General features: G+C 44.6%; 1 protein-coding gene and 1 long non-coding RNA gene across 2 annotated transcripts; one reads left to right on the top strand and one right to left on the bottom strand.

Annotated features, from left to right (window-relative positions):
• The first annotated feature begins 4,921 nt into the window (after window positions 1-4,921).
• LOC117039237 (glycine-rich cell wall structural protein-like) lies at window positions 4,922-13,167 on the top strand. The gene is made up of 2 exons (XM_033136328.1): window positions 4,922-4,999; window positions 11,422-13,167. Exon 2 carries the CDS (start codon window positions 11,444-11,446, stop codon window positions 12,719-12,721), a length of 1,278 nt encoding a protein of 425 aa, XP_032992219.1. The 5' UTR covers window positions 4,922-4,999; window positions 11,422-11,443; the 3' UTR covers window positions 12,722-13,167.
• A 39,559-nt stretch (window positions 13,168-52,726) lies between these two features.
• On the bottom strand, window positions 52,727-55,238 carry LOC117061837. Its single transcript, XR_004428159.1, has 2 exons — window positions 55,172-55,238; window positions 52,727-52,999 (listed from the first exon to the last, which is right to left on the bottom strand). It is a non-coding gene; the product is annotated as an uncharacterized LOC117061837 (long non-coding RNA).
• Between the last annotated feature and the right edge of the window lie 16,851 nt (window positions 55,239-72,089).

Genomic DNA, 72,089 nt, shown 5'->3' with positions numbered 1-72,089 from the left:
GTGCCACTCCACCAGCAGGGACAGAGTGGAATGAAGAAATCACCCTAGTCCATTGGCCCGATTTCTTTCTTTCTTTTTTCTTGATAGCATTTTATTAATTTTCCAAAAAATAACAAAAACAAGAACAACAACAATACAAGAACAAAACGAACATTTTTTTTTTTTACTTCCCTCAAGTCCCTTCCTTGGTTCTATTATTTATCAACATACTGCATGCCCATTATTAAATTTTGAACCTATTTAAATCACCTATTATCCATTCATGACAAAATTGCAAGTAATCTTAAAACCCTGCTAATGTGTTAAACTGTGTGCAATGCTTCTGTATTTATACAATAAACATCTTCCATTCTCTAATAATAATAATAATAATAATAATAATAATAATAATAATAATAATAATAATTTATTTGTACCCCACCCATCTGGCTGGGTCTCCCCAGCCACTCTGGGCAGCTTCCACAAATATTAAAATACATTTAAAATATCACAGATTAAAAACTTCCCTAAACAGGGCTGCCTTCAGGTATTTTCTGAATGTCAAGTAGTTGCTTATCTCTTTGACCTCTGATGGGAGGGTGTTCCACAGGACGGGCGCCACATTTGTTGTCGTCTCTTCCTCTTAGTTTCATTGTCAGTTTTGCCATTTCAGCATATCCCATTAATTTAACTTGCCAACACTGGCCTGATTTCACCCAATACCTGTGTCCCACTGTCCCATGTCAGTCATGTTCACTGATTTCGGGGCCGCAGGTTGCACCTGCCTGGGCAATAAAGTTGTTACTACTGATACCTTCCTTCTGTTGTTGATAAGTAGGAAATGCTGAAACCGTGCTGGATGTTGGAAATTTAAAAAGCTCTGCTGGATCAGGCCTAAAGGCTTAACAAGGCCTTAATGCTAACAGGGTGCTGATGGGTCAACATCTTTCAGCCTGACTTGCTTCGTAGGACAGAGATGTCCCGAAACCCAATCCTTGGCGGAAGGGTGGAGCCGAGCGTGCCAAAATGGAAATGGATTTAATTGGGTCATGGCATGTCCTCCTGTCTTCTTTCTTTCTTTTTTAATTTTCGCATCCCTTTGTTCAGATAAAGCTGTAATCATCAGCTGATTCATGCCAAAAGGCATAGCAGCTGGAAAAGGCGTGTGCCTCCATCGGCTTCACCCTGAGATACGAAGCAGGTGATCTGGATGTTTTTCAACATCATCCTTTCATTGATGGAGAACTAGATCTCTGTTGTGTAAACCATGTTGTTTAGAGCCCCACCTAGGCCAGCTGGGATAAACGAGCAAAACCTCCTACCATAGGGACCACCTAAATTAGGGCTGAAAGCTCTAAATTAGGTAGACTTTAGACAGCATTTGGGCTGTTTTGCTTAGAGAAAAGGCAAGCAAAAGGCAGAGGTTTATAAAAATCACACATGACACAGCAAAGCAAAGTTTCCCTTCCTCTCTCATGAGGCTAGAACTATGAAGTTGGAAGTTGTTCTGCTTGCAGACTTCACATCCGGGCATCTGGCTGATCAGTCTGAGAACAGGGCTGCAAAAGATGGAACTTTCATTAAAAAAATAATTCACTTGTTTTATTATGTATTTGTGTATTTATTTTTTGCCTCAACATTTTCCCTGACAGGGTCTTAAGATTTGCAGATAAAATAAGAACAGCTATAAAAATAATGGTGTGTTTGTTTGTGTGTGTGTGTGTGTGGGTGGGTGTGTCATTTTAAAACAATTAAACATTAATTGATATATAAAAAAACAGAACATAGAATCATAGAGTTGGAAGGGACCCTGTGGATCCTCTTGTCCAAGGATTCCCAAACTTGGGTTGCCAGCAGTTTTTGGACTATAGTTCCAATCATCCACTGGTCCTGCTAACTAGGGATGATGGGAGTTGTAGTCCAAAAACAGCTGGAGACCCAAGTTTGGGAAACCCTGACCTTGTCCCAGGGTGTGTTATAACCATTTCACCTGACACCCTAACCCAGGGGTCAGCAAACCTTTTCAGCAAGGGGCTGGTCCACTGTCCCTCAGAACTTGGGGCGGGGCAGACTATATTTTGAAAAAAAATGAACAAATTCCCATGCCCCACAAATAACCCAGAGATGCATTTTAAATAAAAGCACACATTCTACTCATGTAAAAACACCAGGCAGGCCCCACAAATAACCCAGAGAAGCATTTGAAATAAAAGGACGCATTCTACTCATGTAAAAACATGCTGATTCCCGGACCGTCCGCGGGCCGGATTGAGAAGGCAATTGGGCCGCATCTGGCCCCCAGGCCTTAGTTTGCCTACCCATGCCCTAACAGTTAAAACAAATTGTAGACACACAGGCATAAAGTGCAATCCTAAAACAAACATTTCAGATGTGAAATGCCAAGGTAAAGCGGTACATATTCAGCATTCACCAAAAGCTGCACCGTGAAGATGTCAGATGCATCTCTGTTGGGCAGGGAGGACTTAAGGGCTGCCACAGAGAAGGTCTTCTTCCAGGCTACAACAACCCAAACTTCTGAGGGTGGTGGAGATATCCATAGGGTCCCCTCTGCTGATCTTAACTACCTGAGGGTGTCCCTTAAATATTTGGAGCCTAACAGAAGAACAGAACAAGAGCCTGCTGGATCAGGCCAATGGCCCAGCTAGTTTAGCATCCTGTTCTCACAGAGGTCCATGAGATGCCTCTGAGAAGCCCTCAAGCAAGACTTGAACACAAGAACACTCTGCTCTCTCCTGGGGCTTTCAGCAACTGGTATTCAGAAGTTACACCCTCTGAGTGTGCAGGCAGAGTATAGTTATCATGACCACTTTGTCCCCAGGGAAGAGTTGTTAGTTATCCTTTTTGGCAAAACGTGGTTACTATGCACTGATACGTCTTCCCTCCTCTCCTGTAACCACTTCTCAATGTAGTAAATGCTGCTGACTGAGCATCCCGGTGATTATATAAGCACAACTAGATTTGTAGAGAGATTACACGTTGCATTAAATGTTTCTTAAGCTTTTTTTAAATTATTATTTTGAAAACTCTTCTGATCACTCCATTAGCTATCTTTTTCTTTAGAAGCCTGGGTAAGACGGACTTTTGCAAAGTGAATGAATTCAGCAGGCATAAGAATTTCTGTAATATATAAACAAGGGTTGTTGTTCAGTCGTTTAGTCGTGTCCGACTCTTCGTGACCTCATGGACCGGAGCATGCCAGGCACTCCTGTCTTCCACTGCCTCCCACAGTTTGGTCAGACTCATGTTGGTAGCATAAACATGAAAATGGCAGGAAGAACTATATACTGGAACACCACCCCATATATCATTGCATGGCACAATCCATGAAAATCAGGGGGAAATTGCAGTGCAAAACTCTTGTGGTTATGCAGGTTTACGAGGTTGCAAATTGATTCCCCCCCCCAAAAAAAAAACCCAGTTAACACAGAAATGAGGCTAAACTTCCACTATGTTTCACTAGATTTCCAGAAGTGGCTTTTGTGTCATGTGGCAGATCACATAAAATGTGGACATCAGGTAAGGAAACAATGGAGAAACAGAACCAATGTTATCTGAATGTATCTTGTGTCAACACTGAGTGTAGATTGGCCAGCTGTCCAGTGAGTGGTGACTTGTGTCCATTTACCGGTGTGGAAATGTTGGAAAAAAAACTGAATTTAAGATTAGAAAAATGAGAAACTTAGAGAAACCAAAATGGACAGATATTTCCATCTCTGTAGGGAATGGAAGTGAAACATATACAAAAATTGTTCAGATCACTAAGAGACTGATTTTGAGAATCCAAGAAGATCTCTGCTGTATTAGACCATAGGTCAATCTAGCCCAGCTATCTTTTCTGCACAAGGAACATCTAGATGTCTCCAATAAATCTGCAAACAGGGTAGCCCTCTACTACTGTTGAATCCTAGCAAACAGTATTCAGAGACATGCTGTGTCTGATCTTGGAGGTAGTATATATTTCCATAATGATTTCTGGACGTTGATAGTCACATTATCCTCTATAAATCTGTCTAGCCCCCTTTCAAAGTTGTCTGAGTTGGTGACCATCACTACATCTCATAGAAGCATGTTCCAAAGTTTAACTATGTGCTGGGAACCATTTAGTTTCCTTGAATGACCCCATTAGGTTATGGACAAAATAGGGAGAATGAATACACACACACACACACACACACACACACACAGGTGAAACTCAAAAAAATAGAATATATTGGAAAAATCCATTTATGTAAGCAATTGTTTTCATTAGCTACTGGAGTTTAATATATGAGATAGACTCATGACATGCAAAGCGAGATCTGTCAAGCCTTTGCTTGTTATAATTGTGATGATTATGGCGAACAGCTGATGAAAACCCCAAAGTTGAAATTGTACGCCATAATCATCACAATTATAACAAATAAAGGCTTGCCATATCTCGCTTTGCATGTCATGAGTCTATCTCATATATTAGTTTAACCTTTTAAGTTGAATTACTGAAAGAAATGAACCTTTCCACGATATTCTAATTTTTCGAGTTTCATATATATATACTCATTCCAAGGCAGGATCCCAAACATTGGGACCTTCCCTGATAATTAGGGACAATTGGAGCAAGCAAGGCATGCGTGTCAACATTTGGAACGCTGTGCAAAGTGTTTACACAGATGTTCATAGGTTGGACTCCTTTCCACTTACGGTATTAAGACCAAGAGTTCATAACCTCGATTTAGCAACCTTGTTGGGTGGAGTCCATAGTGTGCTGAGTCGCAGGAAAGAAAATAGTAAACACAATCAATAAGGTGATTATTCCTATCGGCTTGATAATCAAACACTGGAGAGGATGGGGAGTGGGTGATTACTTAAGAGCAATTTCCATGGAGGTGTCAATGGATTAATTCACACCCAAAAGTGTGTCATACTCACCCGGTGGTGGATGAAACTGTATAAAAAGGTCGGCAGCCAAGGACTGCCTTCATCGTCTCTCTTGACTCTGTTCACCCTCCAGTAACAAGCACAGGTAAGTCAAAGCGGGTGTCTTTCAGATCTGATATTGCAACTGAAATGTATTTGGAGAGAAATGAAGCTCTTCTTGATTATGCCCACAATCAACCCCTCCATTTCATGTTGCTTGAATCTGAATTTTCATCCTAGGAACAAGGAAACTGCCTTTGTGCCGTTCAGACCATTGGTCCATCTGGTTCAGTGTGAGCTCTACTGAGTGGCAACAGGGGTTATGGCTGGGGACACTTCCAAGCCTACCTGGAGATGCTGGAGGGCAAACCTGAGAACTTCTGCATGCAAAGCAGATGATGGCTACGCTATGCCTCCGTGGTTGGAAGCACCAATCCTTCTGTTTGCTGGAAAATGCAGGAGGGAGGAGTGCGCTTTTGTGCTCTGGTCTTGCTTGTGGGCTTCTCTTTGGGGCATCTGCTTGGCAACTGTGTGAGCAGGATGTTGGACTAGGTGGACTATTGGCCTAATCAAGCAGCCAGATTGTTCTGATATTCTTATGGGTAACAATTAGGGAGGACTCTTGCATTCATGCTCCCCCTGTGGGCTTCCTGGAGAAATCTGATTGGCCAATGTGAGAAAAGGATGCTATACTGGATGGGCCATTGGCCTGTTCCAACAGGCTCTTCTTATGGTCTTATGTCCTGATGTTCTGCCCGTCTGCTAAACATTATGAATCAAGGAAACAGATGCAAGTACAGGTGAAACTCGAAAAATTAGAATATCGTGGAAAAGTCCATTTATGTAAGCAATTGTTTTCATTAGCTACTGGAGTTTAATATATGAGATAGACTCATGACATGTAAAGCGAGATATGTCAAGCCTTTGCTTCTTATAATTGTGATGATTATGGTGTGCAGCTGATGAAAACCCCAAAGTTGAGATTGTGAATTTGGGGTTCTCATCAGCTGTACGCCATAATCATCATAATTGTAACAAATAAAGGCTTGACACATCTCGCTTTGCATGTCATGAGTCTATCTCATATATTAGTTTCACCTTTTAAGTTGAATTACTGAAAGAAATGAATCTTTGCACAATATTCTAATTTTTCGAGTTTCACCTGTATTTTTAGAGGGTGGGAAAACTTAAAAAGTTGACAAATTTCCCAATGTTAAGTTAGAACTTATCAACAACTTTATGGATTCTTTTGAAAATGTTCTTTTCAAGTTTAAATTCCACACATATGGGCCTCCCCATTCCTGTGGAGCAGTAGAAGGCTTCTCCTCCTGATCTCTGAAGAGGTTAGAACTCTGAGGCTGTGGAGGCTGCAGAGTGGAATTCACCACCATGGCTGTCTTCAGGTTTTGGTGGGCCTTGGGGCAAAATAACCCACCCAAGGCCCCTTGTCTCAGTATCTTCTGGCTTGCAGCAAGTACAGTGAACACTTGCTTGGAATCTCCATAGGAGGTGGCTTTCTACCAGGCCAAGTCATTGGTCTATCTTCATGGCATTTTCTACATGGACTGGCAAGAAATCTCTGGGATTTCAGAACCAGCATGCTATTCGGGAGCTCTACCACTGGCTTTTCCCATAAACATTACCAGTTAGAGAAGCAGTTAGAAGAAAGTCCTCTATGCAGTCCTGCCTCCCAGCCTTACTGTTGCATTTCTTTTCTTTTTAAGTTCTTATCCATATGCAATCTCCTCATGCCCATATAGCATAACACAGAAGCATGGCTATAAGCAAGTCATTAAAAGGATGCAGCAGGGGAAAGAATGAATGATTCAGAACTCCAAAATATCTTCTAAGGTGGCAAGTAAACTAGGGAGGAAAGGATTCCCTTGTCCCTTTGGTCTAACATGGATTCTTTCCACATTGCAATAGACGTCTCTCAAGTTCTGATTTAATATGGAGAATTTCTAGAATCAATATTGGAATGCCTAATTTGGTGCAGATGGTACTTCCTTTGCATTATCCCTCTCCACATTCTGAACGTGCATGTGTGCATTGCTAAATTATTGCAAACAAATAGAATAACAAAATACAGCCTAACTGCAGGCTCGATTACATCAAGATTCTTTTTGTACATTGTTTTTACCGATGAGCAAAATTTGCTGCTGCACCTTGAGAAAACGATGTACACAAAGGCACTTGATCCAACCCCATTAAAGTGACCCTATTTCTGTGTGGGGTTTGATGCATATCTACCCATAAAGGAAGCGTGGAAAACCTGAGTGAACTAAATGATGTGTAAAAATTATACACACAGCAACACAATATAGAATTTGAAATCAATAGAAGAGCAGTGATTAATTCTCATTTCACTGGAACTTCTTCCAAAACAAGGTGAGTTTATTGGGGACTCAGAAATCCAGAGAAAACCCCCGAGAAGGGATTGTTTTTCAGAGTTGCATGTGGAAGGACCTGGGTTCAGTCCCCAACATCTTCAGGTTGGGCTAAGATAGCCATTGTCGGAAACTCTGGAGAGCTGCTGCCAACCAGTAGACAAAATTGAGCTGGATGGACAGTGGTCAGACTTGATGTAAAGCAGTTTCTTATGTTAAAAAGAACAATGCTCAGTGGCATTACAATGTCCTCATGGAATGATTCTCAGTAGTAGCATCTCAGCATCTTCAGGAAGAGCTGGGAAGGCTATTGTGATGGAAACACTGGAGAGCCATTGCCAATCAGTGTAGCTCAGCCTTCATCAACCTGGTGCCTTCCAGATGTTTTGGACTGAAACTCCCATCAACTCAGTTGGGCACAATCATTCCAGCTGGGGCAAATGTGAGTTGAAATCCATAACAACTGGAAAGGATTAGGTTGCGGAAGATTGCTTTGGACCGGTGGTCCCATTTAGTATAGAGCAGCATCTTATGACCCTTCCTAAATTTTGAGTTGTGGGGGCATCCCTACTGTCAAGACATTGCATGCACCAAAACTGAGTGTGTTTTGACCCAAATGTGTGTGTGTGTGTGTTCAGTTTCATATATGTGATTGAAAGTGAAATGAGTTGGCTTGTTAACCCTAGCTCATAACATACTGAGAGACTACCTTAGCAGAACACACACAATGAAAACCTTGAGTTCTGAAAGCTTTCTAAGTATGTTTCTGGCAAAAGCGATTGATCTATGTTGACTTGTTTGCTATTAAGGTGCAACACATCCTCCTTGGTTTTAAAATTATGTGGAGGAGCTTGCCATCACCCAAAACGGTGCAATCACTTCTGTGAGAAACAGTTTTGACTATACAAAATACAGGTGCCGATGAACAAGATATGAGCTTTGCATGCTTAGAATCCTCACTTCAAAGAAAATAAGGGTATTGTAAGGTTCCATAATTCTTAACTGAAATCTGAGCCAGAGAATAACCCAGCCAGCCACTCCAATCTCAATCCATTTCCATTTAAACAAAATTTAGCAGCCAATGCAATGGTGGTCCTCTCTAACCACACAAAGAGAGGGTTGTGCAGTCTTTATCCTCTTTCATTTGTAGCAGGACAGGAAGATAGGCTGTGATGGCCTTTTGTTACAGTTTCCCATTTGGGGGCAGCGGGGAGGTAATTCAGTTTATTATCTGCACCAATTGAACCTGAGCCAGGCAAGAGATCTCCTATCATTAACAGGTGGGTAGCCGTGTTGGTCTGCCATAGTCAAAACAAAATCGAAAATTCTTTCTAGTAGCACCTTAGAGACCAACTGAGTTTGTTCCTGGTATGAGCTTTCGTGTATCTGAAGAAGTGTGCATGCACACGAAAGCTCATACCAGGAACAAACTCAGTTGGTCTCTAAGGTGCTACTAGAAAGAATTTCCTATCATTAAGTCTTCAAATCTATTGGGAAGATAGGGAATCTCTGGACTTGGGAGCTGCTGGTTGCAAGATATTTCTTCTTTTTGCATTAAGCACTACGTAGCTAAAGGGTCAGCTATTAAGAGATTACTCTAATGGTTTTAATTAAAACTCATTGTCATTTTAGTTGGTTTCAGATTTGCATCATGCTTACCTAAGGGCAAGTTGCAACATCTTGCAGTGCTGCTTAAGATGATCGCCCCATCTTGAAGACTGATGGCCAATTAAATTAGGCTTGTTCACTTAGAAGGGAAACTCATTGTTTTCAGCAAGGCTTGCTTTTGAGTAATGAGGTTTGTTTGGGCTTTGAGCAGTCAACTCCCTTGATTCTCTTTCCTAAGCGTTCCATCCCTGCTTCCCACACAAATATTCCCGTGATCATAACTACCACCTGAAAAGGTCTCCATAATCAATCCTTTTCCAAAACGAATGACTAAATAATGAAACCTGTACAAATCTGGCCATATCTACTCCCATGGCACTAATTCAGACAGATATTTCATCTGATCCCAAAACAAAATAAAAAATTCTTTCCAGTAGCACCTTAGAGACCAACTAAGTTAGTTCTTGGTATGAGCTTTCGTGTGCATGCACACTTCTTCAGATACCTTCAGATTCTTCAGATGGTATCTGAAGAATACCATTCTTCAGATGGTATCTGAAGAAGTGTGCATGCACACGAAAGCTCATACCAAGAACTAACTTAGTTGGTCTCTAAGGTGCTACCGGAAATAAATTTTTATTTTGTTTTGACTATGGCAGACCAACACGGCTACCCACCTGCATCTGATCCCAGTTCAAGAACCACTAAACGCAAGGCTTTGTCTAAGGAACTTCTTTTCTGGATTATCAGACCAAAAGTCTGAGAGATCCCTAAGGACATAAGAAAAACCTGCTGGATCAGGCCAATGGCCCATCTAGTCCACCACCCTGTCCACACAGTGGACAACCAGAAGCCTGTGGGAAACCCACAAGTGGGTGTTGAGGACACCATCACTCCCCCCTCTTGTGGTTTCCAGCAACTGATATTCAGACGCATTACTGCCTCTGACTATGATGGCAGAGCAAACACATCATGGTTAGTAGCCATTGGTAACCTTACCCTCTATGATTTCTTCTATTCCACTTTGAAAGCCTTCCAAGTTGGTGGCCATCACAGCCTCCCGCAGGAGCGAGCTCCATAGTTCTAACTATTTGCTGTGTGAAGAAGTATTTTCTACTAATGCTTAGCTTCATTGGATTTGTTTTACTGTTATGAGAAAGAGACAGAACGCTCTGTCTTATTCACTTTCTCCATGCCATGTATAATTTTATAAATTTATATCATGGTTACCTCTTAGTCACCTTTTCTCTAAACTAAAAAGTCTCAAATAATACCTGTCCTTCATCCCCTGGATCATTTTGGTTGCTTTTTAAGAAGCTTCTCCAGCTCTACAAATATCCCTTTTGATATGGACACTATCCTTCCTGAGCTGAGGTGGCCAGTACCGGACATAGTATTCCAAATGTGACCACAGCATATATTTGTATAATATTTGTATAACCTTCTGGATTATCAGGCCAAAGGTCCACCAGACCCAATGTCCTTTTTCCCACAGTTGGCCAATCAGAAGCCCCCAAGAAGGGAATGGGCATTATAGTCTTCACAGGCTTCTGTCTGCCCATGACAGTTGCACTGTTAGGTACTGCCATGAAGCATTGAGGTCTAAAACAATGTTCATCGGTCCACTGATGTTGGTGGGCAAGTCCCATCATTCCTGACCATTCACTAAACTAGTTGGAGATGATGGGAATTGTTGCCCAAGAACCTCTGGGGACTGAAGGTTAAATATCTCTGTTCCAAAGTGACATCATGACCAACATGTTAGACCTCCGCTCCTAATTTCCTTAATACATGACTTGTGTAAACTATGCCAGCTGGGCAACTGGCAGGTAATTGCTTCTATTATAGAATGTATTCTAGTTGCTGGGTATCATAAATGGGCAGAGTGCTCTTGCAGTGGTTGTGGGCCACTGTGGGAACAGGAGGTTGGTTTAAATGGGCTGTTAGCCTCATCCACCAGTCAGGTTCATCTTTTTTATGGGTAACAATGAGGGGCTCTTGCATTCATGCCCTGCTTGTGGGCATCCCAGAGGAATTTAATTGGCCACTGTGAGAACAGGATGTTGGACTAGATGGGTCACTGTCTTTAGGGCTCTTCTGATGTTCTCACAAATGTCACCTTCCAGCAGTCTGTGCAGCGAGCAGGGCTAATGGTCAGGTCTGATGGGAGTTGCAATCTAGAACCATTGAATTAATGGAGGAGAAGGATATCAATGGCTTCTAGCCACAATGACTGTGTTCACTCTTCACTGCCAGAGGCACAATGTCACTAAATACCAGTTTCTGGGAATGACAAGTGGGGAGAGTGGTAATTGTGGGCTTTCTGTAGGTATCCGGTTGGCCAATGTGAAAAGAGGACTAGATGGGCCATTGGATTGATCCAGCTGTGGGGCGCTTCTGTTCATGGACATCTGTGTGAGCTGCAGCAGAGGGCACGACTTTAACTGCCTCTCTACAAATCTGTAGGGATTTGGAATGAGTTTGTTGAATAAAATGTCGCATACCACATTGATCTCTCATTGTGCTCTTTCAGAAACAGCTGTCACCCTGCAAATATGTCCGTCGGAGGCGGTGGGAACGTGTGCTATGCCAGCTGTCCAGCATCCACAGTGACAATACAGCCACCACCCTTTGTCCTAAATATTCCAGGACCAGCACTCTACTGCCCTGACCAAAACTTTGGCATTGAGCAATACAACCCATGCGCAGGCTATGGTAGTGCATATGGAGGCAGCGGTGGTCGTGCTATTGGTAGCAGTGGTAGTATGGGCATAGGTGGTGGTATGGGCGGAGGAGGAGGTTATGGAGGCCTTGGTGGTGGTATGGGTGGAGGAGGCGGTTATGGAGGCCTTGGTGGTGGTATGGGTGGAGGAGGCGGTTATGGAGGCCTTGGTGGTGCAGGTGGAAGTCTGGGAGGCCGTGGGCTTGGTGGTTTAGGTGCAGGTGGCAGTTTGGGTGGTGGAGGAGGCTATGGGGGCATGGGTGGTGGTTATGGGGGTGGAAGTATGGGGGGCCGTGGTGGGGGTGGTTTAGGCGGGGGTAGCTTGGGTGGTAGTGGTGGCATTGGTGGATCTAGTGGACGTCGAGGCAGCATTGGTGGTGGCGGCGGGGGCGGACGTCGAGGCAGCATTGGTGGTGGCAGCGGGGGCGGACGTCGAGGCAGCATTGGTGGTGGCAGCGGGGGTGGACGTCGAGGCAGCATTGGTGGTGGCAGTGTGGGCGGACGACGTGGCAGCATAGGTGGCGGCAGTGTGAGCGGACGACGTGGCAGCATAGGTGGTGGCAGTGTCGGTGGTGGCACTGGTGGAACTGGAGGCAGTGTGGGTGGTGGAGGAGGAGGACGCAGAATCAGCGGGGGACGCCGATACAGTGGCAGTGGTGGCTACAGCAGTGGCGGATATGGTGGAAGTGGCGGATACAGCAGTGGCGGATATGGTGGAAGTGGTGGATACAGCAGTGGCGGATATGGTGGAAGTGGTGGATACGGCAGTGGCGGATATGGTGGAAGTGGTGGATACGGCAGTGGCGGATATGGTGGAAGTGGCGGATACGGCAGTGGCGGATATGGTGGGAGTGGCGGATACGGCAGTGGCGGATATGGTGGAAGTGGCGGATACGGCAGTGGCGGATACGGCAGTGGCGGATACGGCTGTTATGGTGGTGGATACGGTGGTGGATATGGTGGCAGAAGTTATGGCACCAGAAGGATTACATACTCTGGAGGACGCAGAAGTGGATATGGTGGAGGCGGCTACAGCAGCAGGTCTTATGGCGGCTCCTTTGGTGGAACCTTGGCGCTGCTGCCTAGTACCGCATGCTACACCTGCTACTGAACCCAGAGGAAACAACCCAAAGCTCACAGGACAACCACAGAAACCAAAGATGAACAACCCAAAGCTTGAAGTTGCAGGAGTGGACTTGTGGAAACCCTTCGCCTTCTGTCACCTGCTGATGCAAGCTCCTTGAACTGAATGGTCAGCGAATCCACACTTGAACTCTGTGTGCATTTTCCCACAATTGCACACAAGAAGAAATAACTCGTAGTAAAATCCTCTCCAGGCTATGTTGCTTTCTACAAACTTCACGACTATGACTTGAAGCTGGTTCGGGAGAGCATATAAGCCCACCCCCTTTTCTCTGCTCTGATGATGAACAACCCACAACTGCTTTGAACTGTATCCACTGTAGTCTTGTGACTGTTTCCATAACCAATGAAGCAATAGTGCAGATTGACAAATCAATTGCATTCTAATTTATCACCCCTTTCCCTGCTGAAAAATACTGCTGTTTCTTCATTCCCCTTGTCATTAAAGCTTTTTTTCGCATCACAAAATCTCCCCTCCTGTCTAGTTTGTATTCCCCTCATACTTCAAAATAGGCAGGAACTAAATGATTCAAGGGCACCCAAATGACATAGCTGTCAACTTTTCCCTTTTCTTGCGAGGAATCCTATTCAGAATAAGGGAATTTCCCTTTTAAAAAGGGGAAAGTTGACAGCTATGCCAAATGAGGGTTCCGTTTGAGGATGATTTTGCACGCATTTCAATTCAAGCTGGTCTGTAAAAAACAATTCCAACCATTACCACACGGGGGCCTATTCACAAGGAATACTGAAACCTTCCAGGTAAACTGAGTCACTGGATCTTTCTCCATTTCATTCCCCTTTAGAGGAAGAAGTTAGTGGGTTAGAGATCATTAGCTGAACAAAAAATATATTGATTTAAAATGAATTGCAAGAGTTTATTTCAGAGAACCACAGAGTCCCATGCAAATCCCTTCCAAACACCCATAGAAAACTCAGCAAACAACAGTTATCTAGGGCACATTGAATGCAAGAGTGGAGGGTATCCAACCTCCATCCTAATGAAGGAAATCCAGACCTTAAAAGATGGCAGTCCAACTTCTGCTTGGAGACCTGGAGTGAAGAAGAATCCATCCAACCTCAGAAGGTGGTGGATCACATACTAGTTGTGGGCCAGACTGAGCTGGATGCACTGGCGTAGGAAGGGCGGGGCATAGGGGGCAGGGCCCCCCGGGTAGCACGATCCCAGTAGGGTTCCATCTCGGCTACCCCCCACCCACCCTGTGCGCCACGCCCCCAGAAAGCGCACCAACTTCTCGCCCCCGGTGCCGGAGCATGAACCTCCGCCACTGGCTGGATGGACCAGCAGACTTTGCCTCCAGAATGTTCTTGAGATGTTTGTTCCATTCTCTTTTAAGGAAAAGGGGACTAACTTTAAAAGTTGCAGGAATTATTATTATTATTTTGCATGCAGAGGGTCCCAAGGTTCCAAGATGGAGCAACAAAATTACAAGTGCATTTTTTGATTATACAATTGACACAGATGTACAGTGGCACCTCAGAAGTGGAACGGGATCCATTCTGGAAGTCCATTCAACTTCCAAAACGTTCAGAAACCAAGGCGCAGCTTCCTATTGGCTGCAGGAAGCTCCTGCAGCCAATCGGAAGTCACGTTGGGCGTTCGGGTTCCAAAAGACGTTTGCAAACTGGAACACTCACTTCTGGGTTTGCGGCTTTCGGGAGCCAAAACATTTGACTTGCAAGGTATGACTGTGCAGTAAATCTAAATAATAATAATAATAATAATAATAATAATAATAATAATTTATACCCCACCCTTCCCCGCCAAACCGGGCTCAGGGCGGCTAACACCAATAAAATCACAACAAAAAGATAAAACAATTCATTAAAATACAGATTAAAATACAATTTAAAATTAAATCTAAACTGCAGCCTCATTTTTAAGTAGCCCACCAATCACACACACAAAAAAAATGAAACATCAGGGTTAAACTGAAACCAACCCAAAGGCTAGGTGGAACAGCTCTGTCTTGCAGGCCCTGCGGAAAGATGCCAAATCCCGCAGGGCCCTGGTCTCTTGTGCCAGACTGTTCCACCAAGTCGGGGCCAGTACTGAGAAGGCCCTGGCCCTAGTTGAAGCCAACCTAGCATCCTTGTGGCTCGGGACCTCCAACAAATTATTATTTGAGGACCTTAAGTTCCTACCCGGGACATACCAGGAGAGGCGGTCCCTTAGGTATGAGGGTCCTAAGCCGCATAGGGCTTTAAAGGTCAAATCCAGCACCTTAAACCTGACCCTGTACTCCACCAGGAGAGAGGAGAGAGAGGGAGAGAGAGAGAAGGAAGGCAAGTGGGTGTGTCTTGGAGAGCCTCCCAGAAGCCAGCTAGAGAGCCTTGAAGGGCTGCATTCAGCTCCTGAGCCTGAGGCTCCCCACCCCTGCCCTAGGGATTTTCAAACAAAAATGGATCCAGGGAAGCAGGGTTTGAGGTTTTCTTCTTCTGACTCAAAGCACGTTGATTCAAATCTGGGTCTGGAGAGTGCTGAGATGCTCAGTTTCTGCTTGAAGAAGAAGAAGAAGAAGAAGAAGAAGAAGAAGAGGAGGAGGAGGAGGAGGAGGAGTTTGGATTTGATATCCCGCTTTTCACTACCCGAAGGAGTCTCAAAGCGGCTAACATTCTCCTTTCCCTTCCTCCCCCACAACAAACACTCTGTGAGGTGAGTGGGGCTGAGAGACTTCAAAGAAGTGTGACTAGCCCAAGGTCACCCAGCAGCTGCATGTGGAGGAGCGGAGACGCGAACCCGGTTCCCCAGATTACGAGTCTATCACTCTTAACCACTACACCACACTGGCTCTCACACTGCAGGTTACAGATGAGGCATCTCTGAGAACAGAAGGCTGGACTAGACAGGCCTTTGGCCTGATCCTGCAGCTGGGCTCTTTTTACTGGACCTCCAGGCCCAGAGGCAGTCTATCTACTGTAGGTTCCTAGACACTTTGGGGCATTTGGTCATGGAGAACAGGAAGTTGATCTAGGTGGGCCTTTGGCTTGACCCAACAGACAGGCACTTCTTACGATCTCAACTTATTTCCATACTGTCAACAGCCATGCTTTCTGCTGCTGCATCTACACGCTGAAGCCACATGATGGCACCCTTAAGAAGCAACATTAACCCTTTTCAACATGCTCTGGGATGCCGATGGTGACCTTTGATTTAGCTATGAGGCGCTTGGGATCATTTTGACAAATATTAATCTCCACCGGTGACTCAGTTCATGGCCCTCCCTTGCCCCAGCCCTAGAAGCAGGCACACCTCACAAGGACAAATAAGGCACTTAAGAGATGCAATATGATTAATATATTTTGAAACAAACGGACAATTTTATTTATTTTTGAAACTGAAAGCAAGCTTTTTACACATCGTTCCATTTATGTGCGGAAATCAAACAGGACAGGCCATGCATCTGCTGTGGGGGTGTCATTAACCAATGGCAGGCAAGCAAAAGGTTGGGTGTTCTCTGAGGGGCGGGACCAACTGATCCAGCAGGCTTCACTTGGGTCCACTCATCAAACATATAGAGGCCCTCCTCCTTCCGTCATGTGTAGTTCCTTATTGGATGTCCCACCGACCCTCCCCTTTTAACCTAATGTTATATTTCATGAATGACCTTGCTGTGGACAAAGTTGGTCATTGTATTCTGAGCCAGGCAGGAATTTTGCATACCTCATAGCAATTGTCACAACTTGGGCAGTTTAGGCATTAGGTTGGCCTTAGTTTTGCTGGAGGGGAGGTTGTTGTCACGGTCTGGTCTACAGGTGAACGAAGTCCCAGCAGAGGATGTCAGGACCGGGGGCAAGATGGCGAGGTGGGAGCAGGTACGAGAGTCAAGAAACCAGGCGTCCGAGGGTCAGGAAGCAGAAAATCACAAAGTCAAAGGCCTGCGGGTCGAGAAGCAAGGAGTCACAAAGGCAAGGTCTGGGGATCAGGAAGCAGGAAGCAGGAGGCAGGAATCGGGAGGCCAGACGCTGCAAGGCAGGAAGCGTGTTGGTGTGGCAAAGAGCTGAAGGGAAATGCTGACCTTATATCCCTTCCCAGCTCTTGCCACCAGGTGCAGTGAGTTACCAAGCGGCTTCACCTGTGCGGCCACACCTTGCCTCTCCAGAACAAACTTAGGAAGGTCCCAGTCCTGCGAAGCCCTACTGGTCACGGGGCCTGGCTCCTGCACGCACTCCTGACAGTTGTAAGCCTCTGCCTGCCCCTCCAAGGACACGTGTAACCTGTTAAAGGGATCCAGGATGAATCCCTGGTTGTATGGCCATAGCACTCCATAATAATAATAATAATAATAATAATAATAATAATAATAATAATAATAATAATAATTTATTTATACTCCATCCATCTGGCTGGGTTTCCCCAGCCATTCTGGGCGGCTTCCAACTGAATATTAAAAACACAATACAGCATTAAACATTAAAAAAACTTCCCTAAACAGGGCTGCCTTCAGATGTCTTTTAAAAGTAAGATAGTTGCTTACTGCCTTGACATCTGATGGGAGGACATTCCACAGGGCGGGCGCCCCTACCGAGAAGACCCTCTGCCTGGTTGCCTGTTACCTCACTTTTCACAGTGAAGGAACTGCCAGAAGCCCCTCGGCGCTGGACCTCCGTGTCCAGGCAGAACGATGGTGATAGAGACTCTCCTTCAGGTATACTGGGCCAAGGCCATTTAGGGCTTTAAAGGTCACCACCAACACATTGAATTGGGCTTGGAAACATGCTGGAAGCCAATGCAGGTCTCTCAGGACCGGTGTTACATGGTCTTGGCAGCCGCTCCCTGTCACCATTCTAGCTGCCGCGTTCTGGATTAATTGCAGTTTCCGAGTCACCTTCAAAGGTAGCCCCACGTAGAGCACATTGCAGTAGTCCAAGTGGGAGATAACTAGAGCATGCACCACTCTGGCGAGACATCCCTCAAGTCAGCAATCAAGCCTATTTGAAGTAAGTCAAATGTACTCCACACCTCTGGTCCAAACCCTACTTCCAGCAGGTGAGCTGGTTGTTAATGGTTGTTATAAGGGACCCCTGACCATCAGGTCCAGCTGTGTCCAACTCTGGGGTTGAAGTGCTCATCTCACTCTATAGGCCGAGGGAGCCGGCGTTTGTCCGCAGACAGCTTCCGGGTCATATGGCCAGCATGACAAAGCCACTTCTGGCGAACCAGAGCAGCGCACGGAAACACCGTTTACCTTCCCGCTGGAGCGGTCCCTATTTATCTACTTGCACTTTGACGTGCTTTCAAATGGCTAGGTGTGCAGGAGCTGGGACCGAACAACGGGAGCTCACCCCGTGGTAGGGATTCGAACTGCCGACCTTCTGATCAGCAAGCCCTAGACTCTGTGGTTTAACCCACAACGCCACCTGGGTCACAAAATGGTTGTTATACCCAATGCCTATGCTAAACCTCTCACATGAGAGCTGTCCGACAGTGGAATTTGCTGCCAAGGAGTGTGGTGGAGTCTCCTTCTTTGGAGGTCTTTAAGCGGAGGCTTGACAGCCATCTGTCAGGAATGCTTTGATGGTGTTTCCTGCTTGGCAGGGGGTTGGACTGGATGGCCCTTGTGGTCTCTTCCAACTCTATGATTCTATGATTCTATGACATCTGTCATCAATAAAAGTTGTGGCCTTATTTGACCCAAAACATAATGTGTCTTGCCAGTTTATTATGCTCATAATCGGGGGCTGTGGTGCCTGGGCACACAATCAGACACTGATTTTACCTGTTTCAGGAGACACAGGTAAATACAGTATTGCTTCTGAATACCAGCTGCTGAAAACCACAGGAGGTGAGAATGCTCTTGTGCTCAGATCCTGCCTTTGGCTTTCCCACTGGGGCATCTCTTTGGCCATTGTGAGTACAAGATGCTGGACTAGATGGCCCATTGGCCTGATCCAGCAGCCTCTTCTTATATTCTTATTCCACATAGGAAACGTGCAGGTTGGTGGAAGTTCTGCCTCTGGAAGCTGGCAAAAGGGTATTCTGGGGGGCAGGAGAAAGGGCAGGCTGAACTTCCCTAGGATCTACTCTTGGGCAAAAGCTTCCTGCATTGCAGAGGGTTGGACTAGATGATCCTTGTGGTCCATTTCTGCACTAAGTTTCTATGAATCTATAACAGTGGTACCTTGGTTCCCGAACAGCTTAGTTGTCGAACAAATCGGCTCCTGAATGCCGCAAACCTAGAAGTAAGTGTTTTGGTTTGCACATGTTTTTCAAAAGTTTAATGTCCAACGCGGCTTCCCATTGAGTGCAGGAAGCTCCTGCAGCCAATCAGAAGCCGCACCTTGGTTTTTGAACAGTTTTGGGAGTCGAACCGAGTCCCGGAATGGATTAAGTTTGAGAAACAAGGTACCGCTGTATTCTTCACCACCCTGTGCAGTGCCACCTATTGGTTCTTGTGCCCAAACAACTTACATCACATCCACTCTTTCCAGAAACGGAAGGATGACAGACAGCACAACAGAGGCCATATTCACACCATGCATTTAAAGTATTAAAAACAAAACAACCCTAAAACACAGCTCACTTTAAACAGCCATGGCTTCCGCTGTAGGAGCTGTAGGTGGTGAAAGTTGTTAGGAAACCCCCACTATTCCCCTCAAAGGACTACGATTCCCAGAGTTCTCCGTGAAAAGGGATTGATTGGTAAACTAATTTGGGAGTGATGTCTGTTACAAATATATGGGAGATTTATTTATTTGCCTACTTATTTAAAATCCTGTTCAAAAGGCTAATGCACTCATGCATTCCTCGTGAGCTCCCTAAAGGTAACTGATTGGACACAGCGAAAAACCAGGATACTGGGCTGGGTGAGTTCTTGGTCTGGTCAAGCAGAGGTGATATTATGCTGCCCATGACTCCTTTGGAAGGAAGGTTGAGATATAAAATGAATGAATGAAATTATCTTAGGTAGCAGGGTTGAAAAAGGGAGGTCCACAGGCTGATTCATGAAGCTTTTTTACCAAAGAGAATAGCTGTTTATAGACTAGATGAAGATCAGGTTTCTCTCTCCTATGGTTAAGACAAATTTGTACTCCGGATTTTGGGAGCACATTGTCAGGAATATGCTGAAGACACACAACTCTGCTTCTCCTTTACATCCGCAGGTGTGGCTGTGGACGTGCTGGACCGATGTCTTGCCTCGGTAATGTACTGGTTGAAATGAATGGACCTAAGTGAGACACAGCAATTGGTTTCAGTGGGTGTGCTCTGAGGATGACTAACATTGGATTACAACCAAATTGCCATGGCTAACTTAAGTCTATTGGTTTCAATTGTTCTACTCTGTGTAGGATGGAGTGGGATACAACTCACTGGATCCCAACTTAGTCATGCTTAGAAGAGACCCATTGCAGTCAATCAGACTTAAATTAAAACAAAATAAATTTTTTTAAAAAAAATCCTTCCAGTAGCACCTTAGAGACCAACTAAGTTTGTTCTTGGTATGAGCTTTCATGTGCATGCACACTTCTTCAGATACAGCTACCTACCTGTAACTAGACTTAAATTAGTCATGATTTCTTTAATTTTCAGGGGGTCTATTCTAGGAATGACTAAGTTCTGATTCAGGCGTAAATCACTTACATGTAATAATTGGGAGTGCCACCCTTGTTGTTGCTAGATTTTTAGAAAAAGAAAAACCGTACTTATTAAAACACAGATAGACATTGTGTGCTGCAGCATAGCATAGGTTTTAATGTGTGTAACAAGTCAAGAGATAACATTTAGAATATTAGCAGTCAGTTTCAAGTACAGTAGATATGTGGATACTTTGCCCTCCGTGAGTGACTTTTAGAATTGATGCATTGAACAATTAGGGGAAGGGGGAAATGCTCTCAAGGACAGAATCAATTCCCTGACCCCAAATAGTGTTCACTGTCTCAGTGTTGACTCCTTTTTTTTAATAGAGTGACTCTTCCATGTCAACAAGATCTTCTCTTCCATCCATGCCATTTCATTCAGTGAAGAACTATGTGATCATGTGACATAGATGAAGTCAGGTGTCCCAGCTTCCATCACATGTAGGGTTGGATTCATGGGCTGCATATCAACATCGCCTCCCATTCCTGGACAACTCTTAGCGAGACATGTTGACCATTCCCATAGAAAATAATCGTGCTTGGCCCAGAGCAAAACAAATGCTTCAACTTTCTGAAGGCCGATTCACACAGGCAAGTTATCCCCTGTTCCCAGAATTCAAACATGCATGAGTAAACATTCTGTTTTGTGCAAATAATATCCCAGGTTCGTTATATAGGAGAAATGCTATTCAGATTGGAAAGCCCTTTAACTATAGATGTATGCAATTAAAACGAAGCTTCGAGTGAGAAAGGGGAAGTTTTGATGCAGGGGCTGAGTTCTTGTGGTCCATTGTTGGGGCTGCGAGCTCTCAGCACTCCTGGAAACAGGAATTCATAGAAGCTTAAGCAAGGTGATCTCATGCCATTGGTGGTGGGTTCCTTGTTTTTCCTTCGTATCAATGGTATTCCGTCTGAGTTTAATAATTGCTGCAGTAGCTGTATCTTCTTTCTAGGTATGATGGCCTGGAATAAAAATTCATCAGGCTTGAATTGCTTGCAAAGGCCGGGGCAGGGAACTCTGCAAAGCTGAGGCTTTTGTGCCCATGACCAGAGCGAGCGCAGGGGTTGCACTGAGTAATGCAAAAGGGCTGGTCAGGGCAGTAGAGGGCCGGTCCTGGGATGGTTAAGCAGAATGGTGGTGGCTGTATTGTGACAGTTGAGGGAGGGCAGCTAGCATAGCACTGAGGGTGACGTTGACCCTTCATGGTTGGATGATGATGAATCTGAAACAACACAACAGGAAGAGAGATCATGAACAAAAGCTTTACAATCAGCTGAGTCAGCCCTTACTTCCAGGAACTGGGTAGGCAGCTTCCAGGAAGAAGATTTTTATGGGGTGGGGCTTATAGATCATAACTATATGGACATTAAAAAGTACCAGTCCAGAGTTTGTGTGTGTGTTTAATCAAAGGGAAGGACAAGAGCTCAAGACAGAGCAAAGTCACTTCACTCAGAGAGAATCTCAGGTTCAATTCCAGACCAGGCTGGAATCAGCCTTTATTGATCAGTGGTAGAGTATCTGCTGCTACTAACATGAGTTTGGCCAAACTGCAGGAGGCAGTGAAGGATAGGCGTGCCTGGCGTGCTCTGGTCCATGGGGTCACGAAGAGTCGGACACGACTGAACGACTGAACAACAACAACAAGAGTATCTGCTTTGCAAACAGAAGGTCCCCACTCCAATAAAAATAAATGTAAAGGTAAAGGGACCCCTGACCATTAGGTCCAGTCGTGTCCAACTCTGGGGTTGCGGCGCTCATCTCGCTGCAGCCGGCGTACAGCTTCTGGGTCATGTGGCCAGCATGACAAAGCCGCTTCTGGTGAACCAGAGCAGCGCACAGAAACACCGTTTACCTTCCCGCTGGAGCGGTTCCTATTTATCTACTTGCACTTTGACATGCTTTCAAACTGCTAGGTTGGCACGAGCTGGGACCAAGCAATGGGAGCTCACCCCATTGCGGGGATTCGAACCGGCGACCTTCTGATCAGCAGGCCCTAGGATCTGTGGTTTAACCCACAGTGCCACCCGCATCCCTCCAATAAAAATAGGGACATCCTATTCAACAACAACAACAACAACAACAACAATTTTTACCCTGCCAATATGACTAGGTTGGACTGTTTTTAGAAAGGAACTGCCAATGGTTTTCAATACACCAGTTCCACATCAAAAACAACAACAAAAGCATAAGGACATAGGTATATCAGGTCACAGGTCCATCTAGCCCAGCATCCTGTTCTTATAGTGGCCAACCGGATGCAAGCAGGACCCCAAAACAAGAGCACTTTCTCCAGAAACTGGTATTCGGAAGCATTACTGCCCCCTACTATGCAGAGGATAGCCATCATGGCTAGCAGCCACACCTTGACCTAGAAAGGTCTCTTTCTCCGTGTGTAACCCATCTCCCCGTGTGCTTAATCATAGTGCATTAAGTATTTAAATACGCCAACAATCTGCACAATCCCATTTGTATGGGAAGCGTAGTAGAGTAACGTCTTCTACCATGACAATCCTATTATTACAGATAAAGTGAGGGTAATAAGCCATGAAGGAGGGAATGTTCACCACTGAAACGGGAACTATGCTATTTAGGCAGGGTTGAAGCAATAAAACACGTTTCCGTGCGCTGCTCTCCTTTCGCCAGAAGCGGCTTAGTCATGCTGCCCACATGACCCGGAAGCTGTACGCCGGCTCCCTCGGCCAGTAACACAAGGTGAGCGCCGCAACCCCAGAGTCGGACACGACTGGACCTAATGGTCAGGGGTCCCTTTACCTTTTAAAGCAATAAATGAGCATAACCATCTTCAGTTTCCCTCTCCTGTTTTCTGGAATACATTTAATTAGTAAGGGGGGGGGAGATTATTTAACCTGCAACTTGGTAACTGCCTGCAAAGCATTTGGTGCAGTAACAGGGAATGCAAATCTGCACTTGAACAAAGGTGTCAAAAGCAGTATATAAGTCAACTAAGGCTTTGTAGAAATGTGTCCAGCGCTGGATTTAGGATGGTTTGGGCAGCCCCCTTCCATAGGGTGCTGAGTCAAGGGGGCAGATATTAATAATAATAATAATAATAATAATAATAATAATAATAATACCACCTATATTTATATGTATACCTGAGAAGATCCATAAAAAGCAACTGTGCCAAAAAGGAATTATTGTGAAAATAAGAAATATTTAGGGAGCGGGTTGCCAAATGTTGTGCTCGCTCAAAGTGCCATATTAATAAAGTCTGCTCCTGATGTGCCCTTTCAGCCATAATGTCTTTATAAAATAAAACAGGTTGGGATAAAAGAATTATAGGTGAGGACTGACGTAAAGCTCAGTGGGTTGGTCAAAAGCATGGTGGGTCTTCTAGTTGTGGGAAATGTTGTTGAATGTGACTGAACCCAAATTAGAAACAATGCCTCTTTTCTGACTTATCTTGTGTAAATAAATAGGTTATAATTGCAAAGGTTTGGGTGGTGGTGGTGAGAGAAAAGATGGTGGATAAACTGCCTCATTCATTGCCCTTCTAAGGTAAAGGTAAAGAACCCCTGTACGTTTGTTGTTGTTGTTGTTCAGTCGTTCAGTCGTGTCCGACTCTTCGTGACCCCAGGGACCAGAGCACGCAAGGCATGCCTATCCTTCACTGCCTCTCGCAGTTTGGCCAAACTCATGTTAGTAGCTTCGAGAACACTGTCCAACCATCTCATCCTCTGTCATCCCCTTGTCCTTGTGCCCCCCATCTTTCCCAACACCAGGGTCTTTTCTAGGGAGTCCTCTCTTCTCATGAGGTGGCCAAAGTACTGGATGGTTAAGTCCAGTCAAAGGCGACTATGGGGTTGTGGTGCTCATCTCGCTTTCAGGCCAAGGGAGCCGGCGTTTGTCCACAGACAGCTTTCCAAGTCATGTGGCCAGCATCACTAAACTGCTTCTGGCTCAATGGAACACTGTGACGGAAACCAGAGCGCACAGAAACTCTGTTTACCTTCCCGCCACAGTGGTACCTATTTATCTACTTGCAGTGGCTGAGATGCTTTCGAACTGCTATGTTGGCAGGAGCTGGGACAGAGCAACAGGAGCTCAGCCCATCACAGGGATTTGAACCGTCAATGTTCTGATCGACAAGCCCAAGAGGCTCAGTGGTTTAGACCACAGCGCCCACCCGTGTCCTTTAGATTGCCCTTCTAGATTCACACCAGCCAGGTGGAAATGATGTCAGTTACAATGACTGGCTGTGGCTCTTCAGAGTTTCGAGCAGGGAACATTCCTACCTGGAGATGCTGGGGATTGAACCTGTGACCTTCCGCAAGCAAAGCGAGTGCTCTCCCACACAGTTAAAGACCTTCCCCACAATAGTTTAGAGCCTTACATCTTTTGCCCACCACAGTGCTAAAATAGGATGATAGACCATCCACTCCCATCACCAACCATTTCAAAACCCCTATGCATGCTGAGATCTCCACTCAGAGCTTACCTGATGTCTCGGAGGATCAGAAGTTGCAAGAAGTGGTTTGAAGATCCCTCAAGCTCTGCCTTTTTATATGGTTTCTTGGGTGGCCTCTAGAAGTTGAGACATTTTTTTTGTATGCGCTGTTACTTCACGCTGGAAAAAGAAATAATTACATCCTTGACGGTGATTACCAAAATGTGGTGAATAATAATCTTGCTGATAGTGTTTATGAGTTTATCCTGGATCCAGCAACCCTATGTTTTAATACGTTACACCCTAAATTCCTGGTTTTATTTCAAAACAGCACTGGCCTGTTTCTTGGGGTGTTCTCACCGGATCCACTGGAAAAGTGGGAGATGGTAACCCCTCGGAAACATAGGAATCAATAGATCTAGGTATTCTCAACCAGAAGCCACAGGGAGAATACCAGCTGTTACAAGTTCCCAACCATGATGATTTCATGTAGCATTTCAGATGTCCCAATGATAATTGTCCCTTGCCATTGCCAAGCACCTCATGCTGTTATTTCATTGTCTGTTTGTTCTTTGGTGGGGTGGCCTTAACTTTGTATTATTCTGACAGCCTGGTTTCTGCATACTTTTGACAGCATGTGGGAGCACAAGGATTAAGTTAAATTTTTGTCATCCTCACTAGAACTGTTTTAATACTTTAATCCTGGGATACATACCTTGGACACTCCCAAAATGTCAGGTGTTTGGGATCCATGTTGGCCAAAAAGTATTGAAATGGAAATTCCGTGTTTTTGCCTCAGTGGATTTTCTCAGATGGCAATGTATGAGAGGTTTGGGAATATTTTTAATTGTATCCCACTAATTCCAACTCAGAGTAGACCTACTGAAATTAAACCACCTATGTTGGTCATGTCTACTGACTTCAATGGGTCTACTCTGCGTAGGACTAGCTTGAGAAATAAGCCATCTTCTATGATTGGTGAGACCTCTTTGATATCTTCACGTGTAATGTTTTCACTGTTTGAACTAGGGGGGTATAATTTTATTTACTTGTTGCATTTATACCCCACCTTTTTTCTCCAAGGAGTTCAAGGTGGTATACGTAGTTCCTCCCTCTTTTTTTAATTCCCAAACAACCCTGTGAGGCAGGTTAAGGTGAGAGGCAGTGAAGGACGCAAAGTCACCTGGTCAGCTTCATGGCCAGGTGGGGATATGAAACCTGATCTCCCAGGCCCTAGACCAACACTTTAACCACTACACCACACTTTATTTCACACTAGGTAGCTGTGCCAGAACTAAAGACCTCCTATTGAAGGGATGCGGGGGGCACTTTGGGTTAAACCACAGAGCCTAGGGCTTGCTGATCAGAAGGTCGGTGGTTCGAATCCCCGCAACGGGGTGAACTCCCATTGCTCAGTCCCTGCTCCTGCCAACCTAGCAGTTTGAAAGCATGTCAAAGTTCAAGTAGATAAATAGGTACCACTCCGGTGGGAAGGTAAACAGCATTTCCGTGCACTGCTCTGGTTCACCAGAAGTGGCTTTGTCATGCTGGCCACATGACCCGGAAGCTGTACACCGGCTCCCTTGGCCAGTAAAGCGAGATGAGCGCCGTAACGCCAGAGTCAGACACAACTGGACCTAATGGTCAGGGGTCCCTCTACCTTTACCTATTGAAGTGGTAGCCTTTCCTTATAATGTGAGAGGCTTTCCCAGGAGAAAGAAGGCCACTAAACTCTAGTGAGCTGGTCTCTCTGTCTTTAAATACATTATCTTCTCTATTAATAAAACAAGATGGACAAAAAAAAGGTCAAAGGTAGATAAAGATGCTTTGGAAAACATGTTCTTGGTTACGTGGCTAAATGTGGCATGTCATACAGGGAATCTGAGATCTATCACAAGTGCCACAAACCCTATAGACAGTCTTGGGTGCCTCTCTTGCCAGTTCTGTCTCCCTCAGAAATGCCCAAGGGACTAAGTCTCACCAGCTTAAGTGACATGAGGGTGGATTCCACTGGGACTTAAGGATAAAACCTTGGTAGCAAGAGCAGTTTGACAATGTGACCAATGGACTAGAGGGGTGGGCAGACACTTCTGTGAAATGGCAGGCTGTGTACTTTGCCGTGCCTCAGTGCCTATGCCCATTTATATCAAAACCCATTAGAGGGACAATTAATCCAGTGCTCTTTAGCTGGAGATTTAACTTCTGTGATGGGATGGGCCACATTCCCTCTTGGTCACCCTTTTGGGAGCCACAGACGTATGGAGGATGGGGTGAAAGGCAATGAATGTAAAGTTTACTTTTGTACAGAGGGCTAGTTTCTGCACACGCTCACACACACCACCATCCATCCTCCATCCAGACAAGCCACAGGCATAGTCAGAACTCAAGGGCACATTCCAGCCCAGCAAGGGCACTCAGTGACAATAACAGTAATAATAATTTATAATTTATACCCTTCCCATCTTGCTGGGTTCCTCCAGCCACACTGGGTGGCTCCCAACAGAGTATTAAAAACACGATAAAATATCAAACATTAAAAACTTCCATAAACAGGGCTGCCTTCAGATGTCTTCTAAAAGTCAGATAGTTGCTTATTTCCTTGACATCTGATGGGAGGGCATTCCGCAGGGTGGGCGCCACTACCAGGAAGACCCTCTGCCTAGTTCCCTGTAACCTCACTTCTCGTAGTGAGAGAACCACCAGAAGGCCCTCGTTGCTGGACCTCAGTGTCTGTACAATGGGGGTGGAGACCCTCCTTCAGGTCTACTGGGCTGAGGATGTTTAGGGCTTTAAAGGTCAGCACCAACACTCTGAATTGTGCTTGGAAACGTGCTGGGAGCCAATGTAGGTCTTTCAGGACCAATGTTATATGGTCTTGGCAGCCACTCAGTGAAAATGTGGCCTAGATAAAGGCCCAAGGACCACACAGGTAGGCTTAGAGGGCCTGGTCACTGGGACTTGAGTTTCTCCATCACTGTTCTCGAGACTTTAGGAGTTAAGGGCACAAACAGTGGCAGGGATTCTCAAGACAGAGACCAGAAAATACAGACCATCCCATACCCTCCAAATGCCCTGATTTTCCAGGGACAGTCCTGGAATTATGAAAGATATCCCAGCTTCTGATTTGATCCTGGAATGTCCCTATTTCCCCCATCAGTGTTGCTGCCACCAAGCTCAGGGAGGAGGATGGGCTGGTGCTTCTTGCCAGTGGCGGCGGCAGCTGTTTGAGAGCATCCCATTGCCTCTCCATGGCCGCTGCCGGACTCCTCCCTTGGGCAATTTGTAGCTGCTGCTGGAGAACGGACGAGGACGAGGAGAGGCTGCCACCGTGAAGGCCCTGCTCTGTGATGTGCTAGCTCTGAGAGGCAGACAGAGGGCAGGGCCGCCGTGGATGGGAAGAAACGGGAAGCAAAGCAGAGCTCAAGGAGTCTTAGTTTTTGTTTCATTGCTTTGTGCATCTCTGTCTAATTTTGCCACTTTCTCAAATTTATGAGTGTGTTTTTCTTTTTGTGAATCTACCACAGAATAAAATAAAATCAGGATTAAGGGGTTTTCTCAGGACAGTAGAGGCTGTTTGTGCTGTGTCCCATTGGTGTAGTAGTGCCTTCTTCTGATGTGTGTGTGTGTGTGGGGGGGGGACGGGACAAAAATAGTGGGTTGTGGAGGGTCAGGGTGAGAGTGAAAAATGTCCCTATTTTCATCTGAGGAATGTTGGAGGGTATGCCATCCTAGGGAAATGAGGGAAGTTTGAGCACAGGAGAGTCTATGAGACATTTCTACATACAACATTTTAAGAACTACACTGTATATGAGCAAACCCTCCAACATTTCTCCGATGACAAAAAGGACGTCCCATTCCAAAATAATAATTTTACTATTTGCGTGCCGAGGTCTCAAGACACCCTCCCCCCCCCAATAATTCACACCACAGACAGTAATTTAAGTTTCAGGTTTTTGGCATAATTTTGGCCACAACTTTATTTAAATACAACCAATGTGAGTGGCTGCTTAGGCATTGGTTTCGACTATCTGTCCCCCTCCCTGGGACAGAACTGACATCCGCTAGCCAGCGAAGTCAGTAAGGGTAAACACCTATAGGGGAGAGATCAGGAGCTGGGTGTCAGACCCTCAGCTCCCCCCCAGGAGCTCTTGCGTGGCCCTAGCCCCTTGTCGGGGGTATGGACAAAAGCATGATGAGCCCCTGGATTCCTTTAACGGAATACCCTTGCAGCAGCAGCATTTTGCAGGGTCAGGCCCAGCCAATTTCTAACCCCTCCACCAACCAATTTTAACCTGTGCCTAACTGCAACCTTACAAGTTGTGATGATTTGTTACGCAGTAGGCGAAAACCAAATGGCACCAGCCAATCAGCCAAATGGACAAAATTCCTACCAGGCCCCTGCCCCAAAGCAGACGACCCCATGACAGGCATAGCAATGTCAATCGCAAAGGACCCTGAAAACAGGGTGGGTGGGTGGGAGATCTGTTGCATGCAGCAAAAGTGAAACCCAAAAGCCGAGTGCAGGAATTTAAACAGCTATGCCTGTCAACCATTAACTTGCAACATGCTCATTTCCCCAGCAACACGATGACCTCAATCACCACTGTGGCCATCCAAACTAACCCGCCCAGCAACAAGTCCTGTTAACCCTTCCGCAACACGTGCTCTCCAAGAGTGGAGAACCCGCTTTATACCCCACACATCTTACTGGGTTGCCGCAGCACTCTGGGCAGCTTCCAATATATATTGGATGGGAGCCAGTGTGGTGTAGTGGTTAAGAGCGGTAGACTCGTAATCTGGTGAACCGGGTTCACATCCCCACTCCTCCACATGGAGGAGTGACCTTGGGCTAGTCACACTTCTTTGAAGTCTCTCAGCCCCACTCAACTCACAGAGTGTTTGTTGAGGGGGAGGAAGGGAAAGGAGAATGTTAGCCGCTTAGAGACTCCTTCAGGTAGTGATAAAGCGGGATATCAAATCCAAACTCTTCTTCTTCTATATAAACCCAGTGCTTTTTCTGGGGGGTTGCAGGGGTACATTTACCCCTAAACATTTGTGAATCTTTGTACTTTTGTCCATTTACTGTATTTATTTTGTCCGACTTGAACTATAAAATGGTGATTTTCTTGAGTCAAAATGAGAGTACCCCTAAAAAATTTTTTTAGAAAAAGATAACTCCATACTCTCTAACATTCCTCCGGTGAAAATAGGGACGTTCTAAGGAAAGGCAGGACATTCAGGGATCAAATCAGAAACCAGGATGGCTTCTCTAAATCAGGGACATTCCTGGAAAATAGGGACACTTGAAAGGTCTGTGTGAGGCCACCATCCATTTTCTGGCTGTTAGTGGTGAGGTGACTGCCCTACAGGATATGGTGGATATAGGCAGGGGTGGGTAATTTTTTGCCTTTCAAAAGTTCATCTGCCAGAGGTGACATACTGGGCAGTTGTGGTCCAGAGGTGAGCAGAGATCTCCCTCTCCCTCTCCCTCTCTCTCTCTCCCGCTCTTCCCTCCCGCTTTCTGCCATCCCATTTTAGCCCCTTATTCTTCCATCTCTGACTCTCACCCTCTATCTTTCCACTACTCTCTTATTCTCTTTCATTCTGCCACCTTTCCCCCTTCCTATGTGGCCCCCTAAGTGGGCCTGTGTTGGTGCCCTACATATGGAACAGCCTCCCTGTGGATGCATGTTTATTTGTTTACTGAATTGCGGTTTATCTTCCCTCATAAAGATTCCCCTTTGATATAGGTTGCAAGTCTGGAGATGCAAATAACATTAAAGTGTCAGGGAAGAACAATAACAACTGTAAACCACAAAGAAAAACAGTAACAGGGTGTAAAACTAAAGCATAGCTAAAGCAGGACGAGCAACAACTCTCCAGCTCATGAATGACAAAACCCAAGAAATGATAGTCTGCAAAATAACTGAAGGATGCGTTACTCCAACTGAAGTCCATTCATTTTTGTGGGTCTAACTCTGACTATGTTGGGTACAACCTAGACTGATAGGAGCCAACTCCTAGGGTCCAAGGTCCTTTCTGTCCCCCAATAAAATATTTGAGTAGGGCGGGCCTCCCCAAAGTTGATGGACATTGCCATTCAAATGATGTGCATAGACCAGTTCTTGTGATTAATTACACAGGGTGGGGCTTACCTGCCCCCTCCAATATTTTATTCAAGTTGACACTTCTGCCCAGACTCAAATTAAAAGCCAGGGTGAAAGAGAAAGCTGTTGTCAACTTGTCTTCGGCCCATGAAGTTGCCAAGTCAATAACCATTTTACATTCTTCACTTTTCTGTTTACTTCTTCTGGCAGTGGCCTCCTTTAGCTAAGACTAATTCTACCAGTTTTGTGTGGGTCTCTTTTTCAAGACATGGATTCATTTTTTTTATTTTTCATGTTAGGTCCCAGCTCAGTGATAGAGAATCTCCTTCAAATGCAAAAGGTCCCATGACCATTCCATGGAATCTCCAGATAAGAATGGGCATTTTCAACCTGAGACTCAGATGCTGTGTAGACAATGCACCAGTAGGGCTGTAGCTCAGTGGTGGAGCATCTGTCGTGCATGTAGCACGTCCCAGGTTCGATTCTTGGAATCTTTATGTTGGTCTTGGAAATATCACTGTCTGGAACGCCCAAAGAGTCACTGCTGGTCAGGACAGGCAATGGCGAATGAGATGAACTCATGGTCTGACACCACCTTGAAGACCTTTCAGCAGACAGCTGATAAAGCAGCATTGCACTCACCCCAATTTCACTTTCCCATTTACATCTGGCGATGTCAAGGGATCTCTTTGATCGTTTGATGTCTTTTGGTGTAGGAGCGAAAATTGGCTGAACTTGCTGGAGAGAATGATGGTGCTACACACAGGCCACATTCTAGGAACGGTAGTTTCTTAAGGCAGCAAAGAGTTGACAGGTTAAGTGACTTGGCAAATTTTAGCTTGGGGGGCGTGTCTCCTAACAATTCTCAGCACTCTAAACCAGGGGTCCCCAAACTAAGGCCCAGGGGCTGGATGCAGCCCAATTGCCTTCTAAATCTGGCCTGTGGACGGTCCAGGAATCAGCATGTTTTTACATGAGTAGAATGTGTCCTTTTATTTAAAATGCATCTCTGGGTTATTTGTGGGGCATAGGAACTTGTTCATCCCCCCCCCCAATATATTCTGGCCCTCCACAAGGTCTGAGGGACAGTGGACCGGCCCCCTGCTGAAAAAGTTTGCTGACCCCTGCTCTAAACAAATTGCAGTTTCCCTCATTCTTTTGGGGAAGCCATAACTGTTTACAGTACTGTCCTCATGCTTTGAATGTGAGGTATACTAACTGTGACCACAGAGGCTGGTGGTTCTTGTAGTAGCATTGTTCTAAGGGATATGCTTTTCTCTGGCGGGTGGGGACGGGACAAAGGGAGAGGCTGGTTGGAAGTCCCAAGAAGTTGTAACCAGTGCAAAACAAGTGATGGTAACAGAAAGATGAACCAAGGGGCAGCAGAGGTGGAGACACATTTTGTTCTCCCCACACACAAAAATTCATTGACGCTGAACGTTCCTCACATATATGTTTGCCTTGGCTCTGAAATATTACTAGCTAGAGCACAGAGACACAGAGTTTTCTACCCAAAGATGATGGTGCATAGATGGGAGATGTTTCTATTCCTTCAAAGTGTGGGGTGTTTGTGTGCCCCAGTGACCACTGGTTTCCCCTTTCTTGGTTACACTCCCTGCAGCGGAGGCTGATGTGTTAGGGCCAATGGAGCACTGCTTCACCAACTCAGTCTGCCCTAAATCGGTGCCCCCTGCTTGGTTTCAGAACAGAGGAAGAGCCTGCCGGATCTGGCCAATGGCCCATCTAGTCTAGCTTCCTGTTCTCACAGCCACTCAGGTGCCCATGGAAAACCATCAAGCAAGACTCAAGGACAAGAGCACTCTCCCCTGACGTGGATTCCAGCAACTGGCCTGCAGAAGCATAACTGCCTCCAACCATGGAGGAGGAGCAGAGGCATCATGCTTAGTAGCTATCAGTTGCCTTCTCCTCCTTTGATAGCCTTCATACTGACAAACAGTATCAGAGTGTCAGTTTCACCTCCCTTGGTCTCAGTGTTGCACTTTATGCAATTCAGCAGTGGGGGAAAGGATGGGGACAAATCCAGAATGAGTTGGGAACTGGCTGTCATTGGCTCTGGCTCTACCTATTGTTAGGCTCTTTGACCAACCACTTCCAATGTTTGCCAGCCTTCACTGAATCCCTGTGTGACAGGATAAGGGATAGGGGAGACATCTGGGCCATTTCACATCTTAATACGGACATACTTCATTTGCATGTCCCAAAATGATATTCAAATCTACCAAAATGAGCAGGAAGATGCCATCTGAATTGTGGGTTTTACATAGACAAACCTTTATTTCAATAGCTGGGAAACCATTGAGACATCTAGCAGAGGCAGATGCTTCCCACTATTATATTGACTCAGATTTCTTGGTTGCAATTATTGATTAGGGATGGGTAAATGTAGAACACATTGAAGCTTCTGATGAACATGGAAGATATGCTGAAAACAACCTTCTCCAGGCAATTATCCTCCTGAAAGCATCCAAAGAACACAGGATTTGTGTGGTAATCCACTGATGACAGGGCTCCTTTCACAGCTGTACAATCTAAATGGGATTTCATCATTTTTCACTGGGAATTTAGGGGTGGTTCCTGATACAAGGAAACTACCAAGACTCACTGAAATGATTTCCACTGCTCCCAGACCCAACCCAATACCAGTAGGTTACTCTGGAAAAGGACAAAATAATATATTCAATTTGATGTACAGAGGCCAAGTGGACTGACAGTGTATCTACTTATCTTCAAGCATTTATATCCCATTTTCCTTATGTTATACCCCTTATCCTGAGTCAAACCCTTCGTCCATCTAGTTCAGTATTGTCTATATTGACTGGCTATGGTTCTCCAGAGTTTTAGACAAGGGGACATTCTCAGGCATACCTGGAGATGCCAGAAATTGAATCTGGGACCTTCTGCCCCTGAGTTATGTCAGAATCACATTTTCCATCCTTCTCAAACCTGCATGGCCAATGCTTAGGAATGATGGGAGTTGAAGTCCAGCAACATCTTGAGGACCACAGGTTTCCCACCCATGAATTAGGCTATGATACGTAGGCCAGTCAAAAACAGGCAACAGGAACATAAGAAGCATTACATACGTATTGTCTACAGTACACTGACTGGCAATGGCTCTCCAGGGTTTCAAGCTGGTGGTCTCTCTCTCTCCCAGAAAGATCAGGCAACTTGCCCAACTACTCCAGCATCCTGTTATCACAGTGGCCAACCAGATGGCCCAATGAGAATTACAGGACCTGAGTAAAACATAGTGTTGGAAACTATTCTTTATAGTTGAAGTTTCCTATGGTTTCATTAGACAGACAGACCCACCAAGTTCCAACAAAGTCTCCCTCCCCTTTCTTTCCCCTTTTAAAATAAAACAGAATATAATAATCTATTTATTTATTTTTTTACTTGGGTGGGTGGGTTCAACTGAAAGAAAGAGGAAATAAGCTCTGCTACTCAGAACTCCCTAGTAACTCAGGAATATTTTTATTTTTATTTTTTTGAAGTCCCTATGACAGTTCATCAATATTTTATTATGAATTTCTGCTCATATCCATAATTTTGCATGCAGCGTTGCCTAAAATACACATTTTTTGCAAATCAATTTCTTCTAATATGATGAAAATTTTGTATGTTATCATCATAAATTTATGCAAGTTTATGTAAACTTTAGCACAGGGTGTGCATTCTCCCCCCAATGTTCCTTGGCTGGAGGACCTCATTGCAAAATTCAAAGAGATGCAAATTTCTTAGGTTGGCTGTGTTTCATTTCAAGTAATATTTCAAAAAATGCAAGACACTTATGTAGGTTTTCCTTTAAATGTCAATAGAATCAAATTTCTCCCCCATTTATGGCCAGCTCAGTTCTACCCATTAACAGCTTATTACTGTCAACCTGTTTGTTGGTCCTGTTTGTTCCTTTGTATCACTCTTTCCTTCGTTCCACCCATCCTGACTCCCAATTAAACTAAATTCACACCATGCATCAAAAGCACTATGATACCACTTTAAACAGTTATGGCTCCCCCCTCAAAGAATTCTGGGAGCTGTAGCTTGTTAAGGGTTGCTGAGAGTTGTTAGGAGAGCCCATACTACCCTCACAGAGCTACAATTCCCAGAGCTCCCCAGGAAGAAGGATTTAATGTTAAACTGTTCTTTTCTGCATTGTTCCTGTGCGCTTTTGTCTGACTGAATTTAGCTCCAATACAGTGGTACCTTGGTTTAAGAACAGCTTAGTTTATGAACAACTTGGGTTAAGAATGCTGCAAATCTGGAAGCAGGTGTTTTGGTTTGTGAACTTCGCCTTGGAAGCAGAACATGTTGAGTGTGTTCCATTTGTAAATTGAGTCCCCCGCTGCTATGGGAAAGCATGCCTTGGTTTAAGAACGCTTTGGTTTCAGAACGGACTTCCAGAATTGATTAAGTTTGTAAACCAAGGTACCCCTGTACTTAGATAGCTCCACCTGACTCAGAGTACATAGAGAAACAGAGCTGCGTGACATCAGCATACTGACAACATCAAGCTTCAAAATATATAATGGATTTGCCCTGTGGCTTCATATAAAGAGCATAGGGATAAAGAACTGCTCTTTGTATCCCATAATTTCATTTCCATGGGGTGGAGAAAATGTTCCCCAATGCCACCTTCTAGAATCATAGAATCATAGAGTTGGAAGAGACCACAAGGGCCATCCAGTCCAACCCCCTGCCAAGCAGGAAACACCATCAAAGCATTCCTGACAGATGGCTGACAAGCCTCCGCTTAAAGACCTCCAAAGAAGGAGACTCCACCACACTCCTTGGTAGCAAATTCCACTGCCGAACAGCTCTCACTGTCAGGAAGTTCTTCCTAATGTTTAGGTGGAATCTTCTTTCTTATAGTTTGAATCCATTGCCCCGTGTCCGCTTCTCTGGAGCAGCAGAAAACAACCTTTCTCCCTCCTCTATATGACATTCTTTTATATATTTGAACATGGCTATCATATCATGATTGGAGAAGATCAGTCTATATCCCAATCCCAAAGAAGGGCAGTGCCAAAGAATGCTCCAACTACCGCACAATTGCACTCATTTCACACGCTAGCAAGGTTATGCTTAAAATTCTACAAGGCAGGCTTAAGCAGTATGTGGACCGAGAACTCCCAGAAGTGCAAGCTGGATTTCGAAGGGGCAGAGGAACCAGAGACCAAATTGCAAACATGCGCTGGATTATGGAGAAAGCTAGAGAGTTCCAGAAAAAACATCTACTTCTGCTTCATTGACTACGCAAAAGCATTTGACTGTGTCGACCACAGCAAACTATGGCAAGTTCTTAAAGAAATGGGAGTGCCGGATCACCTCATTTGTCTCCTGAGAAATCTCTATGTGGGACAAGAAGCTACAGTTAGAACTGGATATGGAACAACTGATTGGTTCAAAATTGGGAAAGGAGTATGACAAGGCTGTATATTGTCTCCCTGCTTATTTAACTTATATGCAGAATTCATCATGCGAAAGGCTGGACTGGATGAATCCCAAACCGGAATTAAGTTTGCCGGAAAAAATATCAACAACCTCAGATATGCTGATGATACAACCTTGATGGCAGAAAGTGAGGAGGAATAAAAGAACCTTTTAATGAGGGTGAAAGAGGAGAGCGCAAAATATGGTCTGAAGCTCAACATCAAAAAAACTAAGATCATGGCCACTGGTCCCATCACCTCCTGGCAAATAGAAGGGGAAGAAATGGAGGCAGTGAGAGATTTCACTTTCTTGGGTTCCATGATCACTGCAGATGGTGACAGCAGTCACGAAATTAGAAGACGCCTGCTTCTTGGGAGAAAAGCAATGACAAACCTAGACAGCATCTTAAAAAGCAAAGACATCGCCTTGCCGACAAAGGTCCGTATAGTTAAAGCTATGGTTTTCCCAGTAGTAATGTACGGAAGTGAGAGCTGGACCATCAAGAAGGCTGATCGCCGAAGAATTGATGCTTTTGAATTATGGTGCTGGAGGAGACTCTTGAGAGTCCCATGGACTGCAAGAAGATCAAACCTATCCATTCTCAAAGAAATCAGCCCTGAGTGCTCACTAGAAGGACAGATCCTGAAGTTGAGGCTCCATTACTTTGGCCACCTCATGAGAAGAGAAGACTCCCTAGAAAAGTCCCTGATGTTGGGAAAGATGGAGGGCACAAGGAGAAGGGGGCGACCGAGGATGAGATGGTTGGACAGTGTTCTCGAAGCTACTAACATGAGTTTGGCCAAACTGCGAGAGGCAGTGAAGGATAGGCGTGCCTGGCGTGCTCTGGTCCATGGGGTCACAAAGAGTCGGACACGACTGAACGACTGAACAACAACAACAAATCATATCACCCCTTAACCTTCTCTTCTCCAGGGTAAACATACCCAGCTCCCTAAGCCGTTCCTCATAAGGCATCGTTTCCAGGCCTTTGACCATTTTGGTCTAGAACTAACCTTGGAGTTAGGAGCAGAACTACAATAGCACTGTGCCCCAAACAACCCACATGGCTGTCCGAGTAAGATGCCATGGCTGGTGGTACTCAAAACCAACAAGAAACCAAGATAATTTAAGCTAATGCCATGTGTCCTCTTTTTCCAGGGCATGTCCTCTTTTTCATGGGTATGCAAAATTAGAGTCGTCACAGAGATCCATAGTTAAAAGTAAAGGTCGGCAAATGTGTCCCCTCTCATTTTCTCTTTCTCTCACACATAAGAACTCAAGAAGAGCCCTTCTGGATCAGGCCAGTGGCCCATCTAATCCAGAATCCTGTTCTCACAGTGAGCAACCAGATGCCCCAATGGGAAGCCCGCAAGAAGGATTCAAGCACAAGAGCATTCTTCTCTCCTGTGGTTTGTAGCAGCTGGATATTCAGAAACATTGCTTCCTCCAGCTGTGGAGGCAAAGCATAGCTTTGATAGCCACTGATAGCCCTCGCCTCCACACACACGTACCTCTTGCACAGTAGGTCATAATTAAGGGCAACCAAAATGGTTTCAGTCACCTGAAATCCTGGCTAATACCAGACCGAAAGGGATCAAGATGATCTATTTCCTCCAAGAACACCAAATAGCCTGCTGCAATGATCTTTGGTTTTACCCTCAACTGATTAGCAATTGCTGTTACTTCTGGTAATCATTTTCCAAATTGGACTTCTCTTCCTACAAACATTCCAGTTAACATTGGCAGATGGCAAGCACGCTGCAATTTGGGCCCAAATAATTACACCTTCCCTGCTATATCTTTCCAGGTAATTATTACCTGGTGTTCCAGGGCACCCAGCAATTATGAGATGTATCAATTCGTAGTGTCAACACCATCTGTAATAGCGAGTATTACCTGTGGTTTGAGCAACATATTTCCTGTACTCAACTTACGAATCACTCTTTCAGTGTGGTCCAAGTGGGCAGAGCTCAGTCACAAAGGTGTGGACCGTTCTGGGACTCAGGTGCCTGTGGAGGCATGTTCTTGCCTGGTAGCTTTGAGCAAATCAACGCACTTCCAACCACAGTTCATTATATTCAGAACTGGGAGTCACAAGATGGTTGTCTGGAATGTTGCATGTAAACAAAGCCGGAATGCTGGCATGCCCTACAACACTATGGTGAAAGTAAAATTTGCAATTAACATAGTTTTGATAGTTTTAATTCCATCCTCATCTTGTAGAGGAGACAAGGGGAGTTCCAAACAAGAGTTGAAAACAAACTATAACCATTAATCCATCAATACTACCTGACAGGAAGTATTGAAATTCAAGTCCATGATGTTCAGAGCAGCTATTGAGTTTTGTATGTGGCTTGGGCATGTCTTGGTGTTTCAACTTTGCTTGCATAAGCAATAAAACAGCACCAATCTGCCACAAACAGATTGTTATATTGCATTCTTTCACCCAGTGGCTGATTATTTGTTAGTTTTTTCACCTACTTTCCAAACCATCTTAAATCAGTTAGCTATTGTAGAACACATTACCAACAGAGCGTGTCCCCCATAAAAGAGGGCACGTGTTGCAGTGCGACCGGCAACCCAACCCAGTGTTGTGGGTGGTTAATTTGAAGATAGCCACAACCCCCGATAGGATGGTCCCATGTTGCTGGGGTGCAATCTGGCCAATGGAGTGCTCCAAAGAAGCAGCAATGCGAGACCTATTTAAGCCCATGTGAGTCTACTGAGCTTCCTCTTTGGGGCTTTCGCATCGGAACACCCGCCCACCTCTCCCTATATTTTGGGCTTGCGCTTGACCTTGCTATGCCATTGTGTGTTGTCCGCCATAGGGGCAGGGCAGGAATTTTTGCCACTTGGCTGATTGGCTGGTGCCACTTGGGTTTCGCCTGCCGCGTAGCAAATCGTCACAACTTGTAAGTTGCGGATAGGCTCTAGTTCAGGTGATAGGCCTGGCACGTGATGTGGCCATGCCTATGGAAATGCAGGATGTTCCATAAAGGAATCCAGGGACTCATTGGTTTGGCGTTCACCGAATGGGGTCCTGCCCGCACCCGAGTCCAGGGGACATCAGGGCGGCTGATTGGTACTCCTTCCATCAGCTGTCCCTGGTGTTCATCCTTGGCTGTCCTACGAACGTGGCTCTGGGACAGGTCTGCCTGCAACGGTGCAGGGAGCTATTGGAACCAGAACCTATGCAACCACTCACTTGGTTGTAATCAATAAAGTTGTGGCCTAAATTCTGCCAAAAACCAAACCAAATATCTGTCTCCCGTCTGAATTTATTCGGGGAGGGTAAAAGGTCTAAACATGCAGCTAGCAGATCAGCAACAACTAGCTGAGAAGCTGAAAAATGAAATCTTCCCATCAGTGGTTATTCTGAGAATACAGGAGATTCCTTAAGACTCTCAAGAAAATTTGTTATAGACCAAGGGTGGAGGCCCTGCTTCTAGAAGTTGTGGAACTCCAACTCCTGTCAACCACAGCCAGCATGGATAACTGTCGGGTTTGGTGATGACAACTGTAATCAAATAACATCTGGAGGACCACAGGTTCCCTATTCCTGCATTAGCAGAAGACTGTCCTTTGATGGAGGTAGTGTAGGCAGCAAGGTTTATTTCAAGCATTGGTTTAGTACCAACGTAGGGAAGCTGTGGTACTCTGGCTGTGGTTGCACTACAACCCCCATCAGGCCCAGCTAGCATGGCCTCTGGTCAGGGGTGGAGTAAGTAATGAGCAACCATCATGACTTGGAGCCACTGATAGCCTCCATGAATTTGTCTATTGCTCTGTTAAAGTCTTCCAAGGTTACTTGCCATCACTATATATTAATGAGTGAATTCCATAGTCTAACTATGCATTGCATGAAGAAATCATTCCTTTCGTCTGACCTGGATCTTCCAACATTCGGCTTCATTGGGTGGCCCCATTGGGTTGTAGTATTATGAGAGAGGGTCCGCTTTGTCCACACCAACATAATCTCATAGACTTCCATCATGTTCTCTCCCCTTACTTGTCTGTTCTTTAAAGAGTTGCAAGCTTTTCAAATGTTGCAACCTTTGCTGATATTGCTCCAGCTCCTCGATCATTTTGGTTGCCTTGTTCCGCACATTTTACAGATCCCTTTCTTCTCAGGGGTCTTCCATGAAGAGAGAATGGAGTTGCCAAATTAGTGGCATCAAGGCGTTGACAGTGACTCTATCCTGATGACCACTAACACTGGCTATGTCCCGAAACCATTTGTTGATGGTGATGTACAATTTTCCAGGAAGCAGCTTCATGAAGACAAAATGCTGAGTCATGGCACTTTGTCCATGCAAAGCTGAAATATTCATCATGGAGCCGCTGGTATTGTAACAGACTTTGATACTGAGTTCAAGAGAAATGTATGATGAAAGTGAGGTGATAATTCATGAATATTAGATTATCAAGGAAAGGGTGTCACCTCTTTGCAGCAATCTGGGATGTTCCCTGTGGCAATTTATCAGCTCACCATCATACCCCCTGAGACAAAAAAGGAAGTCTTAAATATGCTTCCTGCTACCCAGAAGTATAAAAAGCCTGTGCTCTAGGCTTCTTCCAAATACTTATCTTAATTTCTGCACTTCTCAGAGAAATAGGTAAGTCCACTTGGATTCTGGAACTGTGGCCATTTCTTCTTCTTCTTCTAAGTGTGTCACAGTTCTGCGGGGGTCTGTCAGTAGCTGCTGATTGCTGGAGATCAGTAGGCTCAGGGATTTGCTCCATTGTGTGAAGGTTTCAAGCAAATTGGCCTATGTTTCTTCTTCTTCTTTGCATGTTGGAATATTGTAGTGGGTTGGGGTAATCCAACTGGCAAAAGCTCTCTGGGGCTTACAATATAAGTGAGGAGCATGCAGTCTTGCAGGTGTCATTGGACTCCAACTCTCCAACAAATGGGAGCTGCAGTCCAGCAACTTCTAGAGTGCCGCAGGTTCCTCACCACTGATTTACCAGCATAGATGGGAATCGTTCTTGAATATTGTTATTGGGGTAGAAAGTCCGATGGTAGGTTGCTTCCTTTTCAGTAGAAGTCAAAACCTTTGTGGTAGAGGTATGGTTGCCAGTTGTTGCCACAGGTTCCTCACCACTGGTTTACATGCTTAGATGAGATACTTGATTGAGGTTTATCATTGGTCCAAATGGAAGGTAGCTTCCTTTTTGCTAGAACTCACAAGCTTTGCAGTAGCAATAGCAGTGGTGGCGGCAGTTGTTGCCTTCTACATAGCTCTACCATGAAGCTGTGAGTCTCAACAAGAGGAAACGACCAGGCCCTTGGACTATCTATCCTAAAAGGTGTCAGGTTTCCTGGTGTCAGGCTGAAGTGTTTCTCATTCTTTCTATGATAGGTCCTTTAAACTGATACCACCGCTATTTAGACCTGGGACCTTCTGCGCTTTCTCATTTGGTTATGGGAATTGCTTATATCGAGCCAGAAGACTGGCTCATCTTAATTGTAGAGTTGGAGGAGGCCATGTAGATTTACAAGAACAACTTTCTACTTAATGAGGAAAATACAGAGCTAGATAATCCAGAATATATTACTGCCCAGCTATGAGTCCCACAAAGAGGAAGTTATCAAGCAATCAGATTACCTTTTCCATGGTGTGCAAGTAAATGGCCTTTTGGTCTGATCCAACAGAGCCCTTAACCCGTGTCTGTCTCAAACTTCTGGGAATTCTGCATAACACTGATTCTTCTTTTAGATCCACCTCTAAACCTCAAAGATGTCTGCTGGCCGTCGTTCTGGTATGTGGCAGGATCCTTGTTATGCCCAGTGCCCTCCTTCAACAGTGACCATCCGACCACCACCTTTTGTCCTGACCATCCCAGGGCCAGCTCTCTGTTGCCCTGACCAGCCTTTTGCCATTGAGCAGTACAACCCATGTGCTAATAGATATGGCATCGGCGGCAGACCTTCTCTGTATGCCAGTGGTGGCTCCAACATGTCCGACTTCTACTCTCAGCCCCAGCTACCATACAGCTATGGTAGCAGCCAATTCTAAATCAAGACCAAAGAAGGATGTGCATGGAAGAACGATGGGGCAAGCAAAAATAAAGGAAGAGCTGGACCGGTTCCTACCACTGCCTTCTGAGATATTGAACACCCAGCATCAGAACTGGCACAAGCAACAGCCTGTGGCATCTGAATTGGGCATTATGGAATTGGGAGAGACAGCCAGAGAGAGATTGCAATATGAACGCCACACTGGGGCCCTTCCCTAAATTCCCCAGTGTAATGTCCTAAGAAGATATCTCTCCACCCAAGAAGAAAAAGAAAATGCAACCCTGATTGTGAATGTTCCCATTTCTGAACATGCATTGTATATCATTTTGGTTTGTGATCTTCTACGACCCTTGTTTTCTTGCGGGAAGAAAGTATTATGGAACATGGTGTCTTTCAGTCTGTATTCTATTTGCCCTTTTCACTGAACTATGTGCATCTCTTTGCTCTCATATTAAAATTTCAATTGCATCGTAAAACATTTGCCTCCCCCTTTTCTTCTGTGGTTGAACTGAAATGTGGCAATGCGTAGCATTCCCTTGTTGCCTCCTGTCCAGAAATGGAGTTGACCTAGACCAGCTTAGCTTCAGCACAGTTGAAGCAGCATCCAGCTCCTAATAATAATAATAATAATAATAATAATAATTTATTTGTACCCCGCCCATCTGGCTGGGCTTCCCCAGCCACCCTGGGCGGCTTCCAACAAATGTTAAGATACATTAAAATGTCACAGATTAAAAACTTCCCTAAACAGGGCTGCCTTCAGATGTCCTCTCAATGTCTGGTAGTTGTCTATCTCTTTGACATCTGAAGGGAGGGAGTTCCACAGGGTGGGCGCCACTACTGAGAAGGCCCTCTGCCTGGTTCCCTGTAGCTTTGCTTCTCGCAGTGAGGGAACCGCCAGAAGGCCCTTGGCGCTGGATCTCAGTGTCTGGGCTGAACGATGGGGGTGGAGATGCTCCTTCAGGTATACAGGACTCAGGGCGTTTAGGGCTTTAAAGGACAGCACCAACACTTTGATTTGTGCTCGGAAACGTACTGGGAGCCAATGTAGATCTGTCTACATTATGAAACCTTGGGGCCCTCATTCCACATCAGAAGTGTATTCCAGAGAACACCATTAGAAACCCATAAATAAGTGGACTTGAACAGTGGAGTTGAACGGATAACATTAATGGATGCTGCTTTGTTTCACATAATTTATGCTATCCTTCAACAACCATTTCCAGCACAGTTTTATTTTGCTAATTTAAGTTCTTAAATAGATGCAAAGTGCACGTTTGTGTGAGAGATCACAAGGTGGTGTGCAACCTAAAAACACAGCATTACTTCCAAATTACAGTAAAAAGGTTAAATAATAATATCAGCATCGGTAGAAGTTAGTTGGCAAGTAATCCCAGAGACTTTGAAAGCCATGTTGGAATGATTCCTGCTGAGTCTCCATTGGCAAGGAGTTCCATGGGGGAGGAAATCTACACTGAAAGCTTGCCCCCTAGCAGAAGCTAGCTGAACACCAAGGTCATGTGAGACCACCAAAAATCCTCCATCAGAAGACCTCAGCAACCTGAGGCAGAGCACAAGGAACCACGCGATCTTTAAGGCTTTCTAAATTAACACAGTAACCTGGAACAAGGCCCAGTAGCAAACAGGTAATCTATGCAGCTATCTTGGATTGGAGTAGCATATTGCTCCTGCGACCAGATTGTCTGCTGCATTCTGCACTAGCTGCAGCTTCTGCATCAGAAACAAGTGTTACAGTATCTCTGTAAAGTGTTAAAGTAATCAAGTCTTGAGCTTATGAATTCGTGAAACGCTTTGCTCAGGCTGTCTTGGTTCGGCAATCAGATTCTAACAGCAGATTCATTAAATAAATGCCACTCCGCCCATGCCCATGAGAGGGCTACGAGCCCTTTCTTCAGGGAAGAAAACACAATGGTTCTAGAAGAACAAAACAAATTCAGCTGGGGAGATCAAAACAGCCCAATGAGGGCTGAGCATGAGCAGGGGGGCACAAAACACAGTATTTGGGGTGTGGGAATAGAAAACTGGGAGGGGTGCTTAAGAGAATGGAATGGAGTAGTTTATAAGAGGGCATGGTTGGCTGGAACACTGAGCAACATCTACTCAATCATAACCAAGGTGGCATTAGTGGACTTCTGTCTTTGGAGTCAACCTACCTTTGAAGAAAGGGAACAAAGAAGCAAATGAGAACATCACTTCTCTGCATCCAATTTCAGGGTATCCACAAGGCCCCCCATCAGATCACCCTTGAGACTATGTGGCCCTCAGAAGAAAAATAAGGTTGCCCACCTCTGCTGTATCATCTTATGTTTTGATGGCTTACTGTAGCTCACCAGAACATTGTTTGGATCAGTGGAAACATCCTCATGTGGCAAGATTGTATCCATCAGTTCTTGCACAGCGCCTTAAACACAAGAAACCAGGGACACATTGATCGTTTTGGTGATTCCTTTGATTTCAATTGACGAAACCTCAGGAACCGAGAGATTGAATCTCGTACAAGAATGTGGCTTTAGTTTGTTATGAGGAAAAGGACCTGTAGGGTGTAGCTTGCATATGCTATTGTTCTGAGGTTTGTGAGCAACTCGTGCTCATAAACAGAGCGGGCAATTACTTACTGTAATTAGAAGTTCTTTCCACATGGAAAACATTCAGCTGGGAGGCAGAGCCCTGTCTGAAGATGCATCATGCAATGTCAGATGCTAGCATCTGAAGTCATTCTACATAGCTCTTCTTGTTTTAACAAAACTTTAATATTGCTGGTATGTTGTGCTGATGACTAGGAAATAAAACGTGAAAACATGACTTTTAGGATCATAGTATTTGGGAGTTGAGAAGGACCATCAAGGCCATGCAGCCCACTACCACCCTCTGCTCAATGCAGGGATCTTGCAAGTATAACACTCCCGAAAGATGGCTGCCCAGAGGCTGGTTGCTCCACCATCAAACAATTCTTAACAATTAGGAAGATTCTCTGGACATTGACTATGGAAGCATAGGCAATTTGTCTTGCTGCAGAGAGTGACCTACCTTCTCATCACTGTTGCCCTCAAGCAGTCTGGTAGAAGCTTTCAGTTCTCATTGAGAACAATCTCTTTCTTGGGGCTAGAGGAGTATCTGTTCCAAGATTTGTTCATTTTCTTTTGGAAAACATGGACCATATGCTCTCCAGGGCATCTCCTCATTATCTAATACAGGTGTGGGTAGATTTCGTCTCCCAATTGTTGCTGAATTACAGCTCCCATCACCCCTGGCTGTTGGCCATGCTTGCTGGGGCTGATGGGAATTGTATTTCATCTATTATCCAGAGGGCAAAATGTTCTTCACCCTTTGTGTACAGCAAAATTTGGAAGCAGATTTCAAACCTTTCTACTTGGATGAAACACCTCGGAAACGTGCTTGGAAATTAGAAGACTTTCAAGAAGAACCGTAGTGGTTTTGGTTATGGAGTTTTGCTTCAGAATATTTGTTCCATACACCTCTACCTGTGATCCACATAAAGCAATCATGCAAATTGTCCTTGAATGAAGAGGTATTGCTAGCTTCACCAAAAGTTATTTTGCTGCCCTCATAACCCAACAACTGTTTCTCCCAATTCGAATAAGGCTGGGCTAAAACCAACCTCAACGATCTGCAAATTGAAACACCTACCCTTCAAATTTTGCAGTTCACCAAATTGTTGCAATGCAATTTTGCAACAAAAGAATATGTTCAAACGCAGAGAAAGGGAGGGGGCATGAAAATACTTTTATGCATGCAAAAATGAAAAGCAATTGTGCATGCTAGTAAGGGAAATTGTTTCCAAAAACGTGTGAAGGCGGCAAAAATGCTGACAAATTATGTGCTTTTGTGAAAATTTGAACTAAAATGCTGATGAATTTCTATGAGGATTTAAAAGCACACCTGAACTGATGCAGAAATATGGAGAACTAAATTTAAGACTGGAGAAATGAGAAAATGAGAGATTCTGATGTAACGGAAATCAATCCATGTGTTGCCAAATGTCATTCCTGCAAGATTCCAATGCAAACAGTCTGTTTCATTATCTACCGTATTTTTCACTCCATAGGACGCTCCGGACCATAGGGCGCACCTCATTTTTAGAGGAGGAAACAAGAAAAAAAAATATTTTTCTGGTTTTCCTCCTCTAAAAGCCCTGTTTTGTTTTGTTTTTTGTTTTGTTTTTGAGGATCAGCTAAAAGTTTTGCAGCTTTTTTTGCAAAGGGAAAAGCCCTGGGGTTTGGGGGTGTTTTTTTTTTTTTTTTTTTTTTGGAGGATCAGCTAAAGGTTTTGCTGCTGTTTTTGCAAAGGCAAAAGGCCTTTTTTGAGAATCAGCTAAAAGTTTTGCAGCTTTTTTTGCAAAGGGAAAGCCCTAGGGGTTTTTTTTTTTTTTGAGGATCAGCTAAAGGTTTTGCAGCTTTTTTTGCAAAGGGGGAAAAGCAAAGCTCCTTTTGCAAAGGGGGAAAAGCAAAGAGGAAAAGCCCCATTTTTATGGGGTTTAACTCACATTTCTGAAAAATCCTAAGGAAAGGGAGCCATTTCTACTGTTTTCAGACAGATAATCTAATCAGGCAGTCACATGTCCTGGGGAAACAAACAACCTCCCTCTGCAGCACATGCAACAAAGGAGGGCGGGGCTGAAAGGGAGCCGGGGACTCTTATCTCTCTCCCGATCTCTTGCTGATCAGCTGCTGAGCGGGTCCTTTCAACACTCCCCTTTCTCTTTGTAAAATAAAAAGCACAATTTGCTTTTGGCCCCTGGGCAATTCAGCTCCAGGGACCACAATTCGCTCCATAAGACGCACAGGTATTTCCCCTTACTTTTTAGGAGGAAAAAAGTGCGTCTTATGGAGCAAAAAATACGGTACCTTTTCTTTCCTACATTTCTGCCTTCTTTCACCCACTTCTCTCCTCTCCCTCCTACTGAAACCCACTAGGGGAAAACTTCTGGGAGACGGGAAGACCAGTGAGAAGCTACAAAGAGACTGTAGTTATAGGCTCCAATGAATGTCAGGAACCAGCAAAATGGAGCAAGGAAGTCCAATTGTTTTGTTTTGTTTGACAAAGTTCCCTTGACAGTCCTTGGACGTTTCCCCCAAACATGAATCTCCAAGTCCACCATGGAGTTTTGCTGTAGTCAAAACAAAACACACGGGAATATGACACAGGGAAAGAGAAAGGAAGGCTAATGGGGAATGCATCCCTGGGAATGAAGGGGGAAAGCCCACTTCTTCCGAAGCCTGGTGTGTTCAAGGTTTACTCTCAGCAATCTTTAGATCTGGGACAGGATGTGCCACAGCAAGGGAGCAGGGAACAGCCTTTGCTAAGGCTGCTGCTAAGGCGGAAGGCGAGTGGGGGCAGCCCAGCCCAACCTGTGATGCTGATTGTTAATTGCAGTATAATAGTTACTTATTAAATTATATTGCGTCCATGCGGTTGCACCAGCCTAGCTGGCACTGCTGCGGATAGGAGGCTGCTGTTTGGAAGGTATGAAAGGCAGCTCTCTGCTTTCCTGCCTCCATACTTCTCCAACTGCACAAAAAAAGGTTTATCATTTTCTGCACTGTAGAATGCTTTGATGGCTCTGCAGTGAGTGCCAGTGGTGCTGTGGTGGTTAGATTGCTGGATTGTGACCTTGGGAGAGTAGAGTTTGAATCCCCACTTAACTGTGAAAGTTACTGGGTGACCTTGGGCCAGTCCCTGTCTTTCAGCTTAACCTAGCTCACGGGGTTGTTGTGGGGATAAAATGAGGACAGGGAGAACCTGCAGGCCACCTTGAGCTCTGCAAAGAAGAAAAGGGGATATCAATGCAATAAAAGAAAGGAAGGAAGAATTTATATCTCACAGAACAGGGGTAACTGTTGGAAGAGCATCAAAGGTATTTCCCTCTCACTTTCACAGTTGGACCAGCACAGCACAGATTGGATCATTATCATTTATGTAAAGGTAAATGTAAAGGACCTCTGGAAGGTTAAGTCCAGTCAAAGGTGACTCTGGGGTTGCGGCGCTCATCTTGCTTTCAGGCCGAGGGAGCCAGTGTTTGTCCACAGACAGCTTTCCGGGTCATGTGGCCAGCAGGACTAAACTGCTTCTGGCGCAATGGAACACCGTGACGGAAACCAGAGTGCACGGAAACGAGGGGAGGTGGCCCAAAGTTGTTGAGCTGCGGGCAGGAAACACTCCCTAGATCGTTTCCCGCTCACTGTGGCATCGGGGGAAGTTGTGCTGGCGGGCCCGCTGCTTCTCTCCCCCCCCCCATGCCACTATCCGTGTATTGGACGGCCCCAGTTTTTTGACATGATTTTTGAGTCAAAAAACACAGAAAAATACAGTAAATTATATATTTTCCCCATTCTTTATTAAAGTTTTGTTCTTCTTGGTTCTTGAGCTTCCCAGTCAGTTTTGCCATTCTGGCATACTCCGACAGCTTAGTTTGCCATTCCTCTCTGGTAGGGACTTTGTCTTTTTCCCTTCTCTTGGGCTAGTAACATCCGTACGGCTGTTCTCACGTACATAAAAAGTCTTTTCTGCTCCTTTGGGATCTTGGTCCCCATGCACAGCCCTAATGCAAACTTGTGTCCTCCTTTGCCCTTGGTTTTGCCCTCTCTATTGTTGTAAATTCAAAAGAGGTTACCCTAACCTTCAGCAATGGTGAGTGGCACCCACTGGGACTGGTGAGATGGAATGCATGGAGCCCAAACAGTAGGTGGCACCAGAGCCAATAGCAGCCAGATCCCAACTACTTGTAACTTTGTCTCCGTCCTCTTCCCTGCTGAGTTCTACAAGGGACAAGACGGAGGGCTTATCCACACAGGGTTGACCCTAGATGGCCCTCAGAGTCCCTTCCAACTCCACAATTCTGTGATTCAGTTCTATGATTCTTCCCAGGCATGGTTCGTGATTAAAAGCTCAGTGTCTGAGTGCCTTCCCCTGCTTTCTCCATGAAAACCAGCTCTTTAAAGCTCAACCTGAGCATATGGCAAACAGTGGAAAAAACTGAATTGATGTTGACCTCTAAAGAATGGGTTTTTTGTGGGGAAAGCCTGGGGATGGGGCAGGGCCGGATTTAGGTTTGAGGAGGCCCTAAGCTACTGAAGGTAATGGGGCCCTTTATACAGGTGAAACTCGAAAAATTAGAATATCGTGGAAAAGTCCATTTATGTAAGTAATTGTCTTCATTAGCTACTGGAGTTTAATATATGAGATAGACTCATGACATGCAAAGCGAGATATGTCAAGCCTTTGCTTGTTATAATTGTGATGATTATGGCGTACAGCTGATGAGAACCCCCAAGTTGAAATTGTTAAGTTGGGGTTCTCACCAGCTGTACGCCATAATCATCACAATTATAACAAATAAAAGCTTGACATAGCTCGCTCTGCATGTCATGAGTCTATCTCATATATTAATTTCACCTTTTAAGTTGAATTGCTGAAAGAAATGAACATTTCCACGATATTCTAATTTTTTGAGTTTCACCTGTATGTCCAGCTGGCCTTTGTCAACAACAAATTGTTGCTTTTTGTGTTGAATATATGCTATATAGTAATTTATGGACCTAATAGGTATCTAAAAACATTTGCACATAACAAAATATGTATTTTATCAAAGTGACTGTTGAAGTGAAATACAATTAAGAAGTATATTAATAGGGAAATAAAATTAAGAAGTATATTAATAGTGAAATAATAATTAAGCTCTAACTTAAAATGATTTTTTATTCATAACAAACTTAATAATGCAAACACATTGGCATTTGGCAATAACAAAAGTTCCTTTAGAAACACATTTTTTTTCCTTTAAATTTTTTTGGGGCCCCCAAGAGACTGGGGCCCTAAGCTACAGCTTGTTTAGCTTATACGTAAATCTAGCACTGGGATGGGGGAACAAAGCTCAGACACAAAGAGTTTCGGTGTGGACCTGTGCCTGTAAATAATCACAGAACTGAATCATAGAATTGTGGAGTTGGAAGGGACACTCAGAGTCATCTAGTCCAACCCCCTGCAAAAGGAGTGCAGGGTGGGGCAAAAAGGTTAGTGTGGCTAAACCCTAAGAATAAGGAGGAGGAAGCTGGCAGACATTGCCACCCTGTGGACTGGTTTTAAGAAGGCAGACGAAGGTTTGTGGAACTCTGCCTCATTCATCCTGATGAGCCAGTCTCCACTGAAAATATTAGTAGCATCTTGAGTCTCCAGATCCAGCCCCCTTTCTGATTTCCAGTTAATCATAGAATCATAGAATTGGGGAGTTTGAAGGGACCCCAAGGGACATCTAGTCAACTAAAGCATCTGTGACAGATGGCCAGCCAACCTCTGCTTTAAACCCTCCAAGGAAGAAGAGTCCAGAACCTCCTGAGGGAAACCATCCCACTGTCAAGTGGCTCTTACTGTCAGAAAGTTCTTCCTGATGTTTACATGGAATCTCCTTTCTTGTAACATGGAGCCATTGGTTCGAGTCCTACCCTTCAGAGCAGGAGAAAACAAGCTACATGTTCAATCTGACAGCTCTTGAGATATTTGAAGGTGGCTATCATATCTCCTCTCAGTCTTGTCTTTTTCAGGCTAAACATACCCAACTCCCTCAACCGTTCCTCACAAGGCCTGGCTTCCAAGCCCTTGATCATCTAAGTTGCCCTCCTCTGCACACAATTGCAATGATAGAAAAGCAAGTGAATTAATTGCCCAGAAAAGCCCTGCATTTCAGGACTAGATTCAGGGCTGTGTATCTTTGATAGGAGCCTGTTGATGTAATGAGGAGTTGGCTGCGTGAAATTTCTGTGAGTCCTGGAAGGATTTTTATTGTTTTGCAGATAGATCTATCACTCTAGTGAATTGGGCATATGTTTGTGTCTCTGTGCTTCCGCTTGTGTCATGTGATTGGCTCCCTTTTCTTGACAATAGTTATCACCTGATTTGGGTTTAATGGCAGCTGATGTATTGTCAGAGTTTCGCCTCAAGAGAGAGGGAGTGTTACAGCCCTATTCTTTTATGAGCTGAAAATGGAAGGATGGCTAGATGGGAGGAGGATTCTTAGACTACCTCCCTCCTGATATGTTCCCCACCAACAATTTTTAAGCTCGTGGCAAGAACTTAGCTCTCCACCCGTGGTTACCAACAGCTGGTATACAGATGTTAACAGCCTCTGACAATAGAGTTAGGACATACAAATCATAGCTAGTAATATATTGTGTTTTCAGGTTGTAAACCACTTTGTGATATGTTATAGAAAATGGTGGTTTGTAAATATTTAAATCTATAAAATAAAATAAAATATATAGAACTGTACTGGAAATGCTTGTTGAAGGACAACATAAAATCTATTTTAAAAGGTGGCTTATCTATTCTGTTGTACAACTTGATTATATGTGTATACACACACACACACACACACACACACACTAATGTATGGAAGTGAGAGCTGGACCATAAAGAAGACTGAACGCTGTAGAATTGATGCTTTTGAATTATGGTGCTGGAGGAGACTTTTGAGAGTCCCATGACTGCAAAAAGATCAAACTTATCCATCCTTAAAGAAATCAACCCTGAGTGCTCACTGGAAGGGCAGATCCTGAAGTTGAGGCTCCAGTACTTTGGCCACCTCATGAGAAGAGAAGACTCCCTAGAAAAGACCCTGATGTTGGGAAAGATGGAGGGCACAAGGAGAAGGGGATGACAGAGGATGAGATGGTTGGACAGTGTTCTCGAAGCGACTAGTATGAGTTTGGCCAAACTGCGGAAGGCAGTGAAAGATTGACGTGCCTGGCGTGCTCTGGTCCATGGGGTCACGAAGAATCGGACACAACTGAACAACTATACGTGTGTGTGTGTGTGACTTTTGCTTCTTTAAAAATGAGCTGATTGGCTTGATGGCTCTATGAAATCCACTTATCATAGAGAATGAAGGCCCCAAGGTATCATGAAGGCAGATGTGGCTGTAGCTGTGTTGAAACTAAGTTGGTACAATGCCTGGACAGGAAGCAACAAGGGAAGGCCACACTTCAGTTCAACCATAGAAGGAAGAGAGCAGATAAGTGATTTTTGGATGCAACTCAAAATTTAATATGAAAGCAAATAGATAGGTCAGAAGTGCAAATACGATGTGAAACAAAGTACTGGATGCACACAATTCTCAACCTGTTGCTAAGATCAAGTTGTCAGCAGACAGTAAGAGCAGTATACAAGGATTTTAGATTCAACTGCAATAGGCAAAACAGATATAGACATAAGGAAAACATGCATGCATTGTGGATGTTCAACATTTCAGGTGGGAGTCGTGGAAGCTGATCCAGCTCTTCTTGTTTTCTCCATCGTTCTTCCTTGGATCTTCCACTTTCGTATTGGTTTAAAGCCAGCAGCTACCACTTCTCCATGTGTTGCTTGGCAGGGCTTGGGTGTAGAACTCGGACATGTTGGAACCACCACTGGCATACAGAGAAGATCTGCCGCTGATGCCATATCTATTAGCACATGGGTTGTACTGCTCAATGGCAAAAGGCTGGTCAGGGCAATAGAGAGCTGGCCCTGGGATGTTCAGGACAAAAGGTGGTGGCCGGATGGTCACTGTTGATGGGGGGCACTGGGCATAGCATTCATTATGCCATCCACCACGGCTAGCAGACATCTTTGAGGTTCAGAGGTGGATCTGAAAGAACATGGAATCAGCATCATGCAGAGTTCCCAATGGAGATCACAGGTTGGAGATTAACACTGGTTAAGAGCTCAATAAGATGCCAAAAGGCCATTAGTTCCATACCATGGGATATATATATCTCCATGGTGTCAATAGAGGGATTTTTTTTTCATTCTCCCCCTTCCATAGTAAAAAAAAAACATTCGCTGCCATTCAATGAAGCTGAATTGCAGAAGATTCAGCATAGAGAAAACGGAAGTTCTCTGTCACACAGCATATTCTTAGACTGTGTAATCCACTTCCACACGATGCCAGGATTGATCAGCAACTTTACAGGCTTTACAGGTGGTTTATATCCAGGAACACACAAAACTGCCCTATACCAAGTCAGACCAATGTTCCATCCAGCTTAGCTTTGTGCTCATTGACTGACAGTGGCTCTCCAGGAGTTCAGACAGGGGTCTCTCCTACTCAGAGATGCCAGGGACTGAAACGGAGGCCTTCTGCAAGCATAGCGGATGCTCTCCCACTGAGCTATAGCTTTCCCCCCAAATCAACTGTGGATAAAGCTATCAAAGACTACAATGGTTGTATACTACCTCATTTTCTCTAAGCTAAAGTCTCAAATACTGTGGTATTTCCCCATAGGGTAGCGATTCCCTGGAGCTGAAGAGTTTAGGGAGTCTTGGTTTTGCTGGGTGATACCGTCAGAATAAGAACATGAGAGCATAAGAACATAAGAAGAGCTTGCTGTATCAGGATAATGCCCCATCTGACCCATCATCCTGTTCTCACAGAGGCCACCCAGATGCCTCCATGGGAAACCCTCAAGCAGCAACTGAGCACAAACCACTCTTGCCTTCTGTGGTTTCCAGCAACGGATATTCAGAAGCATGACTGCCCCTGACAGTGGAAACAGAACATGGCCATTGTGGCTAGTAGTCACTGACAGCCTGGTCTGCCATGCATTTTAAAGTCATCCAGAAGGATGGTCATCATTGCCTCCTGTGGGTTAGAATACCATAACCACCTCTAGTTAAAATGGATACCAGCTGATTTTGAAAAGCCATCAACCTGAGACCTTGGAGAACACTGGGCTAAAGGAAGAGCTTCTCCAAAAGATAGCTGTCCAGCTTATGGGAGGGGGGGGGAGAGATGCAATGCCAGGCTTACTCAGAGTAGGCCCATTGAAGTTAACAAAATGGCCAAGTTAGATTCATTAATTTTGATGTGCATATAATGAGCTGGACTTCATTGAACAAAACCCTCTGACTCTAATGAGGCAGAAACTCTAGGTTCCATTGCTGCTAAAAGCATTGCTGGTAGTGGAAGAGTTCTTCCACTCTAGAGGTCTTCAAGCATACACTGGGCAGTAATATATTCTGGATTATTTAGCTCGGTATTTTCCTCATTGAGCAGAAAGTTGGTCTTGAAAATCTACATGGCTCCCTCCAACTCTACAATTTAGATGGGCCAGTCTTCTGGCTCGATATAAGAAATTCCCGTAACCAAATGAGAAAGTGCAGAATGTCCCAGGTCTAAATAGCGGTGGTATCTGTTTAATGAACCTATCATAGAAAGAATGAGAAACACTTCAACCTGACACTAGGAAACCTGACACATTTTAGGATAGATAGTCCAAGGGCCTGGTAGTTTCCTCTTGGTGGGACTCAGAGCTCACGGTAGAGCTATGTAGAAGGCAACAACTGCTACCACCACTGCTAGTGTTACTGCAAAGCTTGTGAGTTCCAGCAAAAAGGAAGTTATCTTCCATTTGGACCATCTAACCCAATGATAAACTTCAATCAAGTATCTCATCTAAGCATGTAAATCAGTGGTGAGGAATCTGTGGCCCTCCAGAAGTTTCTGGATTGCTGCTCCCATCATCCTTGACCATTGTACCTGTTGATGATGTTGGAGTGCTGGAGTCCATACGTTCCTCACCTTTACTGTAAACCCAGGATAATGCAGCCACACGCACACACACACACACACACACACACACACACACACAATTCCAGTGCACTTGCTTGAAAACCTCACATAGCAGTGCAACCTATCCTTGAAAATTAGCAACAACTGACATGCGCCTGCATAACCTTTGTAAACCTTGAAAATGTACATCCTAGAAAATTTGTACATCCAGAAAATGTGCCCACTTTCTCAGAACCCAAGTGGACTTACCTAGTTCTCTAAGAAGCAGGAATGTAGAGAAGTGTTTGGAAGCAACCTAGAGAATGGGCTTTTTATACTGTATCTCTAGTAGCCTGGGACATACTTAAGACTCCCCCCCTTTTTAAGGGGTGTATGATGACAAGTTGATAAATTGTCATAGGGAACTCTCCAGATTCCTGTAAAGAGGTGGCACCCTTTCCTTGATAATTAGGATACTCACCTCACTGAATACTCACCTCACTGTCATCATAGGGTTCTCCCAAACTCAGTATCAAAACATTACAAATCTTTCAACATACTTACTGATTGCTGCAGGGGCAGTGTGCCAAATCAGCATTTCCTCTTCACAAATTTGCTTCCCTAACTGGTACATCACAATCAACAAGTTGTTATGGGACATAGCTAATGTTAGTTGCAATCAGGATGGAGTCACTGCTTGTAACCTCAAAGCAGTAAGGTGCCCACTAATTTAACCCATCATAAAAGACCCCTCTGAGAATTTGGGAATCTGGAAGAAGTGTCAAATAAGGCAGCAATAATGCAGCTTTCTATATTCCAATGTTCCTAATTAAATATTGTCTCACCCCCTTAGAGACATAACTGGTCACTGTACTTTGCCAGGGATGGTATCTTGTAGATACCAACTCATCAGGAGGTCTATTTCATGCAATGTTGGGATCAGGCCCTTGGACACATCACCTATCAAGACATGTGATGTCTCTTATTGTCTTATTGGTGCCTGCTGAAGACCTTCCTTTCCCAACAACCTTTTGAGGGATTTAAAAAAAGCTCTGATCGGATTCTATAATAAATGTGAAAATGTTTTTAAGAAAATGTTTTTATTATCACTCATTTTTTTTTTAATCAATTACTTTGGGATGTTTCTAGCAAACGATTCATAAATGATTTTTTCCTCCAACCAGTTTGTATTCATTTCTCTTTCTCAGCTCATTTTAAACTATGTTTTATTGAGCTTATTGTCGTTTTGTATGCTGTATTTTTATGAAAACTCTGATCTATAAGGGTTGTATCCCATGCTGCTCTTCCTCAGAGTAGACCCAGTGAAATTGATGGACATAACGAGCTTAGGTCAATGGAATTTAGCTTCTGAGAACCCTAAAATTTAGGGCCTAGATATGAGATCAAATTGGGGAACCTCTGCCCTCCAGGTGTTACAGCTTCCATCAGCACCAGAAAGCATCGCCAAATGGCCAGGAATATAGGACTTGCAGTTCAGCTATATTTGAAGGCCCCAGGGTTCTTCACACCTGTATTAGATAGTAGAAGATGCAGAGGTGGTGCTCTGGGAGCTGCTCCTGGAGAGTTTATGGTCCATGTTTTCCTCCAGAAGACAAGCAAACACAACCCAGAACTGATTCTGCCCTAACACCAGGAGAGAAATGTACCTTCATGGGAACTGGAAGTTTGTACCAGGCCATTTAAAGGAAACAGTGGTGAAAAGGTAGGCCAGGAACTGCAGGCTATATTTTGGGTGATTGGCAGTAGATCAGTTAAAGGGTTGTGATTGCGTGGACAGGCGGAGTCCCCCCAACCCCAGGCGACCCCTGAGTGGAATAATGACTCAAGACAACGTGTTATGGATTAAAATTGGCCACAACTTTATTAAGTTTCAGATATAGGGAGACCTTGGCTCAGGCATTGGGCGTTTATCCTTCCCAGTCCCCACCCGGGGATCTGGGAGATATCAGGGTTATCCAGAATGTGTGGGGATTGGGCTGGCTCTGGAGAACATATGTTCAAGCAGAGAGCCCGCCCCCCATTTTGCTGCCATTGGAGGGGAGAGCAATCACAACCTCTCGGCGTATGGCCAATGCCTCCCCTCAAGACCCCTTTAACAGGGAACCCTGGAATCACTGCCGCAAGGGGGGCGTGGGTCACCATTTCACGCCCCCCCCCCCCATTTAGGGAAGATAGACTGAAGGATTCCGCCCAAGGCCTGAAAGCGTCAAAGTTGTGACGTTTTGCTATGGGAAAGGCAAAACCTGCCAATGCAGGAAAATTCCTTTCCGGCCTTCAACAGTGACGATGATGTAGCAGCACCCACGTACCTGTTGAGAAGAGGTTAACCTGCAAAAGAAGGTTTGACTGAGGGAGGGCCGGGTGGGAGAAGCTCTGGTGCCAACTGACACTTCAAAGGTAAGATTCGCCTTCTGTTGTGTTGGCAGGCCGGTCCCTCCCCTTACCTGACCAATCCCCTGGCAATGCCTCCCCAGGCGGGATTGGGCAATTGGCTGAGGTAGGCAGAGACCTCCAGGTATCCAACCTGGGGAGGGCGAAACCAGACCATACTACCAGGAGCTGCACTGGGATCAGGGAGGTGTGTGTGTGTGTGTGCGACCAAGCAAAAGGCACCCCCCCCATTTGATGTGGGGAGCGGTCATTCCAAACAGTTTAACAAAAGCCAGATAAATTTGCAGGTGTATGTGTTTATGGTAAATGCTAGCAGAAACTGCCTAATTGTTGAGATATGTTTGATGGTGGAGAAATCAGCCTCTGGGCAGCCTTTGGTTAGGGATTCTGTACTTGCGAGATCCCTTCATTGAATGAGGTGGTGGTGGACTGGATACTCTTGAGAGTCTCTCCGAACTCTAAAGCACTATAATTGTAGAAGTCAGTTTTCTAGTTTTCCTTTTCTAGACATCAGTACTACGAACATGGGAACACTGGAGTTTAGTTATAAGAAGAAAGGCTGTGAGAAAAGACCTCAGATACTGGCATTGATGTTGCATGATGCATCTTCAGAATGAGTTACTTCACAGGGACCTGCCTCCCAGCTGAGTGTTTTCCATGTGGCAAGAACTTCAAATTACAATGAGTAATTGCCTGTTCCATTTATGAGTTTCTCGCAAACCCCAGAGCAAGAGAGCATCCAAGTTACACCCTACAGGTTCTTTTCCTCATAGCACACCAAAGCCACATTCCCATGTGAGATGCTATCTCACATTTCCTGGAATTTGCTCTACTGGGATCAGGAGAATCATTATCAAAATGATCACGGCATTGCTGTCTTTAAACCACCCAAAAAACCAGGATTGATGGCTACAAGCTTGCCACATGTGGGTGTTTCCACTGATACATGCTACTTCTGGAAAAGGCAGAAGGCGCTACACCAGAGGAAGGCAACTATGTTTTTTCTTCTGTGGGCCACATTTCCTTAAGGATGATCTGATGGTTTTCTTGTGGCTGCCCTGAAATACTAATTGGATGCAGAGCAGTAACAACAACAACAACAACAACAACAACAACAACAACAACCACAACAACAATTTATTTGGTTTCCCCAGCCACTCTGGGCAGCTTCCAACAAAGATTAAAAATACATTAAAATGCCACACATTAAAAAACTTCCCTAAACAGGGCTGCCTTCAGATGTCTTCTAAATGTCAGGTAGTTGTTTATCTCTTTGACATCTGGTCAGAGAGCAATCCACAGGGCAGGTGCCACTACCGAGAAGGCCCTCTGCCTGGTTCCCTGTAGATTTGCTTCTCACAGTGAGGGAACCGCCAGAAGGCCCTCGGCGCTGGACCTCAGTGTCCGGGCTGAACGATGGAGGTGGAGATGCTCCTTCAGGTATACTGGGCTGAGGCCGTTTAGGGCTTTAAAGGTCAGCACCAATACTTTGAATTGTTCTCAGAAACGTACTGGGAGTCAACGTAGGTCTTTCAAGACCAGTGTTATGTGGTATTAGCTGAAACTACCAGTCACCAGTCTAGCTGCCGCATTCTGGATGATTTATAACATTAAGAAAACGTTACGGAATGGTTTTCATAACTTAGATGGACACATGACATCCTACATTTAATAACACATTTATGAATTTTAATGCGCTGCAGAGCAAACAGCAAGAAGCAGTAGGAAAACAACATTTTGATGGAGGAAACAAAGGGAAGAAACACATTTAATTTACAAGAGTGCCCTGTGACATTTTAGAACAATATATCTAAAACCGTTCTAAGAATGTGAAACTGGTCAGTGTATATCTAGCCATGGCCTTAATGGTTTGACATTCACCATGGTGCACATGCCCAACCTTCAGTGTAAGTTGACAAGGGAATGCTCACACCCAAAATGCTTTGGGAATTTTACCCCAAGGACCTCTAATTTTGCTTTCCTCCCCAGACTAGAGGCCAGATTAATCCCAGGAACAAAAAGTCGCTTCAAGCAATGACTCCTTACAGTTTGAAGTAGGTGAAGAAGAGGAATCCCATGCCAGGTATGGGTTTTCTTCCAAATTCCACTTTTGGGGTGTTTTGGTGTGGCAAATCTACTCCGAACCGAGAGTGGGAGCAAAATTATTCGGACAGTGCTTTCAAACTTTATCTTCTTTGTGAACTAACTTCCACCAATGTATTTGATAGTTTTAAAACTTTTTTTCTGTAATAATGTGTTTTTAAGTGTTACACCACCTTGTGATATCTTATATGAAGGTGCAATTTGTAAACATTGAAATCAAGAGAGTGAAATATAGAGAATTATGCTGGGAATGGTTGTTGAAGGACAGCATAAAGTCTATAAAATAAAGTGATCTGCATTGATGTCATATGTTCGGGGGTTTGAGTCGATTTAGTTTAGGTTATTTGTGTTTGCTCTTTAAGAAAGTGAAGTGGTTGATTCAAAGGTATTTGAAAGCCATTTCTCCTTTCGAATGAGGACCCCAAGGTATCATGCTGAAGCTGAGTTGGTCAAGATCAGCTCACTGCCTCAAGAGGAGGCAATGAGAGAACACTACCTAATTCCACACTTCAATTCTGTCATAGAAAAAAAAAAGAGATGAGAAAAATTGTTTTTGGATGCAGATAGAAGTTTAATATGAACCCAGAGAGGTATGAATAACCCAAAGAGAAGTGCAAACAGAATACAGAATGAAATACATGATGTTTCATAACACTTTGTTTGCATAAAATACAAGGCTGATAGAACATGGTGGAATAAGACAGCAAACCAAATGATACGCAATGCATGTTCAGAAATGGGATAATTGACAATCAGGGTTCCTTTTCCTTTTCTTCATTTACTTTTTTGAAAGGGAGGGATCTTCTTAAAACAATTCACCAAGGAATTGAGGAAAGGATCCTGGGGGAGGTATCATATATCTAACCCACTCTGACTGTCATTCCCAATTCAGAGTAAAGATTCAGAATGGATAATTCTCCCTCAGTCCCCACCCCATAACATTGCTTCCACAGAATGTGCAATTCCTTGTATACATGGCTGGATGCACCCACAGTTCTAAATCTGGTGCTCAGATCAAGTCGCCTGCAGATGGAGAAGCATTATACAAGGATTTTAAATTCAACCGCAATAGGCAAAACACATATCATGCGGAGAATTAGAAAGTAGGCATAATCAGTATGCGATAAGCATAAGGGAAGCTTCCATGCTTCATATTTCTAGAAGGGCTCAGATGCCACAGATCATGCCGTGTGCCAATTGTGATGTTCAATATTTCAGGAGGAAGTGGTGGGAGCTGGTCCAGCTCTTCTGTTTTTCTCTTGCTTGGTTTTTGGTCGCTCGTCCTTCTTCCATGTATATCCTTCTTTGGCCTTGACTTAGAACTTGCAGGTAGTGTGGCTGCTACTGTGGTTGCATGTGCTGCTTGGCAGGGCATGGGTGCCACCACTGGCATGCCGAGAAGATCTGCCCAGAGGTAATCTAGCACATGGGTTGTACTGATCAATGGCAAGAGTCTGCTCTGGGCAGTAGAGCTCTGGCCCAGGGATGGTCAGGACAAAAGCTGGCGGCTGGATGGTCACTGTTGAAGGAGGACATTGGGCATAGCAAGAATCGCGCCAGATACCAGAACGACGGCCAGCAGACATCTTTGAGGTTTAGAGGTGGATCTGAAAGAAGATAAGAGTCAGCAATATGTAGAGCTTGAGGTGCTGGTTAAGAATCTAAGGAGAGCCCTGCTGGATCAGACCAAAGGGCCATCCAGGGTAGAGATATACCAATTGAAGGTTTTATTCCTTCATAATTCTTGAACATGGGTCCATCTAGTTAAGATTCCTAGTTGATTGGCTCAATCTATTTATGTCCCATAGCCCCATGATAAAACACAAATGTTATGCACAGGAGACCTCAGCTCCAACTAGGGGCAAGTTCTGCTGTAAGGACCTAAGGCAGAAGTACGTCCACCTGACACCAGAAAATTGGATACATTAGCATCCAAAGTCCATGGTCTGACAACTTCTTATACATGGTAGTCTCAGCTTCCTGAAGGAGCCACGTATGGAGAAGGCAACAGTTGTCATCCATACTTCCAGCCCAAAGGTTTTGAGTTCCACTGAAAAGGCAGCTAAATACCTTTGGGCATCTTACCCCAATGTCAATCTCCAATAGAGTCTCATCTATGCCTGCACTCCAGGATTATTTATCCCAATATCAAACTTCAATAAAGCATCTCATTCATGCCCAGGGCTTCTTTTCACCCGGAACTCAGTTCCAGCACCTCTCAGGTGGGCACCATTGTCCTTACACGAGAACTAAGGAGGTGTTCGTGGTGAGTTCCGGCACCTCTTTTTCTAGAGCAGTAGCACTGCCCATGCCCATAGATCAGTGGTGAGGAATCTGTGGAGCTGCAGAGGTTGCTGAATGGCGGCTCCTAATCAAGTATAATGCATCCACATCCAAAGAAAGAGAAGCAATGCAAGTAAGTTAGCTTGAAAACCTCACACAAAGGAGCAAATCCCTGAGCCAACTCATCTATCCTGCAGATGGACACCTAAGTAACTACTGCATATGTGGAAGATCTAGAAGCTTTGCCCGTTGTCCCAGAACCCAAATAGACTTACCTAGTTCTCTGAGAATCAGAAACGAAGTGTTTGGAAGAAGCCTAACGCATGGGCTTTTTATACTGCTTGGTAGCAGGAAGTTTATTTAAGACTTCCCTGTTTTTTGTTTATTTCTTTTGAGGGGTGTATTGGGTATAATGAAGAGCTGCCATATTGCTAGAGGGAACACCACAGATTTTTTAATAAAGAGGTGACACCCTTTCCTTGATAATCTAATATTCATTTATGGTCACTACATTGGCATGTTATGTTTCTCCCAAACTCAGTATTAAAGCACCACACATATTTTAACATGTCGGTTGCTGCCTAGGCCAATGTGCCAGTAATCAGCACTTGATCTTCACAAGGTTGTTATTGAAACTGACACATCTTGGTCAGCACATGGTTCTAGGACATAGCCAGTGTTTGTGCCGATCAGGATAGAGACATTGGTGGTGCCCTGATGCCACTAAAGTGTCTACTAAGGTCTCTCTTTGTGGAAGACCTCTGAGAAGATGGGGATCTGGAGGAATCAGGATAGGCAAGGGGAAGGACGTACTATGGGGAAGTTATACTATTAGCACATCTTGAATTTTTCAGCTTTCAGATTCCAAAGATAAAGGGTGCTAAAAAAAAAAAAAAGTTAAGAATTCAAAAGATTCAGAAGGTAAAATTCCCCGTCCCCTTCTCCCTGGTTTCTTCCCCGAAAAGGCAAAAAACAAACAAATAAACAAGTAAGGATGTGTGCAAACTCTGACCGTTTGGATATCTGCATCAACCAAGAATGTAATGGGGTTTCAGCATCATTTTTAGGTTTGGAGATCTGAATTTGTGGATAACAAACATTCCAGTAGCAGGACCTGCATGTATATGTCATGGGAGTGAATTCTATATGGCATTTCATTTTAGGGGGTGAAACGTATTTTTTTTTGCAATTTTTTTCAGTGAGGGGGTCTGAAAATATGTTGTTTGGGGGTTGTCAGGAATTCAAATCATACATACATACATACATATCCTTTATTCGACCGATATTCAGAAAAAAACATTTCAAAATACAAAATTATACAACATCAGAAGAATACACAAATAAAATAGGGCAGCACTAGTAAACCTTATACAGATAACCTGAATTCAAATCAGCGCAGACATGGCGCTGCGGGTTGCAGACGCTGCAGGTTGCAAACGCGCCTCCCGCATGGATTGAGTTCGCAACCCGAGCATCCACTGTACCTCTGCAACTCTGAATGGAATAGGGAGTCTCCCAACCCCTCTTAGCACCATTAACAAACTACAGCTCCCAGAATTCTTTGGAGGAAACCATGACTGCGTAAAGTGCTTTAAATGTAAAGAGGTGGATGTAAGATGTGGATGTGGCCTAAATCATTGGCGTCCATAAATTTTACAGAGGCTATCCTGAGTAGGACTAACTTTGAATAAAACCCTAAGTCCTAGGCTACCACATTCCTATTATTATTATTATTATTATTATTATTATTATTATTATTATTATTATTATTATTATTATTATCATCATCATCATTATTTTAAAGAAAATAGGATTTCAATCTGCGTGGTTCTAAAATGAAGGTTTGGTTTAGATTGAGTTCAAAGGAAGCGGCCTTCTGCTACATCAGACCATTAGTCCATCTAGCTCAGTGTTGCTTACACTGACGGGCAACAATTCTTCAACATTTCATTCAGAGGTATGTTCTCAGACCTATCTGGAGATGCCAGGGATTGAACCCAAGACTTTCTGCATCCCATTCCACAGATATGGGGCTTGATTCTGGGATCCTGGAGCAATGAAAGTCAGTAGGATCGCAGCCCACATAATGCATTGCATTGTATCCAAAATATGTCCTTCTCAGAGCAGAAATATATGGGTATACCTAAATTAGGCCTATTAATTTCAATATGGCTACTTCAATTGGGTTGGACAAACCTGTCAGGTTCACATTCTCCCAGTTTCTGGTTTTTCCCTATCTTCAATTCATTTCTCCACATTTCCCCAGATATTTGCAATGTTCACAACTAAACGAAAATTTCTCATGAAAATTCATCGGCATTTTAGTGCAGATAAGTGCAGGTTCCTCCTAAAAGACACATCTTTTGTATGCAGTTGTGATACCGCTTTAAAGAGTCGTTGCTCCCCCCCAAAATAATCTGGAGGAAAGTAGTTTGTTAAGGGTTCTGAGTCTGGTTAGGAGACTGAGTGGTGTAGTGGTAGTCTCGTAATCTGGTGAACCGAGTTCGCATCTGCGCTCCTCCACATGCAGCTGCTGGGTGACCTTCGGCTAGTCATACTTCTTTGAAGTCTCTCAGCCCCACTCACCTCACAGAGTGTTTGTTGTGGGGGAGGAAGGGAAAGGAGAATGTTTGCCGCTTTGAGACTCCTTAAAGGTAAAGGCAAAGGGATCCCTGACCATTAGGTCCAGTCGTGTCCGACTCTGGGGTTGCGGTGCTCATTTCGCGTTACTGGCCGAGGGAGCTGGTGTACAGCTTCCAGGTCATGTGGCCAGCATGACTAAGCCGCTTCTGGCGAACTAGAGCAGCGCACAAAAACGCCATTTACCTTCCCGCTGGAGCGGTACCTATTTATCTACTTGCACTTTGACGTGCTTTCAAACTGCTCGGTTGGCAGGAGCGGGGACCGACCATCGGGAGCTCACCCCCTTGCAGGGATTCGAACCACCAACCTTCTGATCGGCAAGCCCTAGGCTCTGTGGTTTAACCCACAGCTCCACCCGGGTCTCCTTAGGGTAGTGAAAAAGCAGGATATCAAATCCAAACTCTTCTTCTTCTTCTTCCTAACACAGCTGCAATTTCCAGAGAGGTTTAACAACCAACCCTTCTTCCCATTCAACTCTTAGAATTGTAGCTCTGTGAAGAGAATATGGAAATAGGTAACAGGTAAGGCACATGGAACAAATACAATGAGGCAGACAGGCACGGGGAAAACACTTCAGGAAGGAAGCCTCAGCAAAAACCACCCTCATAATGACTTGTTGGTATTTCTCATCCAGCTGAAGCTGTTTTTGCTGTGACTGGGTGGGAAGTCTCCAATGGAAATTACCTTAACAGAAGTCAAGCCAAAACTTGACAGCAATTATGGATGACTGACTTTGGCATCCCCCACTGGCAGCGGAACAGATAAAAAGAAGAACATTCCACAGTGAGCGATTGCAAGTCATGCTTGACACCTGTTTTGAAATGCGCCTTCTCATCACAGTAGCGTGTTTGTCGAAAGCCCGTTGGAGAATGTATGAGGAGTGCCAAGTCAGATTTATATGGGATATCATGAAAAGTTTTCAATACTGTTTAAAATAAAGTTGTGTAAAAATAAATAAATCAGGAAATGTATTGGGAGAGGAAGTCCTACTCAGAGTTGTTGTTGTTGTTGTTGTTGTTTAGTCTTCTTAGTCTCTTTCAAATCAGAACCAGTGAAGGTGGTGAAGGTCCTGTGTGAGTGCCTGGAGGTCGTTGGAGGATGGATGGCAGCTAACAGATTGAGGTTGAATCCTGACAAGACAGAAGTACTGTTTTTTGAGGGACAGGAGGTGGGCAGATGTGGGGGACTCCCTGGTCTTGAATGGGGTAACTGTGCCCCTGAAGGACTAGTTGCGCAGCTTGGGAGTCATTTTGGACTCACAGCTGTCCATGGAGGTGCAGGTCAGATGTCTACCAGCTCCCTCTGGTACTCAGGCTGAGACCCTACCTGCCCACGGACTGTCTTGCCCGTAGGTCTATCAAGACCGGTGTTATGTGGTCTCGGCAGCCACTCCCAGTCACTCACACAGGACCTTCACCGCCTTCACTGGTTCTGATTTGAAAGAGAGGTAGACCTGGGTATCATCTGCATACTGATGAACACCCAGCCCAAACCCCCTGATGATCTCTCCCAGCGGCTTCATATAGATATTAAAAAGCATTATTACCATAATGATAATTATACAATTTATACCTCACACATCTTACTGGGTTGCCACAGGCACTCTCGTCAGCTTCCAGCATATATAAAAACATAATAAAACATTAAACATTAAAAAAAAACTTCTCTATACAGGATTTACTTCAGATTGAAGAGAAATCAATAAAAGTTAGCTAGGGGGGGGATTCTATTTGTGAATCATTTCAAATTAAATACCCCAAACACCCAAACACCCAAACACCACTATTTTTCTGTTGAGTGACAATGGGTTCATAGCTACCCTGAAATCCAAATTGGATGCTCTTCAGTAATGCTTTAATAAATAAATCCCTCACTCATTCATTTATCCCTTTTCATCAGATGTAGGATGACTTGGAAAATGGAGGCTGTATGATGCTCCTGTGGTTATGATTGAGTTGGCATTGTCCAAAGTTCCAGCCCGCCCTGCCCTTTTACAAGCTCCTCCATTCCATTCCCCTAAGGACACATCCCAGTTTTTCATTCCCGCAGCCCAACAGACTGTTCTCTGTCCGCTGCACATGCCAAACTATCACTGGGTTGTTTTGAGGTTAATGCATTTTGCTTTCCCCACCTAAATTTGTTTTCTGTTCCGGGAATCTTCCATTTGTTTCCGTATACCTAATAAAAGCCCTCTCTTGGCATGGGTGGTACGCATTTGACTTGGTGAATGAATTGACTGTTTGAATACCAGTCCTGGACCACGACACATGGGCTCATGCATTGATAACCCCGAGTCTCATAAGAACGTAAGAAGAATCATAGAATCATAGAGTTGGAAGAGACCACAAGGGCCATCCAGTCCAACCCCCTGCCAAGCAGGAAACACCATCAAAGCATTCCTGACAGATGGCTGTCAAGCCTCCACTTAAAGACCTCCAAAGAAGGAGACTCCAGCACACTCTTTGGCAGCAAATTCCACTGCCGAACAGCTCTTACTGTCAGGAAGTTCTTCCTAATGTTTAGGTGGAATCTTCTTTCTTGTAGTTTGAATCCATTGCTCCGTGCCCGCTTCTCTGGAGCAGCAGAAACCAACCTTTCGCCCTCCTCTATATGACATCCTTTTATATATTTGAACATGGCTATCATATCACCCCTTAACCAGCTCTTCTCCATGTTAAACATACGCAGTTCCCTAAGCTGTTCCTCATAAGGCATCCTTTCCAGGCCTTTGACCATTTTGGTTGCCCTCCTCTGGACACGTTCCAGCTTGTCAGTATCCTTCTTGAACTGTGGTGCCCAGAACTGGACACAGTATTCGAGGTGAGGTCTGACCAGAGCGGAATACAGTGGTACTATTACTTTCCTTGATCTAGATGCTTGATCTTGAAGCAGAAGAGTCTGCTTCAGTTCAGTGTCATGTTCTCTTGATGCAAAGTGAACTATGGAATGCGCTTTGACAGGAGACCAACCTAGCCTGCTTTTTTTAAAAAAAGATTAGATAAATTCATGAAGATGGCTGTCATTGACTACTCGCCACAATGGCTATGGTCTGCCTCCACTGTTGGAGGCAGTTATGCTTCTCAATACTGGTTGCCAGTGTGAGAACATGATTCTGGACTACATGGGCCATTCTCCTGGTTCAGCAGACCCTGGTTCCTAAGTTACTGTGGCCACCTTAGCAGGACACAAACTAAAGAGCCCTCTCCCTTCCATTTGTTTTCAGCAGCTGGCACTCAGAAGCCTCACTGCCTCTGAATGTGGAGGGAGACCCTAGTCATTTTGTCTAGAAGTCATGAATCAGTTGATTACTATAATACAATTTGGGCGCAGGCTACCCTTGTACCAGATCTGAAACCTGCAGCTAGTACAGAACGAAGCAGCCAAACCGCTCACAGAAGCAGACTACCGGCAATATTTTAAACCACTCTTGTGAGCGCTGCAAGGGTTACCTATTAGCCTTGCTCCAACTTCTTAGGTTAATTCACAAAGCTCTACACAACTTGGATCCAGAGTGGAGCAACCTCAATTGCTGAAGCCTTCTGACAGGGCAAATTTGATGGTCCCTGTTATGTAGTGAGCTGAATGCTAGAACAATAGGATACAGAATGCAGCAGTCTGATTGGTCCGCAGGAGCCACCCAATCCAGCTCAAGGTGGAAGTGAATCAGCAACCTGATTGGCCTGCAGGAGCAGCCAATCAGGCTCCTGGATAAAGTGAATCCGCAACCTGATTGGCCTGCAGGAGCAGCCAATCAGGCTCCTGGATAAAGTGAATCCGCAACCTGATTGGCCTACAGAAGCAGCCCGGAATTAGCCAATCACATGAGGCCCATTGTGTAAATAATATATATATAGCAGGCATTTTGGGGAAAGTTTCATTCTTTGCTACTACAAGTTGAATAAAGAGTATGAAATTCACACTCGACTCCGAGTATATTTCAGTCCCACATGGCTCTTAATTTTGTGTATCGTCTCCCAGAGGTCAAGGTTTCAATGTGGCACACCCAGCCCTATGGAAGTCTGCTAAACTAATAGAAGTTCAGGGCAGGAACCATCCCTGGTGATTTTGAGATACCTTCAAACAGCTGTAGTACTCAGATGGGGCTTTCTAACTTGAGATTCTTTGCCAACCAATTCATACAGGCTGCTTTTTCGGTGTTTTCACCATCATATTGTGTTTTTAGGTTGCAAACCAACCTGACCTGTCGTATTTATACAAAAGTGCAATTTGCTACTATTTAAATAAATAAAATAAAATAAAATATATCCGACTGTGCTAGAAAACTTAAAGGACTGCATAAAATTTACCAACTAAAGTAGTTTGCATTAGGTTACATACGCTTCAGGTTACAAACTCTGCTAACCCAGAAATAATGCTACAGTTTAAGAACTTTGCTTCAGGATGAGAACAGAAATCGTGCTCTGGTGGCGCAGCGGCAGTGGGAGGTCCCATTAGCTAAAGTGGTGCTTCAGGTTAAGAATGGTTTCAGGTTAAGAATGGACCTCCAGAACGAATTAAGTACTTAACCCGAGGTACCACTGTATTTGTTTTAGGTTCTTTGTTTCGTTCTTGAAAAAGCGAACTGATTGATTCAAAGGTGCTTTGAAAGCCATTTCTCATTTAGAATGAAGACCCCCAAGGTATCATGAAGGTAGATGCTGCTGTAACTGTGCTGAAGCTAAGCTACTCAAGATCACCTCAGTGCCTGGAAAGGGAGCAATGAGAGAACCCCACCCAGTGCCACACTTCTATTCAGCCATAAAAAAAGAGAGGAGATAAGTGTTTTGGGATGCAACTGAAATTTTAATATGGACCCAGAGAGGTACAAATAGTGAAATCCAAAGTGCAACTAGAATGCAGAATGAAAGACACCACGTTCCACAATAGCTTGCTTCCATGAAGCACAAGGGTGGTAAAACATGGTGGAAGAAGACCACAATTCAAATGCTATATAATGCATATTCAGAAATTATTCACAGAAATGGGGGCATTCTTTATCTCTTTTTTTTTTTTAGAGGAGAAAGATCTTCTTACTACCATGCATTGAGGGAATGCATGGATAACTTTCAATCAGTCCCCATCTGGTGCTCAGATGGAGTGGCCTGCAGGTGGCGAAGCATTATACAAGGATTTTAAATTTAACCACAATAGGCAAAAATGATATGATGCTGAGAATTAGAATGTAGACATAATCAGTATGTGATAAGCATAAGGAAAGCATGCATGCATCTTATTTCAAGAAGGGCTCAGGTGCCACAGGTCACACCTTGTGCCAATTGTGATGCTAAGTGTTCAATATTTCAGGTGGGAGGGGTGAGAACTGGTCCCTGTCTTCTTTCCTTCTCTTACTTTCTTTTTGTTTGTACCACCCTTCTTCCATACATATCCTTCTTTGGACTTGATTTAGAACTTGCAACTCTTATAGCTGCATGAGCTGCTTGGCATGGCATGAGAGTAGAACTCGGACATGTTGGAGCCACCTCTGGCATACCTAGAAGATCTGCCGAGAGGGTAACGAGCACATGGGTTGTACTGCTCAATGCAGAAAGGCTGGTCAGGGCAACAGAGAGCTGGTCCTGGGATGGTCAGGACAAAAGGTGGTGGCTGGATGGTCACTGTTGAAGGAGGACACTGGGCATAGCAAGGATCATGCCAGATACCGGAATGACGGCCAGCAGACATCGTTGAGGTTTAGAGGTGGATCTGAAGGAAGAGGGAGTCAGCATTAAGTAGTTTCCAATACACTGGTTATGAACTCAATAGTTTGTTTCTTTCTTCTTCCTTCCTTCCTTCCTTCCTTCCTTCCTTCCTTCCTTCCTTCCTTCCTTCCTTCCTTCCCCGCTCTCCCATAATACTACAATCTGAGACCATGCAATAAATCTGCTTAGCAGAAGATTCAGCGTAGATGACCTCTACAATTCTAGATGGACCAGTTCTCTGGCTGTAGCAATATGAGACCCATAGCCAAATAATAAAGAACCTTGGCATGCCAATGAGATCCAGAATATGTCCCCACTGTTCCAGAATTCAAAATGGACTTACCTAGTTCTCTAAGAAGAAGAAATGAGGAGACGTGTTTGGAAGAACCCTAGATGCTGGCCTTTTTATACTGTTTCGTAGCAGGAAGTAGATTTCGTTGCAGGAAGCACATTCAATACTTCCTATTACTTATTTATTTTGGCAGGGGATATGATGATGAACTGTTAAATTGCCATAGGGAACACCCTGGTTTACTGTAAGGAGCAGACACCCTTTCCTTGATAAACAAATATTGATGGATAATCACATCACTGTCATCACATATTTCCCTCAAGCTCAGCTGTTTCCTAGTTCTGCTGGATCTCTCAATGTCCTTGGATACCATTGACCACGACATCCTTCTGGACTGGGTAGAGGGGCTGGGAGCTGGTGGCACTGTTATATAGTGGTTCCAACTGCTTCTTCCTGGGCCGTGTCCAGAAAGTGGTGTTGGGGAATGAGTGTTCAGACCCCTGGGCTCTCACTTGTGGGGTGTCTCAGGGTTCCATCCTCTCCCCCATTCTTTTTAACATATATATGAAGCCTCTGGGAGAGAACATCAGGGAGTTTGGGCTGGGTGCTCATCAGTATGCTGTTGATACACAGCTCTACCTCTTTCAAATTGGAACCATTGAAGGTGATGAAAGCCCTGTGCATGGAAGCCGTTGGAGGATGGATGGTGGCTAACGGATTGAGGTTGAATCCTGACATGACAGAAGTACCGTTTGGGGGAGACAGGGGGCAGGTGGGTATGGAGGATTCCTGGGCCTGAATGGGGTAACTGTGCCCCTGAAGGACCAGGTGCACAGTCTGGGAGTCATTTTGGACTCACAGCTGTCCATGGAGGTGCAGGTCAATTATGTGTCCAGGGCAGCTGTCTACCAGCTGCATCTGGTACACAGGCTGAGACCCAACCTGCTCGCGGACCGTCTCACCAGAGTGGTACATGCTCTGGTTATCTCTTGCTTGGACTACCACAATGCAATCTATGTGGGGCTACCTTTGAAGGTGATCCGGAAACTACAACTAATCAAGAATGCGGCAGCTAGACTGGTGACTGGGAGCGGCCGCCGAGACCACATAACACCGGTCCTGAAAGACCTAAATTGGCTCCCAGTACAGACACAAGGCAACTTAGAGCTTTAAAGGTCAGCACCAACACTTAGAATTTTTCTCGGAAACTTACTGGGAGCCAATGTAGATATTTCAAGACTGGTGTTATGTGGTCTCGGCAGCCGCTCCCAGTCACCAGTCTAATTGCTGCATTCTGGATGATTTTCAACACTAAGAAAGGATTAAGGAATGGTTTTCATAGCTTTGATGGACACATGACATCCAACCTTTAATAACACATTTATGAATTTTAATGCGCTGCAGAGCAAACAGCGGTAGGCAAACAACATTTTGATGGAGGAAACAAAGGGAAGAAACACATTTAATTTACAAGTATGCCCTGTGACATTTTAGAACAATATATCTAACACCATTCTAAGAATGTGAAACTGGTCAGTGTATATCGAGCCATGGCCTTAATGGTTTGATATTCACCATGGTGCACATGCCCAACCTTCAGTGTAAGTTGACAAGGGAATGCTCACACCCAAAATGCTTTGGGAATTTTACCCCAAGGACCTCTAATGTTGCTTTCCTCCCCAGACTAGAGGCCAGATTAATCCCATGAACAAAAAGCCGCTTCAAGCAATGACTTCCTACAGTTTGAAGTAGGTAA

Source organism: Lacerta agilis, chromosome 17, assembly GCF_009819535.1.
Source record: "Lacerta agilis isolate rLacAgi1 chromosome 17, rLacAgi1.pri, whole genome shotgun sequence".
NCBI lineage: Eukaryota > Metazoa > Chordata > Lepidosauria > Squamata > Lacertidae > Lacerta > Lacerta agilis.
Note: the sequence above shows the minus strand (reverse complement) of the source record. Positions and strands in the feature narration are given on the sequence as shown.

What these genes read in the sequence shown, in the direction of transcription:
- LOC117039237 (XM_033136328.1), top strand. Translation starts at nt 11,444, where the DNA reads ATGTCCGTCGGAGGCGGTGGGAACGTGTGCTATGCCAGCTGTCCAGCA.